Below are 60021 nucleotides of genomic sequence, written 5' to 3' on the forward strand. Positions count from 1 at the left end.
CCCCGAGCCCCCGTCGCCCCCGGGCCGGGGAGCCCCGCCTGAAGCCCCCGAGCCCCAGTCCCCGTTACCCCCACGCCATCCCGCCGCCTCCCGCCGCAGCGCCCTGATCACGTGTGCGGGCGCATGATTCCAAGTCACATGAGGAGACCGAAGCCGCGGTCACGTGGTGGGCAGGGCCCTAGAGCCGCCGGGCACCTGGGTCCCCCCGGGGCCGCGGGCTGTGGCCGACAGTACTGCGCCGGGACCCGGAGTGCCGGGACCGGTGCCAGCCGATCCTCCCCGGTGTTTCGCACAGTGGGGCCGCGCCGCCAGGCCCGGGCCGCGCTCCGGTCACGGGCCCGGCGGGGAAGGCCCCTTGCCGGAGGCCCGGAGAGGCTGCCCCGGTACGGCACCGGCCGCCTCCCGGCGTGGTCCGGGCCGTGCTGCTCTGCTCTGCCCCGCCCCGCCCCGATCTTCCCCGTCCCTCTCCCGGCCGCCTCCCAGAGCGTCGCGGAGCCATTACCGCGGCAGCCCGGGACACAGCAGCCCGGTGGGACGGCCCGGGCGGCAGACGCGGCCACGGCTGCTGCCCTGGGCCCAGGGTCCATGTAGGGGTCCCGGGCTGGGGGGGGCAGGCGTCCACGTAGGGCTGGTGGTCCCAGGCTGGGGCAGGGGTCCACGTAGGGCTGGGGGTCCCAGGCTGGGGCAGGGGTCCTGTGCAGGACTCGGCTGAGGAGCCCAGGCTGGGGGCCAGCTGGGGAGGGGCAGGGGTCCTGCCCAGCACCCCCACCAGGGAGCGGATCTTTGCTGGGGGAAACAGGCCCTGGCAAGGGAGGGATGCTCTGAACAGCAGGGCCTGCACAGAGAGGGCAGGGCTGGAGGTCCCCATTCCATGAGGCTGGAACCTGGCTCTGAGGGGTGGCTGCCGGGAAGGGACTGGAAGGTCTAAGCCCCCCTTGGGATTTGTTCCTCTGTGCCTACCCCAGGGCTTGGGACAGTGAGCCGTATGAGCAGGCTGCAGCCCCAGGGCATGAGCACCCAGGCTGTCCTCTGTGCACAGAGGCTGACCATCACCAGTGAGTCCAGCAACAGCCAGGAAGCATGGAGTCGGTGGCAGGGCACATCTGCACACCCTGGGTGTCTAGGTCTGCCGCTGCCTGGCCCTGCTGGCATTCACACCACAGCACCTGGGGCTGCATGCAGGGACGTGGGGAAGCTGTGGGCACTGGGTGTCTCAGTCAGTCAGGAGCATGGGGGGACAAGGGTATGGGGGAGGCTCGGGACTATAAGCACATGTTCTCACTCGGTCATGGGAGTGGGCTGCGAGGTGGTGATGGGCCATTCGGCAGGAGTCATGTCCACACCACACCGCCAAGCAAGTAGTATACAGCCTGCTGTCCAGCTGGCACTGTCACAGGCAGCCACTTGGCTCCCACAGCTGCTGAGCTGCAGGTCTCAGCTTCCTGTGCTTGTTCTCTCAGATACTTGTTCCCACACTGGGAGCTCTCCTAATTAGGATCACAAAAGTGGTATTATACTTGCAGATCTCGGGGTTGTGGAAGGTTCAAGCAATTTTTGCAAGGGAGCTCTGGAAATGGTGCCTCAGTAACCCTTGGAGATTGTCCCCCTGCCCATGAGTCCAAGGGCAGTACTGGAGGGGGTGTGTTTTGGAGGTGGATGGTGAGGCAGAGGGTGCTGTGATCCCATCTGCCCCAGGCCAGTTTGGCTCAGCTAGCCTAGCCCTTGTCCCAGCTCTGGTCACATGCACAGACATGCTGCATACCGTGGCTCCAGCAGTTCCCAGTTGCTTTCCTGCTTCTGCAGAGCAGAGTCCAAGCCAGGAAGAGACAGACAATGGGAAAACCACCTGCCTGGCCCAGGCTGCCATGCCTCCCACGCCAGAGCTGCGCTGTGGCTGTCCAGAGCTGCAGCTGCCAGGGGGAGAGAGGCCCGGAGGGTCTCTCTTGTGTCAGTAGCAGCACAAGGCACCACTAAAGAAGCGGGCTGATGCTTAGATTGTTGCAGGGTAGGTGAAGGTCCTTTCCTAGGAAAGGCCAGGGCTGTAGCAGTCCTGCTGTTCACCTTCCTGCTTTTAGCCCTGCTGTACAGGCAGTGCTTTTCCAGCTGCACCAAGGGTGCAGCTGAGAGGTGGCGATGCCACTTGCCCAGGCGGGCAGTGTCTGCTGCAGACCTTTGGCCCTGCTCCCTTTGGGTGAAGGGAGGCAGCCAGGAGACCCACTGGGGCTTAATCAGCATCTTTACTGTTCACAGAACACCACTCAGCATCTCATTGACGCTGGGACCTCAGCCCGCGTTCCTCAGGCTCACCCAAGCCCCTGTCTGGCCTCCTAGGTACTTCCTTGCCACCTTGAGGCTAGTTCTTGTGTCTTCCAGGAACCTGCTGCTCCATCTCCACTCCTTGCAGGATGCCAGCACTCCTCTGTGGGTGCTGCCCATAGCATGAACGTCTGTGCGAAGCCCTAGGGCATTTCTGGTCCCTACAATTAGAAACACATGTAGAGTTTCCATGCATGTGGCGCTGTGTGGTTTGCAGCAGCTGGAGCTGGTTGCCTGCCTGAAGCCGTGCAGTTGCACCCTGCGGGGTGAGGGGGACGAGCAAGGGGAGCTGTGTGGGGGGACACAGTGGCCTGGGAACACAGGGGAAAGGGCTGGGCATGGTGGGTGCAGGGCAGCCATTAGGGGTTGGGGGCCAGGGGACACGGGGCCCAGTGCAGCAGAGAAGGTTTGGAAGGAACAGCCCAGCATCCCCTCACACCCAGCCAAGCCCTGTGCCCCCAGCCTCGTTGGTAGGAAGAGCTTTCCACTGTGCCACAGGAAGGCTCCTGAACCACAAGGAGGTAGCTGCCTGTCAGGGCTGGGAGACACCCGTCCTATGTGTGAGGGTAGTGCCAAAGCATGGGTCTGCCCAGCTGGAGGTGGCCCTGGGTGCTGTCCCTTCCCAGGACCTTGTGAGGAAAGAAAGACTGGGAACATGCAGGGAGGTGTGTGGGGCCCTGACAGTACCAGAATGAGCAGCTGCAGGGCAGAGTGCAGTCCCTGCACCCATGCCACATCTGGCTGTTCTAGTCTGCTGCACTGTGCTCCCAGCCATGCAGCCCTTGCTGCTTCCTTGTCCTGCACCTGCACACGCAGCCCTTCCCATGTCCCAACCCTCACCCTGGCCCACCACCTATGGGGTGGCCCACCTTCCCGTTCCTGGTTCCTGGCTGCCCCAGACCGCCCAGCCAGCTGCCCCAGCCTGTGTTGGACTGACCCAGCAGCTACAGCTGCAGCCCGGAGGGACTCACCACTGCTCAGCCTTGAGTCATGTTGGCTGAGGGCCTGGGGTGTGGGCAGTGTGCGCTGCCAGAGAGCTGCAGCCCACCCAGCTGTCCAGCTGGTTACAGCTTTGGGCAGGACTTTAAGTGGAATGAGATTTGCAGGAGATTATTTCCTGGATCTGTCTGGCCAGCAAAGATTAGGTTGCCCTGCCAGAGCTAATTACTCTAACAAGCATCTGCTGCTAGTCTGACTAGCTGGTCTGTGGCAGGCAGGGGACAAGAGAGCCTGAGCATCCAGTGAAGGTGCCAAGGTGTCCTTGGTGGAGCTCTGCTCGCCCCGGGTATGCTTGTGTGCTGTTCCTGCAGATGGAGGCAAGTGTGCCCCCTCCTCTGGACAGTCGGGATCACCCGAGGTCAGGCAATGCCAGGGGAGAACAGTAACATCAAGGTCCTTCCTGATGGCAAAAGACCCCCTTGGTCTCAGCCACAGAGCAGAGAGCATGCACTGGCATGCACTGGCATTACTGGTGCTACCGGTCAGGGAGCTGGAAGGTGTTAAGTTATGTGATAAAGTAGCACAGAGAAACAGTGGCAGGCAGAGGAACCCCAATAACCCAGTCAGAGAAGGGAACACCCTTCCCCAGCTCTGCCCAGGCTGTCACTGGCTTATGATCAACCCCATGGTCTGAGGGTGGCACCCATCAGAATGAGTGAATGGGAACTGCTCTCCCCATCATGCCACAGACTGAAGGGGCACTGCCTAGGAGTATGGGATGTTACGAGAGGCAAAACACAGAGCATTTTAGGATTGCATGAGACTTACTATGGCATGTTTAGCAGAGTGTCCTGGTTTCGGCTGGGATAGAGTTAATTTTCTTTCTAGTAGCTGGTATAGCATTATGTTTTGAGTTCAGTATGAGAATAATGTTGATAACACACTGATGTTTTCAGTTGTTGCTAAGTAGTGTTTATACCAAGTCAAGGATTTTTCAGCTCCTCATGCCCAACAAGCAAGAAGGCTGGAGGGACACAAGAAGTTGGGAGGGGACACAGCTGGGATAGCTGACCCAAACTGGCCAAAGGGATATTCCATACCATGTGACATCACGCCCAGTATATAAACTGGGGGGAGTTGGCCGGGGCGAGGGCAGGGCAGATCGCTGCTAGGGAACTAACTGGGCATCGGTCAGTGAGTGGTGAGCAATTGCATAGTGCATAATTTGTTTTGTATATTCCATTTTTTTATTATTATTGTCATGTTATTATTATTATTATTATCATCATCATTATCATTATTTTTTTCCTTTATGTCCTATTAAACTGTCTTTATCTCAACCCACAAGTTCTACTTTTTTCTATTCTGTCCCCCATCCCACTGGGTGGGAGGGAGTGAGTGGCTGTGTGGTGCTTAGTTGCTGGCTGGGGTTAAACCACGACACAGAGGAACTAAAAGGTGAGGAAAGAGGCATCAAGGTGGTTTGGGGAGGAACAAAAAATGGGAAAATGGGATAAAAGTGTCTGGTCACATGTCAATGGATTGATGGTCAGTACATTTGTCTGGCCATGTCCTGCATCCGATGACTGCACAGCCTGTCCTGTCTTCTTCTCAAACTCAATTTCTATTTTCCTGGGTCAGGGGGACTCCATTCTGTGTGCACGTGTGTGTCAGTGTCAGACGCGTGGAGTCAGACCACAGGTCACAGGGCCAGTGTGCCCATGGTGCCAGCAACTGGAGAGTGAGCATAGGTACGTAAGTCTGTCATTGCTAGCAAATAGCAATCTGGACAAGGCAGTGAGGAGGTGAAGTGGCGGGGGAGGGAGGGGAGAGACACAGTGTGTGTCTGTGCACATGCGTGTACCCGTGCGTGTGCGTGTGCGTCCATGTGCGTGTGTGTGGCAGGACCACAGGGGAGAAGGCTGCCAGCAGGATCAGGGGAGTCCTAGCCAACTGCCAGAGAGACCATAGGGTATGGAGATCAACTGACAACCACTTATGTGTCTCTGTATATCTCTGTCTTACACAGCAGTGGGGGAGGAGATCCAAAGGCAAGCTACTAGGTAGACTGATTTTCTAAGCCCACTTACCACAGGGATCCACAGTGTGTGTGTCTATCCATGTGTTGGTGTCTGTAATGGGGGTGCGGGGGTGGGGGGTGTCTGTAGCAAGTGGAGTGGGACTATGGCCTGAGGGACTCGTATGTCCAGGTGTCAGCAACTGGGGAGACTGGGAGTCCGGGGTTACCGACTGGGCAGACTGTGTCTAATCCCAGCTACTGGAGAACTCCACATTGTACGTGTATATTCCTGCTAACAGACCTTCGTCAGCCAGCGAGGGGAGCAGGATGAGGTTGTTGGTGCTGTTTGTATCTGTCCATGTTGTTCTGCATGGCTAGCTGTGTGCGCACATGTAGACATGTCTTGTACACCTGTGCTTGTGTGTGTGTGCGCCTGTCGGGAAAACATGCTCAACCTCACTACTCGTTAGACCTGGGGCCGCAGCACTGTGGCAGCCTCACCTGCCAGATTCAGCAGCCTCTCATAGAAGGGACTTGAATGATGTAGTGGTGCCGGTGGCCTGGCCAGGGCCACATGTGCAGCGATGCCCGGACACGTGCAGCCATGCTATGCACCACAGGAGTCAGAGGCACCCAGGCCAGGCTCACAGTGCAGTGCTTGGGCTCTTGATTTCCTCTGCTGTGCAAAAGGCTGAAATAGCTGCACCTCATGTGCTGGCCTGACCCACTGCTAAGGCCAGGAGGTGGGCAGCTGGGACCAGGCAGCAGGGCTGCCTGGAGCTGGCAGCATCTGCCCCAGGGGCCAGAAGCAGCCACAGCACACATGCCCCAGCTAGTCCCAGCTCTCCCACCCAAGGAGCTGCCCAGAGCCAAGTGCAGGGTGCAGGTCCCCCCTGGGTGCCTGTGGCCCATGGCACGTTGCCGGCAGCCAAGCCACATGCTGAGCCACACCGTGCCTCAGGTCTGTCTCCCACTTGCCAGCCCTGCTGGTGCTTCTCCCCAGCACCCGGCAGGCCCACGGTGCCAGCACGATGTGAGCCCACAGCAGCAGTGATGATGTCCATCTCTGTACAAACAAGTGTGGTTTATTAAGGCATTTCTTTGAGAAGTTGGCACTTGGGTCCAGGCTGTGCTGGAATGGCCCAGTGTGCAGGCCGATGAGCAGCGCCCAATACATGCAGCTCAGCGAGACACGATACAAAAGGTACAAACAAAGTAGAAAACAGGAATCGTAGTACAATGTGTAAAAATAAATAACTGGAGGCTTGGCTCCTGGCTGGGCTTAGCAGCCCATGGCTGTGTTCCCCCAGACCAAAGTGGGGCTGCTGTGTGTCTGACCCTTCTATGTGGTGTGCAAGGGGGGGGGTGGGGTGAGCTCTTTGTGTTCCCCTGTCCCAAACATGCAGGGGGGAGCAGGGCTGCTTGGCCACCCTGCAGGCCTGCGCAGGGCTAAGGGAGCACATGGCACCCTTGGTGTGCTCCCCACAGTGCCCGTGAGCAGGACAGCCCATCCAGGAGAGAAGGGATGAGGGGTGCCCACCCCAAGAGCCTCCATGGGCTGTCCCTGCGCTGAGTGAGGCAGAACCCATCCTCCCTTCCCAGAGCTGCCTTGGGTCCTCCGTGGTTCCCAGGCAGTGCAGGCATGGCCCTGCAGCCGCCTTGGTGCCACCATCACTGCTGCAGATCCCTGTCCCACGTCACTGCCCTGTGCCCAGGACAGCTCCCAGGGCTGCTGGCACCAGGAACCCACTCACATGTGCATCGTGGGGACCAGGGTGCAGCGCTTGCCCGCAGTGTGGGAACACCCACAGTGCAGGCTAGGCTGGGACCTGCAGCACAAACGGGGAGGTTTAGGGCTCAGACCATGACAGATGCGGCTGCAGTGGCAGATGGTTCTTAGTGGGAAATGGGGGGGAGTGGGCAAAAGTGATGGGCTTTCACTGCTGTGATAAAACACTTGGGGCTGGGGTTGCAGCCATGGTGCCAACATGCTTTGGGCTGAGGCTACAGAGTGGGTCTAGGAAAAGTGTGATAGGAAGGAAACTCCCCCAGACCCCCTTCTCAGATGGCTGGGCTTCCTCCCTGACACCACAAATATGCTCATACCCAGTCTGACTGTATTTGGGGCTGCTGCAAGTGCTCCACATGCCTTGTTCCCGGCCCTCCCTCTGCACCCATGCCTGTGTGTGGATCACAGCGACTGTGAGCATCCAGGGCTGCAGTGGCAGGCCCTAGGACTGCACTCCCAGGGCACACGGCCACGCAATGTGTGCCTGCTCCTCTGTGAGCAGCCGTGGGCTGTAGGGTGAGCACTGGGTGGGGGGCTGACCCCAACATGACACCAGCCGCAAGGCCGGCTCTGTGAGTGGTGCTGGAGTGAGGATGGGGACCTGCCCCATTGAAGTGTGGCTCTATACTACACTCAGAACATGGCATGAAGGAGTGGTGCAGAGCAGCCCCTGCACAGAGGGCTGGGGCCTGGGAGCTGGGAGTCTGGCACCTACCCATATTTTGGAGGTGTCCCTGGTGGCCCAGACTGTCCTGGTGAGCATGTCACACTGCAGGGCCCTGGGGGAGGCCAGCTGCCCAGTTTCCCACCCAGTGGCTGTAAGGTAACATGCTGGCTGCCACCATGCCAGCTTCAGGCCGTGTGGCTTTTTGGGGTACGCCCTCCCACCTGCTCCCCTGCAGCTGCAGGCTGGCCACCAGGCCTGGAGCAGATGGAGTGGGAGGAGGTCACTGGCTTGTGTTGCTGAGTGGCCACATTGCTGCCTTTCCTGGGGCCAGGCTGTCTCGGGGTCAGCTCTGCTGCAGCTCTCATGCTGCTGCTCCTGCCAGCCCCACCGCACAGCCTACCTGGTGCCTGGGCAGTGTCCATGTCTGGTACCCCAGCCAACCTGCAGCCCAGAGAGGTACCTGGCCCCGGGAGCAGCTTCTCCAGGAATGGGGCTCCCATGCTGAGCAGGGCACCCACCTCCCAGCCCAGGCTCTGAGGAACAGGGCTCTCCAGCAGCTCTGGGAAGGAGATCCCTTAAAAGGGTCACATGCACTGGTGGCAGGTGGAAGGGCTTGAGACACCCCAAAGGATCTCCTTTCCCCCCACCAGCCACGGATGGGCAAGCAGAAAGTGGGCACTGCCTTCTCCTCCCACTCCAGCTTCACCTGGGATGGGTTGCCCCTCACTATCAGGAAGCAGGTTCAGCCATCTCCATCCCCGCAGGCAGCACAGGCAGGCCAGCAGGCTGCTGTGGCTGCGCCTGCTGAGCAGTGCATCCCTGCCCTGGGAACATTCCTCCCCAGCCCTGCGACCCCCTGTGGAGAAGGGGCCAGTGGGGATGGCTCAGCGTCCTGCTGCACCCAGGCTGCTGTGTGGCTTGGGCAAGTGCCAAGTGGCTGGGGAAGGGCAGGGTCTGCAATCTGCAGCACCCCGGCACAGCAGGGCAGAGAGCACCCATCTGCTCCCAGCCTCTCTCAGAGCACAGAGTACCATGAAGCACCATCCTGCCAGGCGCTGATCTGAGACACCATGAGCAGTACAAGGAGCCATCGCCCTGGGGTGCTGGCACTAGGATCAGCAGTCCATAGGGCATCAAAAACAGCACTGAGTCTGCCAGACCGCAGGGAGTGACAGGAGGCAACGGCCCCAAAGGACACGGGAACCCACAGCCCATGGGGGCCCCAGGCCAGGCAAGGTGCTGGGAGAGCAGGATTAGCACCCACGCAGAGCAGCCATGGGCTTGGCCCCACTCCTGACCCCATGGCTGTGGGGTGGGGCGGAGGAGTCCATGGGCCCAGGTCTAAATCCTGAGCTCGGCCTCCTCGGGGGGCTCCAGCGAGTGCTCGGCACTGATAGCGGAGGCAGAAGGCCCCTGTGAGATTCCAAAGGGCGAGACCACAGGGGAGCGGGCAGCCAGCGGGGACAGCGAGGGGGAGAAGCTGGGCGACATGGCAGAGGACGAGATGGAGCCCTCATGGCTGATGGGCGAGCGGCGCAGGGAGGATGGGTGTGGGAAGGTCCTGCCTGGCGGCGGCTTGGGGGGCACAGACTTGGCACCCGGGTGGGCCACTGAGGTGATGAGGGGTGGGGGGTCGATGCGGGGCTTGGGCTCTGCCTTGGGCTTGGTCGGGAAGGGCTTGCGCAGGGAGCTCTCATCCTTGAGGCGGGCAATCTCTGTGAAGACACTGGCCAGCGGCTGGAACTGGGGGCACCAGTTCAGCAGGTAATCCCAGTTGTAGCTGCCACGGAGCTCCTCGTCGCTGGCCACGATGGCAGTGAGCGAGCCCTCCACAGAGGGCTTGCCATCCTCCGGGAAGGCATAGTCCTGAGGCTGTGAGGAGACGCTGAGGCCACAGCGCACGCCGAGGAAGGCGCTGCCTCCTCCATCCTCGCGGTACAGTTGCGGGGGCGGCCCTGGCAGCAGCAGCCCGGAGCCCTTCTTGCTCTTGAACCACTGGGCACTCTCCAGGGCAGCTGGCTCGCAGGAGATGTCAGAGAGCTGGTCGGCATCTTGCTGGATGCCAGAGTCAGGGCCACGGGCAGAGATGTGCTCCTGCATGGAGGCCGTGATGCTGGCCACGCGAGGGTACTCGTTGATCATCCGGATCTCATCGTCCTCAGCAGCTTCGGCGGAGCCTCGGCCGCTGGAGTGTGAGGGGTCCAGCGAGCCGCCCCGCGTGTAAGGCCCTGCCGGCTCACCCCCGTACCCCGGTAGGGCCTGGTGGTAAATGTGCTCACCCCCGGGAAGCGCCGGCTCCTCGCGGCCAAGCTTCTGCAGGGAGCCACTCTGCATGCGGCCCAGTGGGCTGTCCCCCTCTGGCTTCTCACGGCCCCGGCGGTGACGAGAGCGGACCAGCGCCAGCACAATGGCCACAGCAGCCAGCACCACCACAACCCCCAGTGAGGCAGCCACGGCCACCAGCAGCAGGTTGAGATCTGGAGCGAGGCCAAAGGAGGTGTGGGTGACGTCGATGGTGACCTGTGCAGAGGCCGAACGGGAGGTGGGCAGGGGGCTGCGCGCCTGCACCTCCAGGCTCATCTCGCGTGGCTCTCGCTTGGCACGCCCGGCCCCAGCCTGGGGCTGGCTGTCCACACGCAGGTAGATGGTACCTGTGGTTTGGTTGATGGCAAAGTACGGCGAGGGCTTTGCCAGGGAGTACAGTATGACGCCGTCGGCCCCCTCATCCTCGTCTGTTGCCAGCACCCGCCCGATGCTCTGCCCTTTGTGGGCGCCCTCAGGGACCTCGAAGTTGAAGGAGGGACTCAGGAATATGGGATCATATTCATCCTCCCCTGTCACCAGCACCCGCACGGTCACCGTGGCAGAGGCGTTGCCAGCATCAGTGGCCCTGACTAGGAGTTGGAAGGCTTTGGTTCGTTCATAGTCAAACGTAAGTTGGGAGCGCAGCTCCCCAGAGCTGCTGTTGATGGCAAAGGCATCCCGGCCCTCTGCCATGCCGGGCTCACCCACTGGCTGCTCCAGCACTGTGTACCGCAGTTCCCCGAAGACACCGGTGTCTGCGTCAACGGCACGCAGCGTGGTGACCAGTGTGCCAGGAGGCAGGTTCTCCCGCATGCTGGCACTCAGCACCTCCACCGGGAAGTACGGCTTGTTATCATTGACGTCTTTCACCTCGATGGCTACAGGTACCAGTGCAAAGTGTCCACCTGGCACGTCCGTGGCCTGCACCACAAGTGCGTGCAGTGCCTGGGCTTCCCGGTCCAGGGGCTGTGCCAGGCACAGGGCTCCCGTGCTCTCATGAAGTTGGAAAAGCCCATGCTGGTCACCTGAACTGATGGTGTAGCGAACATGGCCACGGGGCCCCGAGTCAGCATCGTGCGCCACCACGCGCAGCAGCTCTGTGCCGGGTGGTGCGCTCTCGCTCACCGCTGTGCGGTACTCAGCTCGGGTGAACACAGGTGGGTTGTCGTTGACATCCCGCACGGTGATGAGCACAGGCACTGTGGTGCTGCGCTGCGGCAGGCCCCGGTCCGAGGCTGCCACAGTGAGGTTGTAGACCGGGATGGCCTCAAAGTCCAAGGGCTCCACAAGCACCAAGGCACCCTGAGTGCGGAGATGACCCCCTGCCCAGGCCACCCGGCTCTCCACCTGGAAGGCATTGCCGCCATTGCCACTGACGATGGTGTAGTCGAAGCCAGCATTCTCCCGGGAGAGGTCAGCATCACCTGCCTCTAGCGTCAGCACGGTGGTTCCTGGCCGCAGGTCCTCGGGGACACTGGCATTGTAGCGTGGCACCTGGAAGCTGGGGCTGTGGTCATTCACATCTAGCACCTGGAGCTGCACTGTGGCCCAGGATGAGAGGCTGGGAGAGCCACAGTCACGGGCCTCCACCACCAGGTCCAGGGTGGGCTGGCTGGCATCAAATTCCACCCGCCGGATGGTGAAGAGGGTCCCTGTGAGGGCACAAAGCCAGAGTCAGCATGGGGCCAGCAGCGAGCTGGGAAGGGTGTTAGGGTTATTGGCTGGAGGAACAGGCATCTGGGATGCTGTGGTGGGAGCGCTCGATGGACACACCACCATGTCTGCCTCACTGGCCAACCCAGACTGTGACCTGGTGAGGGGCTGAGCCTGGGCCAGCATGGGGGCACCTCCCTCTGCAGGCACTATCAGAGCAACCCACAAGATGGGCCCCACACAGCAGCCAGCACCACGCACCATTGCTGGGGTCGATGGCGATGTCAGGGCTGGGCACGGCCAGGTGGAAGGTGACATCCCCATTGCTCCCTGAGTCTGGGTCGGTTGCGCTCACGGTGAGAATGATGCTGCCTGCAGGCGTGTGCTCTGGCAACGTCACCTGGAAGAGGAGGAAGCCCCAGTCAGCGCCAGGTCCCCCATGTGGTCTCCCCAGCCAGCCAGCAGGGCTGGGAGAAGTTCTGGGGCTGGTCAGGGCAGTGATAGCCAAGGTGGCCCAGCTCATGGCTGGCACACTGAGGGGGCCCGTCCCACCTGCACAGCACCTAGCCTTGTTAGTGTGACTCCCAACCAGCTTCAGCATTGAGTTCCTGATCCTTTTCTCTACTTTGCTCTGCTACTCTGAGAGATGATACTTTCTCCACAGAAAGTATTTTATACAAATCAAAACAGCTCTTGTCTTTTTGGTGTGCCAAACAGCACATACAGACAGTTCCATTGGTCTGTGCTCTCACAACCTTCAAGCATTTCTGTAGCTTCTCAGCTTCTCACACCTCTGCTCCAGAGATGCAGCACACTGCAAAAGTCAGCTTTCATCCAGTGATCTGCCTATGGTGCCTCAGCACAGGTCTCGCCAGAAACACTTGTCCAGGTTGTGACCCATCTCCTACCACTTCTGGCCTTCCCACTGTTCCCACCTATTCCAGCATGAACCGTCTGCAAGCAGCTGTGCAAGCCCACAGCTGCTGATCCCAGTGCTATGTGCCTGGTTTCAGCCTCCTGTCCATGCCACGGTGACAGCACGACGGGTGTCAGGATGTGGATGGGAGCCCAGGAAGAGAGGGGCCAGGATGGGCTCAGACCCATCCTCAAGGGAATCTCTGTGCCTTGTAAGGCCAGGTGAGCCAGGCAGGAGCAGCAGAGGGGCTTGTGCAGGATGGTCCACACTGCCTGGCACACCTGTGTGCACAGTACCTGATAGAAGCCCTGGCTGAAAGTCGGTGCGTTGTCATTCACATCCTCCACAACGACAGTGAGGTTGGCCTCGGTCTCATGGCGGGTGTCAGAGGCACGCAAGGTGACAGTGTAGTGGCTGCGCTGTTCATAGTCCAGTGGCCCTGTCAGGGCAATGCGTCCCCCATACCGCAGCACACTGAATGTGCCCACGGCATCACCATCCAGCATGAGCGTGTAGGAGAGCGCGGGGCCTGAGTCCACATCATTCCCGGTCAGCTGGGCTATCTGGGTGCCCAGCAGCGTGTCTGTGGAGAGGCAAGGCATGAGCAAGCAGCTCCACCACCTTGGAGAAGACCTGGCTCATGTGGTGGCAGACCAGCTCAGTCCAGAGCCTGAGCACTGGGGACAAGGGGGAGATGCTAGGGGTGAAGGGGAAGGTCTTGGGAGCCAGGCAGGGCAGGTCAAGGCTGGCACAGGCACAGAGCACACAGGCTGAGGACAGAGAGCAGGCAGGGCAGGTGTGTGCAGCCAGAGCCCCTACAGTGTGGGCAGGGTCCAGGGATGAGTTGGGAATTCAGCTGGTTCCCTCAGGACACAGCTGCAGCATAGGGGCTGTACAACCCCCAGCCCCAGGCCATCACATACAGGGCAATGCCGAAGAGCTCAGGGGGAGCTCAGCCAGTGGGTCAGCACAAGCCAGCCCTTTGCAAGGGAACGGACAGGCCTCTATGGGGGCTTCTCCCGACCCACAGGTGTCCATCGCGCCTCAGCTTTTGCCATCAGTGACGCATTACCTCATGGGGCTGAGCTGCACTTACTCTCTGGGACCCGCACCTCCCAGGGAAACGGGATGGTGGGGCTATTGTCATTGATGTCCATCACCACGACGGTCAGCGTGGCAGAGCCCACAAGAGGCGGAGTCCCTCTGTCCATTGCCGTTACCACCAAACTGTGGGCAAGCACAAGGGCACAGCACAAGGTTCACAGATGCGTGGCCATATGTGTGAGGGAGCAATGCATGCATGCACAGCATCTGGAACATGTCAGGGGAGTACTGCATGTGTGCACAGGCTTGGAGTGTGTACATGTGGTAGTGGAACTGTGCACAGCATCTGGAGTGTCTGGGGCAATGGATATGTGCAGAGCATCTGGAATGCATGTGTGGGGCAGTGGATGTGTGTACATCCACAGTATGGTGGGGCAGGGCAGCAGATGGATGCATATTTGAGGTGCGTGTTTGGAGGGCAATGGGTTTGTGTCCAGCACCTGGAACATATGAGCAGGCAGTGAATCTGGGCACAAGTGTTTGGAGCATGTGGTGGGCAGTGTATTCATGCACAGCACTGGCATGAGCACGTGGGACAAAGGATGCATGCATGATTGGAGGCTTTTGCAAGGGGAAGTAGTGGATGCACCCGTAGCATTTTCAGTCTATGCAAGGGGCTGGAGTCTGGAATGTGTGTGGGAGATGATGCAGGCAGAGCATGTTGTGGGGTGCAGGGAGAAAGGCATTTGGAGCAATCTGGGTGTTGGGGAATGCACGGAGCCTCTTTGAGGAATGGTGATGAGTATGTGAACGGAATGAATGCCCTAGGCCTCCCCATGCCTGGCATGAGGGGAGAGAGACATGTAGCCATTGGAGCATATGGGGGAGAGAACATAGCCTGTGTAAGGTGGCAGAAGTTGTTCTTTGCATCTGAACAATGCATGTGTAAAAGGGCAGGGGAAGTCTTAAATTCATTGTGTGTAGTGTTTGCTGTTATCTTATGTAGCTAGACTGGCTGGATGATGTCTAGAGTGTGTGCACATGGTGAGGGGCCCAGAGCACCTGCACTGAATGCAGGAGGGCTTGCAAGAGGGTTCAGGGCGGTGCATAGCACCTGGAGCATGTGTGGCAGGGCAGAAGGGTGCAATGCATGGGAGTGGGAAGGGACTGAGCATATGTGGTCTGGATTAAGCCGGCACGAAAGGGAATGGATGCAACCACTGAAGAGTCCACTGCCCCCCCGCCAATCTTCTCAGATTTGCAGAGGCCAGGCTGAACAGAGCACTGGCTCATCTCACAGCCATCTGTCATGCCTTCAACACCATTTGCTCCCCATATTAACACTAAGCCTAAGTTCCCACTGTTTGGCAAAAACATTTTACAGACAGGGCTGAGACAGCTTTGGGTGGCACGAAGTAGCAGAGTATCCTCCGCAGCCTTGGGGATGCTGCTCCACAGCTATGCCCCCCTCATATCTGAGGCACAAGTTAGTCTGTCTCCACTCACCGGGTCTGGGACCAGATCTCCCTGTCCAGGATGGCAGCAGTAGTGATAGTGCCAGTCTGAGGATCGATGTGGTACAAGCCTGTCATTGGCAGGGACTGATTGATGGCATAAGTCACCTGCCCATTTGCTCCCTGATCCAGATCATCTGCCAGGACCTGCAAAGCCACAGGAGAGATTCAGTAGTGCAGTTGCGGAGCCCTGCAAACCACAAACCTCCAAGACTAGACCTATCCATAGGTGCCAGACCCAGGCCCATGGCACAGGCCCCCAGCCCCTCACCCCAGCAGAGAGGCAGGCCAGGGTTCCAGATGCCCCTGTTTGTGCCTGCAGTGATACCTGGATGACTGGTGAGTCATAGCTCTGTGACTCCCAGATGAACGCCACGTAGTTCTGCAGCTGGAAGCGTGGCAAGTTGTCATTCACATCTTGCAGGTTAAGGTTTATGGCCATAAAGCTGAAGGAAGCTGCTGTCTCTGCCTGGACCACAAGGCGCAGCCGGGGGCTGGCCTCAAAATCCAGGCTGCTGGAGTCCTGAACTGAGATGGCCCCTGGGAGCAGGAAAACAGCAGGATGGGGTGAGTGAAGAACCAGCACATCTATCCCTCATCTTCTCTTTTGTTCCCTTACACTCAGTCCATCCCTCTGCTCATCCATCCATTCTCAAATAGACCAAACAAACACACTGAGCTCTTCTGAGCCCTCTCCAAACTGACAGCCTTCTTAGTCCCAGTGAGCTGCCCTGGGTGATAAATCCTGCACCTTGCGCAGGACAGACAGCTTCTGTTTACATTAAAGCATGCAATAGTCCTCCCATTATCAAGACACCATCTGAGGCATGGCCAGTTTGAAAAAGAACTGCTCCATGTCAAGCCCCATACTGCTCCACAAGCTCCTCAAATTCCAAGCCAAACTCACCGAACTGCATCTGTTAGTCTAGGTCAAATCCTTACAAAGACACTGTAGGAGCTGCCAGCAGTTCTTCTGCGAGGGGTCTGAGGACAGACATCCATTCTTGTCCTCCTAAGCCACTGTGCACCTGGGCTTTTGTAGTGACAAGGTATTGCTGTCCCACACAAGAAGGTGGAGGGCATCCAAAAAGATATACTGACTGGCAGCATTCCTACAGGCATGCATTCAAATGTAATGAGGAAGAACTGCACTCCTGTGGCTGAATTCCTGCCTTGGGGAGTCCTGCGGAGCCTCACTCTCTCTGCAGCCTGTTTCAGCATCTACATGCAACCACCAGGTGAACTGGTCAGGTGATAGGGATGCCGTATCAGGCATCTAGAACAGCTATGTGGCCTTGGACAAACTTAGCTTCTGTGTAAGAGCTCTGCTGCCAGCTTTGCATAATAAAATGAGTTCCAATGCACACAGCTGAAATCAGGCTGTATGTCCGAATGGAAAACACAGAATACAGCTACCAGCATGGTGGCCTGGTTTGGAGAATGGCTGTGTCCTCAGCTCCTGCAACCCAAGGGCTGGGAGCCAGCTGTGCTTCCTTGTCCCTCCAGCACCATTTGGCTGCCAGAGCAGGCCCTGCCTCCAAAGCTGGCTTGGCCCAGAGAAAATAAAAGGAAAGCAGTCAGCAGCAGTCTGCCTTCTGAAGGGTTGTTCCTGCCTGGGACAGAAGCAGCAGAGCCTGAGGTGCCACAGTATGGGGCTGAGTATGCTCCTGTGACATGCCCCGGCTCTGCTCTTGTCCAAAGCAGGCACTTCAGTATGCTCACCAATGCAAAGCTCTGACACACCTCCTGTGGAGATCACCTCTGGTCCTCCCTGGTGAGGACATAAGCCTGGGGATGGCTGAGGACAGTCATGGACTGGTGCCCATGTACTGGCCCATTGTCAAAGCAGAGCTGAAGGACAGGGGCCCAGTGTAGCACTGCTGGGCAGCTGGCACAGGGCAGGAAAGCAGCACTACGCCAGCCTCCCTTGGCCTCCTTCACTGTGGTGCTCCAGCACCCCGTATCTGGTTGCAGCGTACAGCCCCTTGCCCTGGGAGAAAGCAGGGCAGCCCTTACAGACAAACCAGACTCAAGGAGGGACATGTTTTAAGGGAAAAATCCTGTATTCTGGGCACTTTGCCTGAGGGAAATGTTTCCTCATTGAGATGAAGTGGTATTGCCACAGCAACCAAGGTGCAACTGAGGTGCAGCCAGGACATGTCCAGGGTATTCTGAGAACCACTGGCACACACGGCTTGAGCAGAGGCAAGATGAAGGGATGCAAAGGGACAGTGATCACAAGGGGTGGATGTGATTCTGTGACCCCATCAGGCCTTGCTGCTGCACAGCATGGCAGCTTGCCATGCAGACCAGTGTCACAGCCACACATGGTGTAGCAGAGCCCTGCTTATACTACCCAGGACAGCAGGGACACAGGACCTCTCTGCATGACTGACCTCACAGGTCTCAGCCTCCCACAGTGGGGAGCACGGTCCCTGTGTGTAGGGTCTGGCTGCAGACCTGGGTAGAAAAGCACAGAGGAGAAGAGGGGCTCTGTGAGGTCTATTCCAGCTGAGTTGTTGGCACAGGGGTTCAGTTGTAAGCTGGTGCAGTGGTCCTGTGCTGCACCAGGCCTGCTCAGGGGCAGACCACTGGGCAGATCTGAGCAGTTGCTGTTCTCACACAGCCTGGCTCTGAACTGGACAGACAGGACAAGGCATGGTTCTGGCAGCCCCATGAGCAGCCTGGGAGTCACTTGGGCTTGTTTTCACCTGCAGGCTATAATGACAGCCATGTAGGCTTTGGCTGAGAGACCTGGGTACGCATAGGAGCATGGTGACTGCTGGCTCAGAGACCTGGGTGCTGGCTCAGGGACCAGACAGAATTGGCCAGGGTGCCACCCTGTCAGCCCTGCCTTCATGGACATAGCAGCTTTGGCCCAGCTCCATAGCTATCAAATGCTCACTCCTGAATGGCAGCTTCAGACAGACACACTCCTATGGCAGTGTGTGAAGCCTGCTCCTTCACAGGCAGGAGTCCCTGGGACTGAGAGCATGCAGAATAGCCCTGGGCACAACAGCTCTCCACAGTCAAAGACCTCTGTAAGCCTGATTGGGACTTTAGTACACCTGCCCATTGACTCTGGGTTTCAGGAACTGCAGAATACCAACTCCTAAGCTCAGTCTGGGGTTGGGGGTTACTCTGTTTGGGTGCTGGCATGCACCAAGTGACAGAGGAATTGCGGTCAGGCTGTGCACATAGCTTTGTTGCAAGGTGGCATCAGGCTCTGTGGGACAGCCGGGGTGCAGGCAGTCCTGGAGGGGCAGCTCAGCATGGTGCTGGCTGGCTGCCATGATGCAAGGCTGCAGCAGGAAACTTGCAGCTCAGGCTCCTCAGGACTCAGTGGGGCCATCCCCCAGTGGGGGTTCGGACCCCCTTCATGAGAAAATGTGCTGGTCTGGCCTCCCCACAGTGCTCTCAGTGCCCATGCTGTAGCTTGCTTGCAGCAGAAGCACAGTGCAGTGAGTGGCTCGCAGTGACACCAGGGTGCTGAGGAGTCTGTATCGCAGCTGAGGGGATGCGTGGTGACAGTGGGCTGCCATGGACACTGTGATTTCAGATGGGTACTTGTGCATGGCTGAGCATTTCCCACCATGCCCACGGGTTACTTGCAGTGGCCAGTACTTAATCATGGTGCCAACGCATTGCCATACCATGGGTGGCTCACAAGGACCTGCACAGTGGCCATGGGCTGCAGAGGGCACAAGCACAGTGTTAGAAAATCTGTCAGCCTGGGATCCTGTCCCAAACCCAACCATTTAGGAGGCACAAGAGAATGGGGTTTTAACAAGAAGTTCCAGCTTGATGTCTGGGCTCCAAGGACTGACTTTCTCATATCATAGAATAGTTTGAGTTGGAAGGGACCTTTAAAGGTCATCTAGTCCAACCCTCCCGCGCAAGGAGCAGGGACATTTTCAACTAGATCAGGTTGCTCAGAGCCCCATCCAACCTGACCTTGAATGTGTCCAGGGATGGGTCATCCACAACGTCTCTGGGCAACATGCTCCAGTGCCTCACCACCCTCATACTGAAGAATTTCTTCCTTATATCTAATCTAAATCTACCCTCTTTCAGTTTAAAATCATTACTCCTTGTCCTACTACAGGCCCTGCTAAAAAGTCTGTCCTCATCTTTCTTACAAGCCCCCTTTAAGTACTGAAAGGCTGCAATAAGGTCTCCCTGGAGCCTTCTCTTCTCCAGGCTGAACACCCCCCCACTCTCTCAGCCTGTCCTTACAGGAGAGGCGTTCCAGCCCTCTGACTGTTTTCATGGCCCTCCTCTGGACCCACTCCAACCCGTCCATGTCTTTCCTGTGCTGAGGACTCCAGAGCTGGATGCAGTACTCCAGGGGGGGTCTCATGACAGCAGAGTAGAGGGGCAGAATCACCTCCCTCGACCTGCTGGCCACACTTTTTTTGATGCAGCCCAGGATGTGGGTGGCTTTCTGGACTGCAAGCACCCATTGCTGGGTCATGTCCAGCTTTTCATCCACCAATATCCCCAAGTCCTTCTCCACGGGGCTGCTCTCAATCCCTTCATCCCCCAGCCTGTATTGATACCGGGGGTTGTGATATCCCAGTCTCTTCCAAACTACAGGGCAAGCACTAACTTCACAGCGAGGCACCCCTCACCCTACCCTCAGCCAGGCTTTCCCTGATGCCAAGGGATGTGTGGCCCTTCAAAGGCTGCCCTTTCAAGCATGCAGTGCAAACAATGCCAGCTTGCTCAGTGTCACTGGGCAGTCTGCAACCTTCCTCGCTGTTCTGCCTGGGTTATCAGCCACCCACAAGCACCACTGATATGTTCCGCACCTGCTGACTGCTCAAGAAAGAGTGGTGCAGAGGGAGGGCTCCGGGCTCCCTTAGAATCCTCACTGGACAGTGAGTGGTTCCCCATTTATTGTCACCTTTGGGACTGCACAGAGACAACCATGAATCCACAGCAGTGCTGCAGTCACAGCAGCTACATGCACACTAGAGAATAAAGTGCAGCAGTCCAGGTGCCTGGCTCCAAGGCCCCAACATAGGCTGTGTCATTTGGCTGGATTTGCCATCTAAGGCAGGGGCTGCACCCAGATTGCATCTTAGTGATGGTCCTGGACTCTGCTAACTCCTGAACTGGGCCTAGGAGTTTTTGGGGAAAGGTCCAGTTAGGAGGAACCAAAATTGTGCTGGGAGCTGTGCTAAACACCTCTGGACAATGACAGGTTAGTGTCCATGTCCAAATACTAACACTATTTAATTTACTGGTATAGAGGTGTAGGCTGTGTTCCTGTGCCTTCAGGATGGCTCTGAGCCTTGTGATAGCTGAGCAGGCATTGGCAGAGCACAGGTAGCCTCCCACTTGCTGCTTCCCCAGGTGCTCTTGGTGCTGTACCTGAACTGGGCTGGATAAGGAAAGTATTCTTCTCGTTGCCGCTGACGATGCTGTATGTGATGCGCCCAGAAGAGCCCCCCATGTGCATAGCTTGGATGCTTGCCACAGCAGTGCCTGGAAGTGAATGAAATAGTGTGAAGGGACAGCAGAGTCTCGGGGCAGGTGGCAGAGAGCATCAGGGTGGTGTGTTCTCACCATGACCCCTGGAGACCTTCCAGGAGCAACTAGGCACCTGTGACTGCCTACAATGATCTGAACACCCTGAGGCAAACCCATAGGGATTACCACCCTGAACAGCCTGGGCACCAGTCAGACACTGCAGTCCCTTGGGTCTATCCAAAGCATAATGGGACTACCCAAGACCCTGCAGTGCTCCCTGGTTTGAGTTTCCCACAGCTTTGTCAGCCCAGCACCCACTTCCCCTCCTGTCCCATTTCATCCCAGCACTTGCTGGTCACTTTGCCAAGCTGATACCTGGAGCAGCATTTTCTGGCAGGGCCACATCACTGGTGCTCCGGGGGAAGCGCAGCCCCCGGTAGGGCTCTTCCTGCAAATGGATCACCACCACACCAGTAGAGGAGAGTGCCGGTTGCCCCAGGTCTGTGGCCAGGATGAAGAGCGTCCGCTGGCGTTGGCTGAGTGAGCCCAGGGGCTGCAGCAGTTGGATATCCCCTGTGTAGGAGTTGATTGCGAAGGCGGAGTTGGGGGTGGCAAGGCGATACAGGATGGAGGCATTGGCACCTGCATCCCTGTCCTCTGCCCTCATGGTGGCCACGACCTGCTTGAGTGATGTGTGGCGGGACAAGTTGACAGTGAGGGGGCTGTGCAGGAAGGTGGGGGCATGGTCATTGACATCTTGCACCGTGACCATAACACGCACAGCTGCGCTCTTGGGCTCCCATGGTGCTGAGTCCACAGCCTTGGCCAGGAAGCTGTAACTGGGGTGGCGTTCCCGGTCCAGCGCCTGGGCACTTCTGATGTGCCCACTCTGCGGCTCGACCTGGAACATGCCAAGTGACTCATTGCCCAGGTAGTAAGAGACCTGCCCATTGGTGCCCTCATCAGGGTCCTCAGCCACCAGCTGCAGCACCAGGGCACCAACAGGCAAGTCCTCTGGCACCTCCACCACATAGGTGGCTTGAGCAAAACCAGGTGCGTTGTCATTTAAGTCCAACACCCGCACGTTCACTGACATGGTGGCACTGCGTGGAGGGGTGCCGTGGTCTTGCACCACCACTGTGAGGCTGTAGGAAGCAACTTGCTCCCGGTCAAGGGCACGTGCAGTGGAGAGGACACCGGAGACTGGGTCTAGGCTGAAATCCTGCCCAGGGTCTCCATCTGGAAAAGAAGAAAGGGAATAAAAAGACAGCATGACTATAACTGGTACGAGGAAGGACCTGCCCTGTGCTGCCCAGAGAAGACAGCATGAAGTCCATCCCATTGTGGCCCAGCAGCGAGGGTAGAGTGAGCTGTTTTCTGTAAGGGCCCAGTGGGATTGAACCTCCTTGGTCCAGGTCTGTGTGTGTGCGTGTAAGAACTGGCTCCAAGAGCTTACAGGCCAGTGCTGCTGCCACAGGGAGCCCCCAGATAACACATGACATGATAACAGCAGAGAGATCTCACTTAGCAACTTGTAAATTCAACAGGTCAGAGCAGCCAAGAGAGGTATGGAACTAGTCCAAGCCTGGGGAACCAGACAAGACCATGGGGAATGAGGAAGTGCAGCCTGTCCAGATCTTGGGGTGCTCTTTACTGGGGGCAGAGAAACTAGAGGGCTGAGAGGTGGCAGCAGCTACATGTGGTTTGGAGCAGGAGAGAACTGAAGTGGAACAGGAACTGCCACAGCTGATGCTTCCCAGAGCCACCGGCAACCCAGGGTGAACAGCCCTTACCTACTGCCGAGAAAGAAGCTATAGAGCTCCCTGTGCACCTCACCTGCCACGTGGTATTCCAAGCGCCCATTCTCGCCTCCATCAGGATCGGTGGCCCGCAGGGTGTAGAGTGCCACACGGCTTTGATTCTCGGGGACCTCCACAGAGCAGGACTCACTCTCTAGGTATGGTGCATGGTCATTCTCATCCCCTACTGTTATCCGCACAGTTGCCTTGGAGAGGTTGGGGGGAAGGCCACCATCCCGTGCATAGACTGCAGGAACACAGCAAGAGCACTGCAGGCTACCCTGCTGACTGGGAGCTACTATCAAGGCCATCATATGCAAATGCACAATCACAAGGGCAGCCAGGCATGGGATCACTGGCCCTGCATGCTCAAACCACCCAACAACCCTACATGCCCCACAAACCCCCATCACTTCCCATGGCCTGCCCTCCCTGCAATACTGCCCTACCCCAGCAGTGGGGAGCACCCATCTGCCTCCCCTATGCTTCCTACCCCCACACCTGCTGCACCCCTCAGCACAGCCCTACCCATCAGCACGTGTTGCTCCTGCTCCTCACGGTCCAGGGCATGTGTGGTGACAATAAGCCCTGTCTGTGGGTGGATGGAGAACGGTCCCCCAGAGAGACCCCCATAGGACACCTGCCCATTGGCACCTGCAGGGAGGAACATGGTTTAAGGGCAGCCCAGAAGCAACCCCAGAAGCCTCTCATTTGGCTCACAGCCCTGCACCTCCCTCCTCCCAGGCTTTCAACCCAGGGGTCACACAGGCTGCAAGAGAGGATGATCTCACTCCCTGGCAAGTAAAGCATGGGCAGAGATGTGTGGTGGAGGGAGGTCCCAGCCCAGCCCAGCTTGTGGAAGTGAAGATGGGCCAAGGAACCTCCAGGGAACAAAGACCATTGTCTTGGGGAGCAGAGGGAATCATAGTCCTTGTTCTCATCCTCAGCTTCTCCCAGGATTCAGCCCATCTCTCATCTCCAGGCTAGGTCAAGATCCTTCCCTCCATGGTCAGCCAGGCTCTCCAAGCCAGGTGGAAGGGACCAGAGTGCACCCAGTCCCGGGTGCTGCATCTCCGGAAGGGCCCCTGACCAAACTGGGCAGCTCACCCTCGCACTGCATCCTCACCCAGGTCCCGGTCCGTGGCCAGCACCTGCAGCACAGGGCTGCCAGCTGGCAAGTTCTCCATGATGTGTGCTTCATACTCAGGTTTCTCAAAAGTGGGAGCCTCGTCGTTGACATCCAGCACCAGCACGGACAGTAGCTGTGTGGCGGAGCGGCGTGGGAAACCGTGATCCATGGCCACCACGGTCAGGTTGTGCTGCACCACCTCCTCCCGGTTCAGGGCCCGCACAATGGAGAGCGCACCTGCAGGCACAGGGAGAGGGGCGAGCTGGAACTGCACAGCACCAGGGCCGACTGCTCCCAGGACAGAGCTATCACAAGGCTGCAGGCACTGGGGTGAGTCAGGGACAGCCAGGTCTCAAGAGAGACAGCAGTATCATGCCAAGCAGATGCTATGCTTAGGGCTTTCAGCACCCCACAGGTCTCCCTCCTCCGGGTTCCCCAGCCCATGTTCTCCTCCCGTGCACCACACTACATCCCCATGTATCCCTGTGCCCTCCTCAGCCCCCGTGTTCCCAGTGTCCCTGCCGCCCACCCTGCATCCTGCTGGGCCCTCACCAGTGCCGGGGTTAAGGTGGAAGCGGCCATCACTGTTGCCTGCTCGCAAAGAGTAGCTCACACGCCCGTTCTCTCCCAAATCGTTGTCCTGGGCCACCACATGCAGTACCACGAACCCCGTCGGCTGGTCCTCCATGACGCTGACGGCAGCAGGTGAGAGGAACACGGGCACGTTGTCATTCTCATCAGTCACAAACACACGGGCTGTGACAGCTGCTGAGCGGCGCTGGCTGATGTTGCGGGCCTGGTCTGTGGCCTCCACCACCAAGAGGAAGGAGGCAGCAGCCTCCCGGTCAAGGCTTTGGCGAAGGGTCAGCAGCCCCGAGTGGCTGTCAAGCTGGAAGGGAGCCCCAGGGGGCTCCTGGTGCAGCAGGGCGTAGCGCACCTGGCTATTGGGACCCACGCCATCCCCATCCAGCGCCTGGAAGGTGAAGATGGATGAGCCAGCCTGGGCATTCTCGGGCACCACGATGGTAATCGGGTCTTCAGGGAAGGTGGGCGCCTGGTCATTGCAGTCCTGCACGTGGATCTGTACCAGCACCAGTCGGCTGGAGGGATAGCCATGCTGCGTATCCTCAGCACTCACCTGAAGCACATGCCGTGCCCCAGCTTCATAGTCCAACTCCCGGGCAGCGTAAATCTCCCCTGTCACACTGTCAACCACAAAGGTGCCATCCCCACCACCTCCTACCACTGTGTAGGTCAGCTGTCCTCGCGCAGGGGCATCTGGGGGTGCCACCGAGCCAATCACAGACCCCGGCTTGACCCCTTCCAGAGGGTGCAGAGTCAGCACAGTGGCATCAGGCCGTGGCAGCACCCGGGAGGATGGCAGTACCTGTGAGGAGAGGCAGCAGTGAGGGGCATGCACCAGGGTGCTGGGTGACAGGAGGTCCTATCAGGGAGCTGGTGGAGGGGGGGACATGGGGCCCGCAGAGAGCAGGTCTCGGAAGGCAAGGTCTCAGCTCTTGTGGCCTAACAGATGAATAGCAGCCTGAAAAATATACTGGGGATAAGCATGGGTTTGACAGGGTGAAAGACGAGCTTCACCTGGGCAGCTAGGGTAGGTAAGGACAGACAGAGCTGCTGACTGGGTAGAGAAGGCTCAGGGGGATCTTATCAAAGTATATTGATACCTGAAGGGAGGGTGCAAAGAGGACAGAGCCAGGCTCTTCCCAGTGGTGCCCAGTGCCAGGACCAGAGGCCATGGGCACAAGCTGAAACACAGGAGGTTCCCTCTGAACATCAGGAAACACTTTTCACTGTGAGGGTGACTGAGCACTGACACAGATTGCCCAGAGAGGTGGTGGAGTCTCCATGCTTGGAGACAGTCCAAAGCTGTCTGGACATGGTCCCGGGCAACTGACTCTGGGTGGCCCTGCTTGAACAGGGGCGTTGGACAAGATAACCTTCAGAGGTGCCTTCCCGCCTCAACCAGCCTGTGAGTCTGTGGCTGTGTTAGATACTGCAAAGGCAACAGACACCAGCAGAAACAATTCTGCAAAACATAAGTGAGAGTGGGCAAGAAGAGAGGTAACACTCATCCAGATGAGAGGTACAGAGAAGAAAGATGGCTCGGTATGACCCAAAGATAAATAAATACTATCACTACTTTTATTAAAGATACTGAAGTTAATTTGGGGATGAGGTGCACCTGTGGATGGGAGGGAGGATGCATGAAAAGCCATAGTGTTATCTGAAGGGAAAACGTGTTGAAGAACTCAGTGCACTTATGTCAAGGAGCTGGGGAAAAAGAGAATACAGCAGAACTGTCAGCCCAGAGGGGATCAAAACTGGCAACTGTCAAGCACAGAGCTACAGTAGAAGAATGCAAACAAGCACTTCAGGGACAACCAGTCTGCCAGTCTGGCCTCAACACTTTGAAGGCTGTAGAACAACTTTAATGACAAGAACAGTTACAGACATGGCATAAAAAGGAAATGGTATAAAACATATTGTGGAATAGCTAAAGGCAGATGTGCCAGGCTAACACAGTTCTTCTCTCCTCAAGGACAAAGGAAATGCAGTGTATCTAGCTTGCCTGGGTTTTAGCTGGGCTCTGATGCAGCAGCACATGAGAGATCACTCATTTAACCGGGGAAAGGCACAGTATCAGTGTGGCTGTGTGATGGAAAGGACTAAAAAATCGACTGGCTCAAGGAGAGTGATTAGCGGGCCTTTGCAGAGATGGCTCTTGGTGCTGACATTTACTTTTGATAGGTGCAAGGGCAAAAGAAAGCTGAGCGCGTTATGAAATTGCTGATGATGTTAGAAGGCACTGCCAGCACAGAGAAGCAGCAGAACACCAAACAAGGAGAGTCTAATGGCCTTACAAACTGCAAGAACAGGGACAGGAAGATGTGAACTGGTGTACTGTGAAAGTGCCTTGACTGGGAGGGAACGAATTTCTTGCTGTAAAAGGAAGCTCATTACTAGCAACAGAGAAAGGACTTGGCTGTCTAGGTTAATACACCAGACAGTGAGTGCCGAAGTTATAGAGATGTGAAGAACACCCTGCACGTCAGGAACATTGTTTTCAGTAGATGCTGGGAAGAATCAATGTCTCTGTGCAGAGGACCTCTAAGGTCTTCTCTGCAACAGCATAGCTAGGACCGGGTTGGCTGTCTTAAGTCTGGAAAAGACAGAACTGCTTACTATTAATGCTGTTGACCACTTTACAAATGAGAACATGCACAGTGGCAGATGGACCCACCCCTTCCCATCCCAGGTTCTCCACACAGATTTTAGGGCTGGATCAACAGCTGAGCAAGGTGTCCTCAGATGAAGGCAGAGGAAGGCTGCCAAGTAGTTGGATGGTGTCCTCCAAGAAGCAAGCAAGGGGTAGATGGTGCAGGGACAAGAGGAGCTGGGGGTGCTGGATACCTGAATGCGAATGATGGCTGATGTACTGCGAGGCACCGTGCCCCGGTCACTGGCTGTCACAGTGAAGATGTACTCAGCACGATCAGACCGGCGTAGAACTGTGGCAGTCCGCAACTCTCCAGTAGCCATGTGCAGTGTGAAACGCTCTGCCCAGGCTCCTGCAGAAAGAAGGTGAAATGCTACAGGGCAAGGCAGAGAAGAGGGAAGGCAGGGGGCAGGTTGGGATGGAGGAGGGAGCGTGGTGTGGCAGGGCTTGGGCAGTGGGCACCCATCTGCCCCCAAGGGTGATGGCTGCAAGGCAGAGATCAGTCAGTTCTGCAGCTCATACCTATCAGTGAGTAGATGATGGTCCCATTCTCACCCTCGTCGGGGTCCTTGGCTTGCAGGGAGGCGACTAGAAGTCCCGATGGCTTCTCTTCCAGCACCTGCAGCACAGTCCAGGGAGCAGCTGAGTGGCACAGGGCACCCTTCAGACCACCCCCACAAACCTCTGAGCATGGTCGGTACAGGATCTGCACCTTCCTGTACCAGCCCTGCACCTCACCCAAGGCACAGACCCCCCCTGACAAGACCCACAGGCTGCGCCTGAGGCTGGACAACATGGAGAAGTCCGCAGCAAAGCTGGCAAAGGCAGTTTCTGCCTTGCTAGCCCTCCTCCCATTCTGCCCTGTTTAACAACCAGCTTAGCAGGATTGGGGCATGCTGCAGCAGTGAGCTGCATGGTGATGGGAGGATGCTATGTCACCCATGTTACATCCAAAGCCTCTACAACTAGGAAAATCGAGGGCTCCGTGACAGTCCTGGTTCTCTCTGCCCTCAATAGACTCCTTCAGCTGCAAATGCAAGGTGTGAGCACTCACAGATTCAGAGGCCAGTCACCCTGGCAATGGAAGGCGATTTCCTCAGTTCCCACCAGCCAGCCCAGGGAGGTTTGCGATCTCTGGAAATGCAGCTGGCTGTTCTTCCTCGGCTCGGACACCTAGGCTCTTAGGGCTTTTCCCTTCTCTCCTTTGTTCATGGTTAGCATTGCTGACTGCCTGTCTGTAGGCACTGAATACCACCATTTTATGCCAGTGCATCATAGTACCATCAAGACATTAATTATGCACGTGCTCAGCTAACTCCACTTTCTGAGGTGAGTTACCAGCTTCCTGACAGAGACCACATGCAATAGCACTGCATGCAAGCACCCTCCCTGGATAATTATGGAAATGGATGCATCCCCATTATTGCCCCTCACCACCTGTCAGTTTTTGGGAGTATCCTCAGCAAACAACCCATGCCTGCTGGTAGACCTGTCTCTCCTCCAGCACAGACTCCTTGCACCTACCCACACCTCGGTGGTAGAGCAGGTTCCCCACTTGGCACAGACTCTGCAGTCTCTTCCACACCAGAAGACATCAAATTCACATCCTGAGATTAAAGACCTCAAATTCACGTCCTATCAGCACATCCCACAGCACAATTCATCCTCACAGATCCAGCTGTGCTAGGTGATCTCCGTGTGATACCACATTAATGCATTTATGAAAAAGACAAGTGGAATCTGAGCAAGAATTCAAGGAAAGAGGCTGCAAGCTCCCGAGAGGAGGCAAGCGTTAATGCTGTTGCACAGGCTGCTGGCACCATGCTGGTGGTGCGTGGGGAGGGGAGACCAGAGGAGCTGGACTTGTTTAGCCAGGCCAAGCAGTGATGTGAGTGCACTCTGTAAACACTGGGGAAAGGGGAGGGAAATTCCAAGGAGAGAGAAGAGCTATTTAAGCAAAAACACAATATTGGCACAAGAACAAATGAGTATAAAGTGGTCAGAAATTAGTTTAGGCTGGAAATTAAGAGATGGTTTCTAACTACCAGATCAAGGAATCTGCAACAGCATTTCACAGCAGTGATGGAGGCAGAAGACCTTCTAAATATAGCTTGGCTGTTTATGAAAAGGAGTGTCTGCGTGGACACCTCTGAGCAGGGCCATGCTTAGGAGGCCCCTTCCAATTCCTCCTGTGTAACAGGCCGGGGCAGGGCCTGTCCCTCATGCTGTCCCTAATCGCCCTCAACCAGGATATAAGGGGCTCCTGCTTCGCATGTATGGTCACCCTCCTCTTCCACAAGGAATCAAACTCCATCTGAGGAAAGCAGTGACTCATCAGAGGAGTTAAATGAGCAGCATCCATACAGGCTCCATGTACAAATGCCATTTCTGATGCACAAACAGAGGAATAAACAGCAATAGAAGTGGTCTTGCCCCTGCAAAAAACTCAGTCTTAGTAAAATTGCTACCAGGCAGGCTTGTCCAGGTCAGATGTCCACCCTCCAACAAGGCTGTTGCAAATACAAGCTTGGTCCAAAGATCAGAGAGCCATCTCAATCACTGGCATAGCTCTGACAATGGCTGGCAGTGGATATATAGAGAAGATGCAAGAAATAGGGTATGTATGGAATAATCCTCCTGTGAAACCTTCCCAGCTTCCAGCAGTCTGTGGCTAAGTTGCTTCCTGAGCCACAGATCATATTTTTGTTCAACAGCCTTTGATGGATTTTTTTCTTTCCATGAATTCATCTACTTTTGAACCCATGCAACTTTTGGCAATGATTTCACAATTTAATTATGTTCTGCATGAAAAAGTACTGCCTTTGTTTATTTTAAACCTGCTGGCTGGTCATTTCTTATGAAGCTGCCTAGGTCTTGTGTTGTGAAAAAAGCAACTTCTAATTTTCCCATTACTTTCTCTGTGCCATTCACTGCACACCTCTGTTATATTCCTGCAGTTTCTTCCATGCCAAAGAATGTTCAAGTATTTTCTTTCTGCATGGAAACCATTATCTACTGGAGATCACATTAACATCCTTTTCTGAACCTTTTCTAGCACTACTGCTTATTTAGTGGAATGGAGGCCGGGCAGAGAGTGTGTGCAGAATTTGAAATGCAGGGCAATGATGTTTTCTTTCATTCTCTGTTCCTTTTCTAATAAAACTCAGCATTTGATTTGCCTTTTTGACTGCAGCTGATCCCCGAGCTGATGTTTTCACAAAGCATTCACTGCAATGCCCCAACCTCCTCCCTAAACTTAAGTAGCCAATTCAGAGCCCACCACTGTGTAAGTGAAATTCATATTGGTTTTTGCCATGTGTGTCACTTTCCAGTTGGCAACAGTGAATTTCATCTCCCATCTTCTTTCCTAATTGAACAGTAAAACAAGATCCTTCTACAGTTCTTCACAGGGAGCCCTCACCTTTATTACTACACATAGACCAATAACATCAACAATCACCTCTTCTGGAGGGTATACGAAACTGCTAAATAGCAAGGGTACCAGCACCAGTCCTAGGAACCCACCAGCAACATCCCCCCTCTCTGAAAACAGACCACTTCCTCCTTCCCTTTGCTCCTTCTCCCCTCCCCCAGTGACTATTCCCTGGGAGGATCCATTACTACTGTAGTTCCTGTGTGAACACCACCTGATCCTGCCAGTGTGTTACCAATATGCTTGACAAGCTTATCTTGCAACCCTACAGTGGGAGATATCCTCTAGCTGATGCTTAAAGCAAGGTGCTGATACAGAAATCTCCCTCTTCTTTGCCTAATGAACATTGATACGTATACTTCACTGGCCAAGTCTGCAATAAATCACGGAGCTTTGCATTTATCATTCAGTTTTTACTTTTCCCTCCAAGCCTTTCTTCTACACCTAAATCATGGTTAACGTTGGCCTCTTCCTGTGCTTCACCCTTCTCTACCAGTGTTTCTAGCAGGACAGCTTCAAACCAAAGTGCCCAAATATCTGTTTCGTTCAAAACTGTCATAGCATTTACCTGCCTTCAGGACTCTAAATCTGTCCCCGCCTTGCTCTGTCTCCTGAAGGATGCATATGCTTTTGTGGTACCTTTGTAGGAGAAGAAACCTCCCGAGCTCTAGCACGACACTCCCAGCATTTCATGCCCCCAAACACTGGAATCAACTGCAGAGCCTGCTGTGCGAGTGTGTTGCAGGTGTCCCCACACAGGAGACAGGAAAGTCAGCGGACTGCAGACACAGAGTGTGAGCAATGCCATTTTGCAGAGCCTGTTCAGCTGCAGTCTCAGCAATGCCACGGCTGGCTGGTCCCTGGCCTGCAGGAGCGACTCAAAGACCAGAGCCTTGCTCAGAGAGAGGACAAGACTAACTTTGCCTTCCTCTGCCTCCACCAGGCCCTGAGTGATGCCTTCATCCAGGCCAAGCCTTGCCAGACAGTTTTGCAAGCAGAGAGTGCCAGCTGGACATGCAAGAAGAAGGCTGGGCAAGGGATGGCTGCGACCTGGAACAGGAAGGGAAAAAGTAATGAACAGGGGAGGCCTGACTGGAGTTGCAGAGTGTCCCCAGAGTCCTGTGCTGATGGCCACCCAGGTGTGGCATTGACCTGCCAACACAGTCCTGCCTGCTCTGACCTGCCTCTGGTGTGCAGCTCAGGCAGGACCTGCAACAGAGAAAGGTTGCCATCAACGTGATGTGTAAAACCCAACACAGTGCGAGTGGCTTTGAGCACACTGCCTGAAGTGCAGCAATGTGCAGAGCAAGCACATCCTTTCAGTTGCAGGTTCTCCCCGCCCTGTGCAGAAGAGATGAGGACAGGGCCTCAGTTGCCCATCCTGCTCCGTTGCTGCCAGTGCCACTTGGCCAGCTCCAGCAAGCCCTCGCCACATCTGCCACTCCACACGGGCCACAGCAGAGCAGATGCAGCCGGCTGGGGATGGGGGTGGAGGTTGGTCCTCACCCATTTCTGCTGAGCAGCACAGACATAACTCCATCTGCAGCACACTCGGTGACCGCTGCCACCACACAGTGCTGAGAGGGAAAACTGGGCTGGGACCCATAGCAGATTCTGAGAAAACCCTTGCAGGTGCGAAGTCCAGCTGCGCAGTCTTTCTTGACCTCCCAGAAAGCCGAGTGGCTATAGCAAAAGTCCTGAGACCTAGAAGTTAATGGCACCCCATGCCTCCCTGCTCGCAAATGTTTTACCCCTGGCTGTGTGGGTCAGGTTTAGGGCTCCCTTTCACCTTCCCTCCTTGCAGGCACGTATGAGCCAAGAGCGTCTGCCTGCTGGTCAGTCTTATTGGTCTCAGAGCCCTCTGCAGTCCTCACCTGCTCTGTGCACAGGGATGTCTGTATTTCCCAAGGACATGCCCATCTCACCACATCTCAATCAGATTTACCAGACTGCCCTGGCTGCTGCATGGACGCAACTTGTGCCTGCTTACCTCCCACCCTGAAATTCCCCTGGGTGCCCCTGCCTACTCCCTTTCCGCCTGCAGAACCGCCTGCCCTCAAACCCAGCGGCTATCACACCCCTGCCTCACCAGAGCTCCAGCCTGCTGCCCTTACCTGCACAGGCAGCTCCTGACCACTGGCCACATGAAGGAAAGCAGGAGCATTGTCATTCTCATCCAGCACAGTGACATAGATGGTTCCTGTGGCACTGCGGGGTGGTGCTCCCCCATCCTGCACGATCACCAAGAGCTGGTAGCTGGACTGCTGCTCCCGGTCCAGGCTATGCTTGGTGCTGAGCTCCCCTGTGAGGGAGAAGTGGGACACAGCTCAGCCCAAAAACTGCTTTAAAGAAGAGCCTGCGCTCAGGCACATTGCTGGGGAGCCCAGCACCGCAGGGGTAGGAAGATGAATATTCTGTTCCTGCACTGGCCTGGTCCGCATCACTTCTGACCTGCCCTGGGCTCTCTCCCCAGCCAGCCCCAGCCTAGGAAGCCAGGAAGTCTCTCACCTGTCTGTGTGTGGATAAGGAAGTTGGGATCGTGCTGGAGCAAGCGGTAGGTGAGTCGGCTGTTCTGCCCAGCGTCCCGGTCACTTGCCATCACCCTCCCCACACTGCTACCGGGAGCCTGATTCTCAGGAACAGTGAAGAAGTAACGCTCCTCGCTCAGCCGTGGGCTGTTGTCGTTCTCATCTGTGATGCTGATCCGTACAGTGCTGGTGCCTGTTTTCCGGGCTTCCCCTCCTGCACCACTGCCTCCTGCTGAGGCCAGCACTGTGAGAACATACAGGTCTCGTGTCTCCCGGTCCAGTGCACTTTTGACATAGAGCCAACCACTCTCAGGCATGATGCCAAAGCTGGCAGCATCCCCATCTGCACGCAAGTGGTAGGTAAGGGTCATGGATTCTGCATCGTGTGCCAGTGCCCGCACCTGCAGGAAGCGGGTGGAGACAGGCACACCTTCCTGCACCTCTACGCGGTAGGTGAGTGTGTCAAAGATGGGCCCATTGTCGTGCTCGGCTTGCACATGTACCAGCAGCGTGAATGTGGAGCTGAGCTGGGGAACACCATTGTCTCGGGCCACAATGGCCAGCCTGTAGGCTGCGCTGGCTTCATATTGCAGGGCCCCGATCAGTCGCACCGCCCCTGATGAGCGCTCCACACTGAAGGTGCCATCACCTCCTGACAGCAGCTCAAAATTCACCTGACCATTGGCACCGCTGTCACGGTCCTCGGCCTGCAAAGTGTACACTGTAGTCCCAGGTTCTGTGGCCTCTGGCAGCAGAATGGAGTCAGAGGGGGCTGGGAACACTGGCACGTTGTCATTCACATCTGACACAGAGATTTTCACACGTGTGTTGCTATAGGCAGGAGGTGAACCACTTCGGGCCTGGACATCCAGAATGAGGACTGCCTGGGACTCATGATCAAGAGGCAGGCTGGTGCGGAGCTGCCCGGAGGCAGAGTCAATGGAAAAGTAGCCATGAGGATCCCCCGAGGAGATGGAATAAAAGATGTCATCAGCATGACCTGTGGACAAGGAAATGAAGACAGGAAGAATGACTTGTGTACCCAGCTCACCTCCTCAGCCCCCTTACAGACAGCAGCAGGGTTGGACAGTGCTGTCTGCTGCAGACTGCTCAGGAGTTGTACAGTAGCACTGTGTACACATGCATGTATGTGCAGATGCATGTGCACAAGTGTGTGTGTACACATGTGTCTAACCGCATGTGTGAGAGCATGCACCGAGTTGAGTGACAATCGCACGGGTGCACATTCGGATGTGAGTGCCTCTGTGCATGCACGGAACTCCCAGAACAGGGTTATTCTGTGAGGAAGTGTGATACTAGACCTTCAAGATGATGCAGGAACAGAGAAAGTGACTGCATACAAAAGAGACAAGCCCGTACCTGGAGGGTTCTGGGCCCGGACAGCCCCCACACTGGCACCCTGCAGCATGTCCTCAGGCACTGTGAAGAAGTACTGAGCTTGCTCAAAGACAGGGGGTGAGACCGTGCCCTCCACGATGCTGATGTTCACCCGGGCATTTGGCTGTGCCTGTAGGCCCCCACCATCCTGTGCAGAGATCACCAGCTGCACCAGGGTGTTGGCTTTACCACTCAGGGACCATGAGAGGGAGATGACACCTAGGGAAGAAAGCAGTTCAGAGGCCACTATGCCTGCACCCCTGCCTGTCATCTGGCACCAAGAGAACAGGCCAAACCATAAGCTTGAAAAGAAAGACCTAAGGGGGCAGCAAACAATGTGTGCTTCACAGGGAGGAGTTTGCCATGGAAGAACTGGAGTAAAGGAGAGGAACCCTCCTGGGAAAGCCTCCCCAAATTCTCCTTTCTCAACCTTAAGCACAGCCCTGAGATAAACAGTGGTAAGGGCTGGGGGAAATGAGCCAGAGGGCAGGTCTTGGGAGAGGGAAAGGAGGGAATAGGGCTTCCAATGTGGGATGCAGGGTGAGAGTCACAACACAGCAGATGGGATCTGGGCTGTGGGGAGGCTCTCGGAGGAGATGTGAAACTGAAGGACCATCCTCGACAGGCCCTACAAAGGAGGTGGCCCTGGATTGGGGTGGCCGGTAGACCTGTCTCATACCAGTCATGTTCCAGGAACTTGGGAACCAGTGTGGAGAGACTCTAATGCCTGTGCTGAGAACAGGACACCTTCCCATCCTGCTAAGAGCCCCTGGCACCACACGCCCATGCACTCACCTCCCCAGCAGAAACTGCTCTGGCTCTGGTGTCCAAAGCAAGGCAGAGCAGATGCAGCCAGTGAGAAAGGTAGGACCGAACGTGATAGAGTGTTATAGGGAAGGAGAGTAAACTGAGCAGGGGAGAGGAGGGAACTGGGCAGGGACAAGAAACTAAACAGGATACAGCCTGATGGGGCTAAGTAAGCAGCATGCAGGAGGAAAGCCACAGTGAGTGAGGGATGGGGAATGAAGGAGAGGAAGGAAGACAGGACAAATGAGGAACAGAGCAGGGAGCAGAAAGAAGAGGTCAGAGACTGAGTCTGGGAAGGGGATGCCAGAGGCTCAAGAAGCCGAGGCAGGGAAGATGTGACAGGGAGCAGAACAGACGTATTCTGGTATTCTGGTGGCAGACTGCACTGCTGAGATGGTCAAGCAGTGACCCTCAGGCTGGCTTTTACACCTGCCCGCATCCCACTGCTCTGATTGCTGCCAACTCTGGCTGCCCTCTGAGCTCTCTCACCTGTGTCCTTGTTGAGGGAGAAGAGAGGGGGTGAGTTTCCCAGGACAATGCGGTAGGTCACTTTCCCATTCAGCCCCTCATCCTTGTCGTGGGCAGTAACACGCAGCACAGCTGTACCTGGCATGCTCTGTGTGCTGATGCTGGCAGCATACTCTAGCGGGTAAAACACTGGCCGGTTGTCATTTATGTCCTCCAAGAAAACCTTCACATACACCATGGAGTTCAGGCCACCCTGTGGAAGGACCAGATCAGCGATGGTGCAAGAGCAGGGGCAAGGACAACAGTATCCCCTGCACAGTGCTGAGTCAGCAGTATCACATCCCCACGGCCTCTCCAGCACTCACCCCATCAACAGCAGTGATGGTAAAATCATAGGCAGATGTGCCCTCATCACGATCCAGAGGCTGCACAGTGCACAGCTGCCCCGTGTGCTTGTCAATGCTGAACTGCGTGGGGACAACACTGCCGATGCCAGAACCAATGGAGTAGGAAAGGGAGCCAAAAGTGCCGCTGTCTGCATCTGTGGCTGTCACCTGGATGAGGGAAGACACTACATGAGCAGGGCCAGCATCACAGAGAAGACCACCAGCCAGACCCCACCTGTCACCACCACCATCTCCACGATCCAGTGCTGCCCTCTGCTCCATGGCCCACAACCACTGCACAGTCCTCCAAGCTGGCCATAGTAAAGCAGACTGACAGTTACCACCTCAGCCCTGCGATTCTTGTCCCAGACAAGCCACCACTTCCTCTGCAGCCCTCCCTGCAAGGGGACAGGGCCTCCCAGGGTCCCACTGGCTGCAGACAGTGCCCTGGGCAGTGCTGCAGGCAGCTGCAGGGCACCCCAGGATCAGCCTATGCTGGCCCAGTCCCTCTGGGGACACAGAGAGGGGGGAGCACAGCATTGCAGACTTGTAAGAGCTGCACCATGATTTCTATCTACAGTGCTGCCATGGGTCCCTGCACCACCAGAGGTGCCTTGTTTCAGGTGATACCTCCCTTCTTGCACCCCTGGGGCAACATCCATGACCCAGGTCAACAGACTTGCCTTAGCAAAGGAAAAGGCCATATGGAGAGGGGGTGCAGAAAGGCCAAGCCTCAGACAGATGCCAAGGATCTAGCAGCCAAGCATCCCCATTGCATGCTGCTTGATCAGCCAGCCAGGGACAACCCACACTTTTGCAGCAGCTGCCCGTGGCCCTCTGCTCCTTTTCTGCAAAGATGCTTCAGACAAGACAAGGAAGAACAACAGCCCCCTTTTCACCATGACCCTGGCTTTGTCCTGCTCTCAGAGCTCTGTGTCCAGCAGCCCTGGGCTCTGAGGATGATGACTGAGTGTGGCATTGCCCTGTGACAGTCAGGGCCCATGAAGGACATGAATTGCATTAGCAGTTACAGACACAGCAGAAGGATTAAAGCTGCTCCCTGCTTACAAGGCCTCAGTTCCTCCTTGGGCTCCTTGCAGAGCTCAGGTCAGCAGAAAACAGCTTCTTCCCCCTGACCCCAGCATCACTGCCCATGGCTCATCCACCAGCTGGGAGCTCTGCACAGAGAACAAAGCTAGAGGACGGAGCCAGGAGGGAGGCAGCTGGGCCAGGCCCGGGTGAAGTGGAGTTCAGGCCTCATCAGCCACAGCTCCTCCCAGCAGCAGCGCTGGGGCCTCGGCTCCCGTGAGCGAGAAGCACAGGAACGTTGCACGCGCGCCAAGGAAAGGGCCCAGCTGGGGGCTGCAAACAGCTCTTTCCTTCGGGCAGGGCCCCTAACCTGAACCACTCACCCGATCATCAGAGATGGAGGAACAACAAGAGAGAGTACAGAGAATGGCTGGGCCAGGGAAGAAAAAATGAATTGGGTAGAGGTGGGACCTCTCTCCCCCCAGACCATATGCTCTGCACCCCAGGGAGGGGAGGCAGCACCTGAGATAGACCATTGCCAGTTCTCCTGCCCTGTGATCCACAGCCTCCAAGGAGGGGAGGCAGCACCTGCAACACACCCTCACCAGCTCTCCTGCCCTGCCGCCTGCGGTCCAAGGGGATGCCGGAGGGGAGAAGCTGACAGCACATCTACAAAGAGCACCATGCTCCCTGTACAGAGTATTTGCTCCCCAACCCTGCAGCAGCTGCCAGAAGATGCACCATGAAACAGGATCCCCCTTCCCTGCTCCAGCTGCAAAGCACTCAGAGCCACAGGTGCCATGACAGCAGCCCAGCCAGAAAGCACTTTGGGAAATCAGAACCCCTGAGTTCAACACCCTCCCTTCCTCCTGCCCTAGCTCCCTTTGCCGTGGAGCTGCTCATCTGAGACTATAAATCTGACCTCACTGACATTGCTGAAACCTGTATTCAGGTTACCTGTATTCTGGCTCCATGTTGGATATTATTACTGGGGTAAGAGCCTGGTACCAATAGACTTGAGCTGTATGCCATGCCTGGGTTTTAGCTGGTAGTGTTCTCTACCACTGCAGATGGAAATGCACCTGAAACTGATAAGCTGCGACAGTGATTGGAATAGGCACTATGTGGCAAATTAATAACTTCTTTCCTTCAAAATGAACTGCTTACCATTCTGAAACTGCTCTAAAATGCATGTCAGCTGCTTTAATACACTGTACAGTCACAGGCTCTGCAGCAGAGTAAGATATTTTCCTTAGGCTCCTCGGGCCAAGGGCTCTGGTGCTTCCAGAACAGCCTCCCTTAATGTTCCCCACCTTAACCATCCTCTGACGGTCACCATCCTAAGAAAGACACCCACAGGGGAAGCTATCCAGAAATCCAGCTTTCTGCCACAGGAGCTGGGTCAGATTTGGGGAACAGGGGAGAAACAGTCAAGCTCTCACTATTATACTGTACAGCACCATCTCCCTGTCTGCTCCCTGGTACCCAGAGCCATGTCCCTGCAAGACTGCCTCATGGAGCCAGCAGTCTGGCATCAGAGCCAAACCTAGCTGTAAAGCCAGGGCAAAGCATTCTCTGAAACGTTCCCTGTTCACGTGTCCAGTACTCCACCTCCTCATCCTGCTGTGGGACTAGTGGACCAACAGTCTTACACAAACCCTGCCTGTACAAGCCCACACAGGGTCCAAGAGAGCTCATGTCACTGCTATACCAGCACTGGTGCAACCACTACAGGAGACTTGCATCTGGTCCTAATCTCACTGGGAGGGGTGGTGCTAAACTAGTGCTCAGGGAAAAGCCACAGGAACAACAAAACACCTGACGGAGCAGCTAACTGTGTCAGTCTGGGGCAGCTAGACAGTTTGCTTAGCATCTCTGCCACTGTGTGGACAGGGAGTGGGGCTGTGGCTGGCACATCGCCCAGCCCGAGCTCTCCTGCCCACAGGCAGGCAGTGCCTGCAGACTGCTGATGTCCTGTGTGTGCATTCCGTGGGCTGGGGCTGGCCTGATCCCTGCTGCAGCTGGGGTGATGCCTCCTGGGGACTTCTCTGACAGGCAGCACAGGGTTTGTTCAGCCTCCAGGTATGGCATGTGTAGCTGGGACCCATGGCTGCAGACTGCAGAGCACACGCAGTCTGGGACATGGTGCACATTTTTAGCTGTGAAGATAATTAACCACCAAATTGGCTCATCAAGGCCTGTGGTGAATTCACCACTCCTGGAAATTTTTAAACCAAGTCTGGATATTTTTCTAGGAACTCTTCTAGAAGCTAGTGCAGGGCAGCCCCAGGCTCTGTATTTAGCACCCACCCCAAATCTTGGACAGCTTGATTTTACTGTAGCTTACTTATGAGGCTCCTGATGTTTGCCTGAGAAATAAGAGGGAAATGGGGTTAAGCTGTCTATAGGACAGCCCAGGAAACAGACCATTCGGGTTTGTGCAAGGCCTGCTGCTTGAATGTGTGGGAGCAGGAGTCAGAGCTCTGAGCCTGAATGGAGCCCCTACAGCACCCTCACCTCTGACTTCTTTGAACATCCTGCAGGGCCAAGACTGGCTGTTCCCAGGAGGAGCTATGTGAGAGGAGAAAGGAGAGAAGGAGAAGGCTGCAGCTAGGAACAAGACACCTGCATGAACTTTCAGGGTCAGCATGCAGATACGAGATGTGGGCAAAGCAGTGGGGTCACCTCATCTGCACAGGACACCTGCACAAGCTCGCAGGATCACCACGGATACACCAGGCACAATGTGCAGAGGCGAAGTGCGTGCTGTGTTTCTGCCCAAGACTACAGTATGCACAGCTGCAATCCCATGTGCCAAGAATAGAAGTGTTCACAAAGCACAAGTGCAGGGAGACTCCCCATATTGGGTGAAAATGTTCTGTGTCGTGTTGTCAGACAGCAGTGATGCCAGAGCCCAGCACTCTCTCCCATGTTGGGACTCCAGAGGGTGCTCCATGAGGCAGGGAGTGTGGTGACCCTGGAGCTCTGACATCAAGAGTCCAGATGTTCCCATTCACAGACCCAGCCAGATCAGCAGTGAGAAGGAAGCCATGGTGAATTGTTTCTATGGTTCATTACGTTCTCTGCTGAAGACCTACTTCTGATCACTGCTACTACCCGAGTCCGATTCTGTGCTTGTGAGACTAAGGGGCAGTTGTTCTCAGAAACCCTCTCTGTACTGGTGGGTGGACCAGGCAACCCATCCCCTTCCTGGATAAACCAGCTGCACAGTCAGAGTGTTTTCTGGCCTGTCGCTTTCCTGTTTGATCCTGTAGGACCCCATTCTCCAAAGGGAAATCCTTTGCCGTCAGGAGATAATGGCTGCAAGAATGCATTCTGCTATTGCACATAGGATGTGCTTCTGACAGCAATCAGCTCCTTGGTCTTGAAGAGAGAGGGAGACCGAGACTCAGGGTCCCGCAGAGCATCCTGCTTGAGTCCAGAATGAGGCCAGGGTTTCTGAGATGCACAGGGCCAATGCTCCCGCCTGTCTTTTGGCCTTGTTAAGATGTGCTTGGCTGCAAGCATGGTATTTCTCTTGAACCTGCTGCAGCTGTGCACAGCACATGGAGCATTACTCTCCCTCCATGCCTTGTCCTCTCATTCTGCCTACAGCATGCTCCTGGGATAGGCCAGCCTTCACACAGCCTCACCTAGAGCCCACTCAGTCCAGGGCAGCACTGGTGTCCCCCAGCACTGCACACCATGATAGCCATGGCTGGGTCTGGCCTGCAACAGGCTACTACACCTCTCCCATGTTCCACAGCACACCCCATTCCTACCTGCCTCTTGTGCCCCACACAGCTCCATCACGTCCCAGGCCTCATACATGCACTAGGACTGGTGCCTTCCTTTTGTCACCCCCAGTGACACCTCTGTCACCTCACTGTATTGCCAGCTTCCTCCACCGCCCGTTACCCAGGATATCCCCTGGCCATACAGTGGTGCTCCACAGTTCTGCTGTGGCTGTGCAGAGCCAGCACCTGACCATGGGTGGGAGAGCGTAGCCAGGGCTTGAGGCACTCCATCTCTCTTCACGTCTGCCTTCCCCCTTGCAGGGCAGCACAGCACAGCCTCAAGCTGTGAAGGTGTGCTGGCGGTGCAGGGTTCAACAAAAATGCAAAAAATGCGGAACTCCTCGCTTCAGGGCACAGCGATATCGAATTGTATAGACTCAGAAAGCAACTACCCACATTCACAGGGAAAAATCCACTAAAGGCTTTAAACACAAGGACATCAATGCTGGGCCAGGAAATCCCTGAGTTGAAGCTGCCAAGGAGGCAGCAGTACCTGAGGGAAGCCTCTGGATCACAGCCCCTGGGTCTCACGAAGAATTTCAATTTCCCAGGCCAACCAGGGGTGACACATAGCTGGATCTGCTATTCCCTAGCAAGGGAGAACTGGTTGAGGATGTGGTAATCAGCAGTAGCCTTGGCTGTAGTGGCCATGAAGTAGTAGTGTTCAGAATCCTAAACGGAGTGAGGAAGGACAGTAGCAGAGTACAGACTCTGGACTTCAAGCAAGACTTCAGCTTATACAGGGAACTGGTAGGTGGGAGGAATCCCCTGGGAGGCAGCTCTGAAGGCCAAGGGAGCTCAGGAAAGCTGGCGAGCCTTCAGGACAGCATACTCCAGGCAAAAGAACAGTCCATCCCAGTACTCAGGAAAACAAGGCGACATGTCAGCAGATGGCCTTGGCTAAGCAGGGACCTTAGGGCTAAGATGCAATGCAAAAATGCAGCATATGGGTGATGGATGCAGAGGCAAGCTACAAAGGAGGAATTTACAAACGTTGCCCAGGCATGTAGGGATGGTGTCAGGAAAGTCAATGTTCATGTGGGGTTGAGACTTGCAAGGAAAACTGAGGGTACTAAGAAGAGCCTTCACCTTGGTAGTAGAAGGCTGAATAAAGGCCCATTTCTGAATGCAGTGGGTGATTTAGTGACAGGAGACACAGATAAGACTGAGATACTCAATGCCTCCTTTACCTCAGTCTTCACCAACAAGGTCTCCCAGGCCTCCATGTTTTTTGAAAGGGTTCAGAGAGCTACCAGACAGGGATGAAGATTGAGTCAAGATTTCTTCAGTGAACTTGATCCATACAAATCCATGGGACCCAACAGGCTGCATCAATGGATGGTGACAGAAATGGACTTGCAGGGCTGCTCTTGCAAATGTGGTGGAGATCAGAGGAGATCCCTGACAACTGGAAGAAAGCAAATATTGCACCCCACCTTCAAAAAAGGCCAAAACGATGATCTGGTCTTGTCAGCGACACTGTAGCCCCTGGGAGAATCATGGAGCGAGTCCTCTTGGAGCATGTTTTTGGCCACATGGAGGAGCCTGGGAGGGGAACAGACAGCATGGACCAACCATCCTGTTTGCTTTCTGTGATGCAATGATGGGATCTGTGGTTGAATGGATGACAGCTGTGGATGACAACTGCCTTGACTTTAAGAAGGTTTTTTACACCTTCTCCCACCAACCTCATACCCAGGGCAGGATGTTACTGTTTGGAGGGCTGGACAACCAGGTGGGTAAAAAACAGGTTGGAGGTTTGGGCTCAGAGGGTGGTGGTTCACGAGCTGTGCTCTGCCTGGAGGCAGGTGACAAGCAGAGCACCACAGGGACCAGCCCGGGGACCTCTCCTGCTTAACATCTTCAGCAATGACCCAGGGCAGGCACCAAGGGCACGCTCGTCAAGGTTACAAATGACACCAGCCTGGTGAGGGGGAAGCAGCTGGCATACTCAAGGGCAGGACTGCACCCCCAGGGACTTGGGCAGGAGGGAGGAGTGGGCCAACAGGAACCGCACGAAACTGAGCAAGGACAAATGCCAAGTCCTGCTCCAGGAAGCAGAGCACCCCTGCAACAGCACAGGCAGGGACTGCCAGGCTGGGGAAGCAGCTCCAGGGAAAATGTCCTGGGGGCCTGGGTAGGCAGCAAGCGGGACATGAGCCACAGTGCACCCTGGCAGCAAGGAGAGCCCAGCAGCATGCTGGCCTGTGCGAACAGGGCACAGCCAGGAGGTCGAGGGCAGGCATTATCCTCCCCTCTACTCAGCCCTTGCTAAACCACATCTAGACACCCCATCTAGTTTTGCGCCCCTGGTACAGGAAAGACCTTGACAAACTGTGGCGAGTTCAGGGGCGGCCACTGCACCCGTCAGGGGCTGGAGTACCTGCCCTGTGAGGAGCTGCTGAGGGACCGGAGCTTGCTCAGCCTTCAGGGGAGAAGGCTGCAGACCTAAGAGCAAGCTGCCAGCACCGATGGTGAGCTTCTCGAGGAAACGGAGCCGGGCTCTTCACAGTGGTGCACAACAAGAGAAGAAGAGACTACAGGCATTGGTGGAAATGAGAACTTCAAGCTGGACATCGGGGAAAGCTTTTTCCCTGTGAGGACCATCCAGTATTGGAGCAGGTTGCCGAGAGAGGCTGTGCAGCCTCCCTCCTTGGAGCTTTTCAGGATGCTACTGGACGAGGCTGTGAGCAGCCTGGTCTGACCCCACAGCTGCCCCTGCTTAGAGAAGGAGGTTGAACCAGTGACCTCCCAAGGTCTCTCCAATCTCAATTACTCTATGACTCAGTGATCCAGCTGTTGCACCCTTTCCCCAGCACAGGCTATTGGACACTAGTAAAACAGCTTACCCTGCTATACAGAACTTCGCTCTGCTGTACTATAGCTGCTCTTTGGCTCCTTGTTCAGCACTCAGTGTAGCCCTGTGCTATACGGCCCTTTGTCTTCAACACTGTAGGATCCCTATCTCAGGACTCACAACCGTTGCACACTCAGCAGCAGCCCCAGATTTGCTGCAGCAAATCCAGCCAGTCCCAGCAATAGATTTTCCCCCTCCTCTTCTCCTAGTCCCACACAGGCTAGTTCACAATTCTTCCTCTGAACCCATGCACTCCTTTCCTGTGCCCATGGGGCTGGACAAATGCAAGGCATTCGGGAGGGTTCCAGCAACACAGTCCTCAAATCCCTGTTAATCTTATAGGCAGAGGGCTGCAGGACTAGTTGGGGTTTCCTCAGATATCTGTGTCCCTACAAGAGGGCAGGAGCCTTGCACCAAGCCAAAGTCATACAGCACCCTAGCATCTCTCCACACGCATATACCACCATGTGACTCTGCAGCTGCCCCCACCTCTGTCCATAACTCACAGCAGGGGTCACGGCATGCTGAGGTCCAGTGAGGACCAACAGGTACAGATTTGCGGGAGGTCTTTCCAACGGAATCTACATCTCTCAGACACTGCAAACAGCAGTGATTCAGTGTATCAAACCTACAAAGCCTCCACTCACCTGTGTCACATAGCAGAATGTACACATATTCATGTGCTCATTCTCTGTTCCCCAAACCTTGCTTGCTGGCTGCTTCTCTCCTGCGGCACTGCCTTGGCTTCACTGACCCCCTGCACTAAGCCTAGGCCCACCTCTAGCACCTCTTGAACTTCTGCCTTGGGTGTTTTCACAGTTCCAGCATGTCCAGGGTCCATCTTTCCTAAAACTCTTTCCACTCCTGGGTCCTAGCAAGGGTAAAGCCTCCTCGAGCTAGCACAGGCTGAGAGTTCCCAGGTGATACGTAGCCAAAGAGAGAAAATAATCACTGGGTAAGGGAGAAAGAAGCATGAACCAACCCCCTTCCCAAGGGCCATGAGACACCCACTGTATTTGGCTTGGAACAAGATATACTAAGGCAAAAGACAGCAGTGGTCAGCAGGATCCTGTGCCCTTCACTAGTTAATGTTTCAGTGCTAGTTCATACTTGAGTCCTAACAAGACAGGCTGACAATTTTAAGGTTATTTGGAAATAGGTTGTATGCTTGTTTTTTGTTGTTTCCTCCTTACACAAGTCAAGGGAAATAAGAAGAGAATACAAGAGAGAACAAGTGACACACTGTGCAGCAGCACAAACCAAGAGCTAGGCTGCAGAGGAAAACCTGATGGAGGGGAATTAAGATTTTTTTTTTTACTAAACAAGTGAAGCAAGAGGAGGGAGAGGCAGGGTGAAGCCAGGGAGAATATGCCACTTCAATATGAGGGGACAGCCTGAACCAGAGGCCAGCATCCTGGTGCTGCTGAAGGAAGCAGACAACCTGGAGACCCAGCTGGAGATCAGGGGCTGGAGATTGATTCCAGGGCCAGAAACCAACAGCATCCTTAGGGGAAAAGCTGCATTTCACTGCAGACTTTGGAGATAAGATGTTTAGTATAGACAGTTGTTAATCAGTGCTGTAGCCATGGCCCAGAGCAGGATGGGGGAGAGGGGACAAAGGCACTCAAATGCTGGCAGCTGCTGAGTGGGCAGTGAGCCCTTACAGACAACCCCAACAGGATGTTTTGTACATTGGGCAGCCTCTCTGTGTCTACAGAAGTTGTTTGCAACCACCATAAAAAGGCTGAGGATGTTCTCAAGTCTATATGCATGACAAACAGTGAATATTTAGAGATGTGATTAGCCAGATACTGTAAACTCAGACCTAGGAATATGACAGTCATGTGAATGCTAGTATGTAAAAGGCAAGCCAGCAAGAGAAACGTACTAGCTGAAAACCACACAAAAATGCAAAATGTTAAAATAAAATAGCTACAGTTTGGCACAATCACCATCTGTGTGCCAGGGAGGAGAACTGGGAAAGGCCTAAAGGATGAGAGGCAAGGGGAAAAGGGATAGGACAGTAAATGCAAAAGGAACTGCACAATGTAGTGGTAGCATAAGGCTGGGATATGCTACTGTTGTTTTTGCATTAAAAAAATCATAGAATCATAGAATAGTTTGGGTTGGAGGAGACCTTTAATGGTAATCTAGTCCAACCCCTCTGCAATGAGCACGGACGTCTTCAACTAGATCAGGTTGCTGATGTCAAGTCCAGAAAAGAAACTGGATGAAATTGATGGACAAAATATATTATTCTTTCCATATAATGGATGCAAATGAAATGGCATGTGCCCCTTGGCACTCAAGAATGTATTAAGGAACCCAGGGGATGAACCTGATGCTGTGTTTTGAAGACTTTTCTTTCATAGGCATAGAAGAGGCCACTACCATGGAGGGGGTCAGGGAATACATCTGGGGCATTTCCTGCTGAAATCATTAACTGATCACTGTAATTACATGAAAATGTAGCTGTTTGCATTCAACTCCCAACTGGATTTGAATCTGGAAAGGGATGTCAAAGTCAAGAAGAAGGGCTTCTATAAGTGCATAGGTGACAAAAGACAAAAGGAAGGCTATGGAAAATGTAGGCCCACAGCTGAAGGAGACGGGAGACCTGATGACACAGGACATGTAAAAGACTGGGGTACTTAATGCCTTCTTTCCCTCAGTCTTTACTAGTTAGACTGGTCTTCAGGAATCCCAGGTCCCAGAGACCAGGCTGAAGGCTGGAGCAAGGAAGATGTACCCTTGGTTGAAGAGGATCAGGTCAGTGAATTCTTAAGCAAACTGGACACAGATAATTCCATGGGCCTTGATGGGATGCACCCATGGTGCTAAGGGAGCTTGCGAGGCCACTCAATAATCTTTGCCCAATCATAGTGTTTGGGAGATGCGCCTGAAGACTGCAGTAAAGTAAATGTCACTCCTATCTTCAAGAAGGCTAAGCAGGAGGACCCAGGTTACTACAGACCAGTCAGCCTCACCTCGATCCTTGGGAAGGCAACTGAGCAGCTAATCCTGGAAACCATTTCTATGCATATGAAGGACAAGAAAATCATCAGGAGTAGTCAGCATGACTTCACTCAAGGGGAAGTCATGCTTGACCAACTTGATAAATGACTAGCCTGGTAGATGAAGGAAAAGCAGTGGATACTGTCTAGCTGGACTTCAGTAAGGCCTTTGACACTGTCTCCCATAAGATCCTCACAGACAAGCTGTTGATGCATGGGCTGGATGAGCAGACAGTGAGGTGGACTTAAAACTGGCTGAATGGCTCAGCCCAGAGAGTGGTGATCAGTGGCACAAAGTCTACTTGGAGGCCAGAAGCTAGCAGTGTACCCCAGGGGTCAATACTGGGTCCATTCCTGCTGAACATCTTCATTAATGATCTGGATGATGGGGCAGAGTGTACCCTCAGCACGTTTGCTGATGACACAAAATTGGACGGAGTGGCTGACACGTCAGAGGATTGTGCTGCCATCCAGAGAGGCCTTGGCAGGCTCGCAAAATGGACTGACAGGAACTTCACAAAGTTCAACAGGGGGAAGTGCAAAGTCCTGCACCTGGGGAAGAACAACCCTGTGCAGGAACATATGCTGGGGGCCACCCAGTTGGAAAGCAGCTTGGCAGAAAAGGACCTGGGGGTCCTGGTGGACACCAAGCTGAAGATGAAACAGCAATGTGCCCTTGCTGCAAAGGCGGCGAATGTTATCCTGGGCTGCATCAGGACGAGTGTTGCCAGCAGGTCGAAGGAGGTAATCCTGCCCCTCTACTCAGCACTGGTGAGACCACAGCTGGAGTGCTGGGTCCAGTGCTGGGCTCTCCAGCACAGGAGAGAGATGGACATAGTGGAGAGAGTCCAGTGAAGGGCCGCAAAGATGATGAAGGGACTGGAGCATCTCTTCTATGAGCTGGGACTGTTCAGCCTGGGGAAGAGAAGGTTCAGGGGGGATATAATCCATACATGAAAGAGGACACCAAGAGGATGGCACCAGGCTATTCCTAGTGGTGCCCAGTGCCAGGACCAGAGGCAATGGGCACAAACTGAAACAGAGGAGGTTTCCTCTGAACATCAGGAAACGCTTTTTCACTGTGAGGGTGACCAAGCTCTGGCACAGGTTGCCCAGGGAGGTGGTGGAGTCTCCATGCTTGGAGGTACTGAAAAGCTATCTGGACACGGACCTGGGCAACTGACTCTGGATGGCCCTGCTTGAGCAGAGGGGTGTTGTATTAGATTGTATCAAGAGGTCCCTTCCAAACTCAACCATTCTGTGATCTCCAGCCAAAGGCCCTCCTGAACCTCCCAGTTCCCCATTCAGCTCCAGCCCTTGAGAGAGCGGATCTACTCCACCAGCCCTGCACAACAGGCCTGCCAGCATTGTGCAGCAGCATCTGCTACCTGCCCCTTCTTCCCTGCAAGTTTGGTGAGAAGACTCCGCTTGTGCACCCTGCAGCTACTGCAGCTGGGCAGAAGAGCACCTCATGGGAGACCTGTGGCCAAAGTAGAGCAGAAGTGGATGACAAAGAAGAGCAGCAAGATGGCTCAAGGTTAGGCAGAAAGAAATCAGAGCACCAGTCTTACGGAGCTATGACTGCTGTGAGGGAAGGAGGGCAGGTGCTGGTCAAGTGTGCCTCTTCCCACCGCATGAAGAATTGGGAGGACAAAGATGGGCGTTGAGGCCTTGTTATTTCACGCCCTCCTCCTAGTCCCCCAGCAAGCCAGGATGGACGAGTAGAGCCAAGGCACCACAAAGCTCTTACGTGTCCCAGAGTTGAGGACGGACGGAGAAGCACAGTCCCACACTGGGGTCCTCAGCTGCATCACCTGTAGGAGTCAAGGCTTCTCCTTCCCACAGACCCACCTAGAGAGCAAACACCAGAGCCCCTCAAACACAGCCATCCCCTGCCCTCCCAGCCTTACTGCTGACCCATGTACCCCCCCCCCCCCGCCCCAGTCCACAGCGCTGGAAAGGGACGAAGAGCTTCTCAGCAGCTCAGGCCTCCATTCTCTGGCTGTCCTCCCCACCTCCAGCGAGCGCAGTCAGCAGGCAGGGAGCTCATCTGGAGCCCTGCCCTGGCTGGATCTCTGCTACGCACATGTTACGCTGTGGCTTTGGCAAACATCTGGCTCTGGGCTCCCGCCCCTCAGAGTGACGGCTCTTGGTGGGAGAGGAGGGGAGGCTGGCGCCAGTGTGGTCAACGATCCCACGCACAGCTCCCTTTGCCTGACTGTGTGCCAGGCATCCTGCCCTCCCCAGCCCTGGCACAGCTGCTGACCAGCTAAAAGCAGCCAGGGAGCGGCCACGGCTGCTATTTCAGGAGCAGTCTCTGGCTCCCGGGCTGCATCTCAGCCTCCAGCATGCTCAGGCCTCAGGGGAGTAAGCGGGGGTCAGGGTTCAGCCCCAGCGATTGTCCAGCACACGTGGCCGAGGCGAGGGTCAGACCCTGAGGGTGCAGGGAGCGCCATGTCCGGGGGGAGCCCTCTGCACAGCTGCAGGCACTGCCTGCTTGCACCACTAGCTCCCCGCAGCCCAGCAGCTACAGGGCACCGGCAAGGGCTCTGACTGGCAGCCCCACAACCACATCTTAGGCACGGACAGGCGCAGGACTGCCACAGCCATACACACCAAGGTACGGAGAAGAGGAGCAGCCTATGGCCTCCAGCACTGCTCTGGGATGGGGTACAGCCCTCAGTTTTGAGGAGGGGAAGCAGTTTAATCACAGACATTGGCAGGGATGTAGGACCGTGGCGGGCGAGGCTGGGCAACAGGCTGCAGGAGCCTGGGGTGAACACTGCCTTTTCTGCACAGAAAGAGGAGGAGCACAGCTCACACATGGGCACCCAGATGTCCTCTCTGGGGGAGCAGCAGGGAGGTGAAACAGGAGCTGCAGCAGGAAGCTACAGGGCACTGGGCTCCCCCAGCAGAGCATGCAGGAGTTCGGGAGCTGAGCAGGGCAGGGAAGCTGGGCCTCTGCAGAGGAAGAGTGGTCAAGGTGGGGGGCTCGAGTGGGGCAGCAACAGTGCAGGGTGGAAAGTGACAGGGTCTGGCCATGGCCTCCTGGGGGGGCACTGATGCCAAGAAGGACTCCAGGGTGTTGGGCTGGGTTTTGGCTGTGCAGAGGTCGGGCAGAGAGTGCTCACAGAGCAGGTCTACACAGCGAGACGGGACACAGCTGGGCAAGACATGCAGGTGAGGCTGGGGCTCAGGGCAGCACGAGATGGAGCAGGGATGGGGAGCAGGAAGAGGCTGGGGTGTCCCAAGGGCCATGCAGGTGAGAGAGAGCACTGCCAGTGAGAGCTGCCCCGGGGGCAAAACAGCAAAGGTCCCTGGGGGAGTAGGCAACAGCAGCTGGCAGCAGCCAAAGGGTGTGGAGAGAACAAGAGGGAGCAGAGTGGGGCGGAGGGGGGGGGATGCTGGCGGGCTGGGGCTCTGGGAGGGGAGGCGCAGGGACAGGCACGTTGGAGGGCAGCGTGCACAGGTGTGGGGCTGTGGACAGACGTGGAGGAGGCAGGGTCTGAGCAAGGACTGTGGGAGGAAGAGGGGTTATAAGGGGCCCGGGGCTGAAGCAGAGGTGAGGGAAAAGGGGCAGCTGTGAGGGGGCTGGGGATCGGCGTAGAGGAAGGAGGGAGCTGTGCGAGGGGGCTGGGGGGAGGAGCGGAGCATGGGGGAGAGGAGCGCGAGGGGCTGGGGCCTCTCGGCTGCAGTGGAAAAGCTGCTGCAGCTCCAGGGGAAATGCTACTTGAATTAATCATGGCGCTGGCTGCTGTGCCAAGCCCAGGAGGAGGCTGCTGGCAGTGCAAGGAAATAACTTTCACAGGAATTTGGAACAAATGCAGCTCTTCTGGCGGTAACAACAGCACTCACCTCCCCCACAACCTCCCCATGTACCAGCATCTCCCCCATGTCCCCACTCCTCGTGTACCCCCAGACTCTCCCACATTACAGCCTGCTCTCCCAGAAGCATGATGTGCTCCCTCACCTCACTCTGCTCCCCAGCAAGCTCACAGGCGTCTCCCCATCTTGCCTCAGGAAGCTTGCATTCTTGTTTCTGAGGAGGGGGAGGCCTGCTTTATGTCGTGCAAAGGTCTGAAAATAGGTTAGTGCTAAATCCCTTGTCCCAAGAAAACGAATGCATGTAGTAATGTCCTCCCCACCTCCCGCCACTCTCTTTGGCAGCAAAGTCGGTGAGCATTAGTCCTCTTGCTGTTCCAGTCCCTGTGCACGGCTGCTCCCCATGTCCTCTCACAGCTGCCCCCTTCAGTAGCATAACCGATGCATCAGGATTAGCCGTCAAGATTCTCTTTCAGTAATACAGTGTATGTGGCCTGGTCTAGCCTACACCACTTCATGCAGGTCTTCCTATCTTGGGCACAAGCCAAGAAGCTGTCCCGGTGCTGTGCATGCAGGATAGCCAGTCCCACAGAATCACAAATCAGTACTCAAACTTCAAAACTCATCAGGCTTGTTCTCAAAACTGCAAGATACAACTACATGTTAGGTGTGTTGCTGGTCAGCTTTGATTTCTGATGGTCTTGTTCCCCAACAATTGTGTGTATGGGTGCAAAGGAAATACGTAAACCCTGGTTGCAAAATAATTAATATTGGATCTATGCAAGAATCAATAACCCACCATCTCATCTCATTCACATTTCTGTCAAATCAGCCTGTGCTCACAACATGGGGTTTACACAGCTCTCTGTGCTTTATGCTGGCTGCCAGAGGACAGACAATACTTGATTTAGCATGAAAAGTTAGAAAGGCCCAGAAAGACAGTATCTGACCATGCATGCAGCTTGCTGGTACGAAGTCAAATGTTTAAAACAAATTTAAGCCAGCAGGGTGAATTTATACCAGAACAGTGCTTCACATCACATAACCATAGCATTCAAATGTAGTCCGATGAGCCCTAAAGCTTCCATATTATCAACTCATGGCCACAGAGAGAAACAGACAACCAGTCAGTGACTATCCCTTGCTCTATTTTCTGCTGGTGTCGTGTTCACTGATTCCCTGGGCTGCTTCTCCACTGGTGTTTCTCTCTCATGTCAGACTGTGAGTTTGCTATTTCCTTTGCTTAGTGCTCATGTGGAGTCTGCTACTGTGGGACCTAGCCCATGATAAACTCAAGTAATAAATAAAGAAGATGTTATGAGATCCATTTTCTTTCTTGGGAGCTCAGGCCAGCAACCTGCTCTGCTCGTCTCTGTTCGTACACTGAACACAAAGACCGACCTGGCAGAAGATGGGGTGTACAAGAGAGCAGGAGACCTGCAGCCATTCTTCAAGTCTCCTCTGGTCACTCACATGGACTCCCCAGTTCCCCATCGTTCTGTCCTGCCCACGGAGAGCAGACATCACCATCTGAAAATAGACCTGGTCCTCCCAGGTTTTTTGCTTAGAAACATGGCAGTCCAACGGAGGATCGAACCCGCTCAGTTCTGTGCTGACCTTGGAGGCTGTCCTGTGTCCTGCACATCATGTTGGCAGGGCCTGCCTGTGCCCTAAGCTCTTGTGACCATTATGCACATCTGGACCAAATCCAGACCTTGACAGAGACCCCTTAACCTCCCAAGGCAGGATGAGCCCTGATGCCTAGAAGCCACAGACAGATGTAGTCAAGTGGGAGTAATTGCACACAGGGGCTGTGGGGCAGCACACCTGACATGGGCGACCCCATGGGACATGGTGCCGGCTGCTGGCCACCATGGACCCTGACAGCAGCTATGAAGCCCTCCTGTTCAGGGCAATAGGGATGCTGTGGCTGAGGGGTGGCCCACTGGGCAGCCGTGCTCTGAGACCTGGGCTCCCTGCCCCAGCTCTACCCGGCTCCCCGACCTGGCTCACTCCTGCTGCGGCCCAGTGCCGAGCCGGCAGCCTGGCCAGCCTCCTTTCCCATCCTCTCACGTTTCCCGGCTCAGAGGAAGCAGCAGCAGATGTGTGAGCTGTTTGCTTTGTGCCGAGGCCACGCGGGAGTTACCTGCGCTCAGCCCAGACGCGCCGTTTCCAAATGAAACATGAGGGCTGAGCCAAGACCATCGAAATCTGGCCAAACCCTCAGTTGCTGTCGGCCGCCGGGCCAGCACCTTCCCCTGCACAGTGCAGAGCTGGGCTGGCCCTTGTGCTACACTGGCCTCACCATGGCCAGGCAGCCATGAGCTGGACCAGCTTCTCTGTGCCATCTCCATGGCCCCGCACCGCCCCAGCTCCTCCTCAGGTCCTGCTCTCTTTCAGGCCTGTCCCTACACTTGCAGTCAGGAGCCCAGCCACCATCTCCAATTGCATTTCCAGAACGCCTTCCCACACGGCAAGCGGCACTGAGCAGGAAGGCACGGAGAAGGAGAGGGGGGGGGGGCCCCCCTTCAGGGGCTGCCACAGCCAAGACATCCCTGCACACGCCTGGGGCCTCCATGCTCACCCAGGGACACATGGCTCCTCCACTCTGACCCTGCCCCTGAACCCACCCCCAACCCCTTCCCCATCTCTGTCCCCAGCCCTGGTCCTGTCCCATCCCCACCCACCTGGGACAGTGTGGAGTGTTGCCCTGCACAGACCAAACCCAAATCTTCCCCCACCCAAATCTTCCTCCTCATCTCCCACCCACTTCTTCTGCCCAGACTTCCCCCCCGCAATCCCACCCTAGCCCATCCCATACCCTCCCCCCCCAGATCTGCTGCATCCTAAACTTGCCCCTGCCCCATGTCCCTTCTCTATTCTACACCTGGCCCTTCCTTCCACCCAATTCCTCCTCCCTGTCCCCTGCACTCACCCACCCCAGAAGCCCGTCTCCAGCACTCCCATCCCGTATCATCAGTCCTCTGCATTCACACGCCCTGCATGGCCCACACTCACCAGCCCACATGCTCACACCCCGCCATGCCCCAGCACTGCACCCATAGAGTGTTTTTTCTTACCAGCTCCACTTCTTCCTCCAGGCCAATCCGGAGGCCCTTTTCCCTGGCCAGGTCGCAGGACCGCTTCCTGCCTTGTCTCATGGGCCCCAGAATTCCTGCTCTCCCCCTTGCCCCCTCCTCCTGGCCCCATAGGCACTGCTCACCACCTGGCCCCAGAGCTCCTCATGGCCCCAGCCAGACATCCCAGTGCCCCACGACTCCAGCAAAGTGCCCCAAACCTCACAGGTGCTTGTCCCAACAGACAGTCTGGATGCTGCCTTGGTTGGCAGTGCCTTGCTGCACTACCGCACCAGTTCCCCACTGTCAGCCCTAAGCCCCACATCTCTCCATCCTGACTCAGATGGGCTCCATCACCTGTTTCCAGCAACCAGGGCTCCAGGGCCGGAGCTGTGACTGAAACAGCAAATGCAGAGAACACAAAATATACAAAATACAAATGGCATCACTGGCACATCTCAGGGTCTGCAGAACCTGTCAGAGGGGCAGCAGCTCTCCAGGCCGCACCTGTGACCCCTCACTACATGAAGGCTGATGCAGCACAGTCTCTCAGCTCAAATCCCACAGGTTCTGTTTCCAAGGTAATATAACGATACCAGTTGTGCATAATTAATGCCAATGTTCACAACCAGCCTAACACTGATGAACTTAGGCTGATGACTTCACAGGGGAGAAAGCAGTTAACAGCTTGGCTACAAGCAACTTCCTAGAGGTCTTACTCATGTTCCTGAGTACCATTTTGAGTGTCCTGTCCTGCAAGGCAGCTCTACACTTGTGCAAGCAAGGCCTGGCACAGTGGGCCCAATCTAAGCTGAGGTCAACACTGCTTTGCACGAAGGACATCCTGGAGGTGTGCCCATAGTATCAGTGATGCCACCCAGTACTCGCATGCAGAAAGGGTGTAACAGTGCTCTGCCCCATTTACGACTCACACTGAGCACAGGGATCTCTGTTCTAGCATTCCTGCTGCAACTGTTGCCCATCTAAGCCTTGACAACTGCACCAAACAGCCATCAGTAGCAGGTCTCCCATCCCAAGCCTCTCACAGCCCTGTCCATGCCCTCCTCAAGCTCAGCTCCTGACAGCTGTACCTACCTGTAAGAAGCAGGTCCCAACAGGGGTGTTCTCCTTCAGGGACACATTGTAGAAATTACTCCTGAACACTGGCTCATTGTCATTGACATCCTGCAGGGCCACATACACTACAGCTGAAGAAGAGAGGGCAGGGGTTCCCCTGTCTGTGGCCAGCACAGTCAGCTGAGGCTGAGGATCCTTCTCATAATCCAGTGGGGCAGTGGTGGTGATGATGCCTGTGGCAGGGTCAATGGCAAACCAGCTGGAGTGGGTGTCATGGCCATGCACGATACTGTACCGCACCTCCCCATTGGGACCCTGGTCCTTGTCACGAGCTGTCACCTGGAGGACAAAGCTGCCTGGGTACACAACCTCAGGGATGCTTTGTTTGTACTCCTGCTGGTCAAAGAGTGGAGGGTTGTCATTGATATCCATCACTTGCAGCACAAAGGCTGATTCTGCCCGGAGTGGGGGTGTTCCTGAGTCAGTAGCTGTCACCCGCAAATCATAGGAGTCTCTTTCTTCCCGATCCAGAAGCTGGTCCACACAGATCAGGTAGATGATGTTGTCCTTGGTAGTGAGGGCAAACTTGCCATCCCCTCCCTCCAGTGTGACATTGACATTGGAGTATTCACCATAGTCTGGGTCAGAAACAGAGATGCGTGCCACATACTGGCCGGGTTGGGCTCCCTCAGAGATCTGCGGGGAGCCATCTTCACTGAGGAAGATGATAGTCATGGTAGGCTGGTTGTCATTGTAGTCACGCACATGAATAGTGACAAAGGCTGTAGTGACCTCAGGATGGACAGCCTTATCCCTTGCCTGCACCACCAGCTCATGCACCTTCCTTACTTCATAGTCCAGACCCTTGTTGAGCTTGATGACTCCAGTCCGGGAGTCAATGGTGAAGTACTGGTCAGGATCACTCTGCCGTCGGTTGATCTCATAAATCACATCCCCATTGTCACCTTCATCTGCGTCAGAGGCAAAGACCTGCAGGATGCTGCTACCAGGTTTCAAATTCTCTGAGATGAGAGTATGATAGCGGCTCTGGTTGAAGCTAGGAGCATTGTCATTGATGTCCTGGATGGACACATCCAGCGTCATCTGAGTACTCCGGGGAGGAGAGCCACCATCATAGGCTTCCAACAGCAGCGAGTATGATGAACGGTTCTCCCGATCCAAGACATTGCTGACCACCAGGTCCAAATACAGGACCCCATTTGGTCCTCGACGTGTTTCCAGGCGGAAGGCCTGCCCCACATTCTCTCCCTTAATCACATAGCCTTGTGTATTGAGTAGGCCACTGTCAGCATCAAAGGCTGGATCCAAGGGAAATCTGCTGCCAATGGGTGTGTGTTCTGGGATCTGGAAGGTGCTGTGTTCTTTGGGAAAGGCTGGAGCATGGTCATTGATGTCATTCACTTGGATGTTCACTTCTACTGTGATGCCCTCTGGGGTAACAGCAATGAAGCTGTAGCGGTCCCGAGTCTCTCGGTCCAGGACACGAGCTGTTTTGATGATACCGGTGTTCTCATCTATCCCCAAGTCAGTGGTAACTCCGCTGCCCTCCTGTGCCGAGATGAAATACATGTAGGCGCTAGTTCCAGGGGGCAGGCCAGCACTGATGTCCCCAATGATGGTGCCAGCTGGCTGCTCCTCATCGATTTGTAGATCCAGGGTGCCCAGGACGGCAGAGCCCTTCCCTGCTCTCAGGCCCCCAAGAATTAGCAGCTCCAGCAGAAACATGGCTGACCCCTTCATCTGCTCCATTGCTAGTGACTTGCAGAGCAGAGGGTGGCTTGATCTCCTTTGCAGTGTGCACTTTAATCCTGCATGGAATGCAGACCAGAGGATGCTGGTTAAGAGGGAGCAGCAAAGGAAGGACAGGAGGAAAAAAAAAAACTAAAGAGGGAAGGCCTGTCACGTACCTGCTGCTCAATTGCTCTGTATCACCTATCCCTCACAAGGAGCAAAGGTGAAAATGTGTCAGAGCAGAGGGTGCCCAGAATGAAGACCTGGGGCAGCACCTAATGTCAGCTAAGCGGGTCACACCTGACAGTGCGCCGAGGTTAGCAGCTAGTACCCTATCACATAGGCTATTTCCTACATAGTCAAGCATTCTTCCCAACCACCCGCCCTCCTGGCAACACTGGAGCCAGCTGCCCTAGAGCAGAGTGTTCCTGTGCCTTTAACAGCTGAATGCTTCCTGTGAGGCTGAGAGAGCTGCCTGCAAGATGACAGAGATTTCTGGATGAACAGCAGCCTAGCACCTCTCTACCCTGAAAAAAGCTGGTCTCAAAGTGGGAGAGAGCTCAACAAGTGACTGTGTTGAGACCCCCCCAACCCCCACCCCCAGTAGCATGCCTTTCAGGACGACAGGGATATAGGTGCCAAAAACCCCATGAAGTGCAAATCTGGTGTCCCTGGGAGGGAGGAGCAGAACTGGAGCAGGCTTACATCCAGTGAACAATAAATCAGAATGGCTGTATTGCAAAGGATGTACCCACAGCTGGGAATGCCCAGGATAAAATCAGACAGGGCCCATTGTTTGGACTGGCACAGAGATCTGTGGATGCCCCAAGCTGGTACCATGGAGGGTGGTGGCAGTACAGTAGGAACGCAGCAACTCCCTCTGAACTGCCAGCTGCTCTGGCTCCTTCCCGGTCCCACACCCTCCACTGCTCACTCTCCTCCTTTGTCTCCTTCTCACTGCTCCTTGCTCATTCTGGCTCCTTCACTTCATTTCCCCCTGCCGTAGCTTCATTTCACTGCAGCAGTGGGGGAGGGACGAGCAGGGAGGAGCAGCTCCCTGCAGCAACACCACTACTGGACACGCTGGACATGCTCCCAGTGCCCAAGGACTGTCAGCCCCCAGGGGTCTGTCCACCCTCCCTGTGAATAGCCAGAGAAACTCAGCAGTCAAGGAGCTTGTGAAGAACACCAGCCTCAATGCTGTTTTCAGCCCCCGGTAAACGAGGCTTAGTGGTCTGCAGGGATGGCGGCAGCATGAGCTCACACTTGGACTCTCTTGAAAGCATTTGCTGCTGGTCCCATAACCACACTCAGGAGCCGCTCATGTCAGACGCAGGACGGCAGGAACCTCCCTGTCTTGGGGGATGGATGTGGCTGACATCGCCTAGTTTGGGGACTAAGAATGTCAGCCCTTGACCTAAAGAACCCTACAGCAGTGTTAACCCTTTCCAGGGGACGCAGGATGATTATTCCTGGGTCCTCTTTCCCACCTCGGGTCAGCTGTTTAGCTTGGTTTTCCCTGTGGAAATCCTGGGTTAGTGACAGAAAGAAAAATATTAAAAAGTGTTTTGTACATGTAAAGAAGTGTCTGTTTACTTCAGTGAGCATCCAGTGCCTGAGGTCTATGGCAAGTAAATCCCCACACTCTTCTTGCACTTAGCACGTATGAATCCTCCTGATCTCTCAGGAGCAGAAGTCAATAGAAGATACTTCCATCCCTGTGGGCTGCTAGCTGGGGATCTGCACTAACTCAGTGGTCCGAGACAGCTGGCGCTCGCTCTCTCTCTGTAGCAGCTAGTTAAATTTCCCCAGATGGAGGGGTAACTGCATACATCCAGAACATGCAGTGCTGGGGGAATGGGGTCCAAGTTTGCTTCTGTGGTGAAACTGCACCGTCCTAACTGTGACCCAGCTGTTCAGGTCATGGGAGGGTACAGGGCAGAGGGTTTAAAGCGTTGGTAGGAGGTTAGACGAAAACTAAATAAAAATGAGAGTAGAAAAGAGGACAAGGCTCCCTGGGGCAATCTCAGTGGCTGAGGCCAGGATGAAGCTGAAAGGGCTTGGGTAGTGCTGGAACAGATCAGGGCACAGACATGGGGAAAAACCACCTGGTTTGATTAGTGATGTGGCTCCTGAGAAGCAGAAGGGAGTGCAGCAGGGCTTTCTGGGCTGCTGGTGGGGAGGAGAGAAACTTGAAAAGCAAATATGGGGAGCGTGAAGAGCAACTGAGAGCACTGGAGCAAACATGGAACAGAAATTAGGGTCCTTGGGGCGGGGAAGTGGTGATGAAAGTCTTTGTAAACTTTCCATCCTCCCTGGATAGAAGTGGGTAGTTTCAGAGCCTAGCTACCTCTTCAACAGGAGATGCAACTGCCAGGTTGCCAGATTGCACCAGTCCAGGATCGGCAGAAGGGCATCCACAGTACTAGCAGCCCTCTGTTCCTATGAAGTTTGCAGGCTTGGGTCATAGAGGAAGACAGCAGTGACCTCAGTGGATGCAGAGTCACCAAATCTGAACAGCTGCTTCCAATTAGCAGATAGCTCAGTGCTAGGGGCTGGCTTGACTGGTCCAGGCCCAGCCTGTGTAATGTGAGCCAGACTGCCCTGCTCCCTCTCTGTCCCTCCCACCATCGGGCACAAGTTCCCTAGTGAAAAATGGCAGCAGAAGCCTCTGAAGAAAACTGCTAGCATGAGAATATGTCCAGAGAGGCGTCTGGGGCCCAAAGCCATTGTAAGGAGGTTGACAGGAATGGCAGCTAAAATGAAGTGAGCTGCAAATATACATAAGCATCTCCAAGCCTAGGGCTGATAGGTCAGGGCACCAGGAAAGCCCAGCCTACACTTAGCAGATAAGTCACATTTAGAAAAAAAAGATACGGAATTACAGAGGGACCACTGCATGCATCCCTGCCTGCCTGCCAGTGGCACCTCGCATCTCATGTCAGCCATGAGGAAGGGGAAGCAGGCCCACAGCGGCCCCAGCAGAGACGCTGGAAAGACGGCACCCACTGTGCATGCCACAAACAGATGTCAGAGTGCTTGCTGTGCAAAAGCTTCATCAAAGCTGCAGATGCTGCTGATGCCATACCCAAAGTCTCACATGAGAGGCCATGACTCATGTAATGATGTTTTTGAGACTTCAGTCCAGATGAGGAAGGATTCAGAAGCCTGTTTCATCTTTGCTGAGCACCAGTCACTGACCTGGAATATGCTTTTCTCATTGCTCACTCCCAGTCCAGCCACACAGCCTCATTTCCCTCTGATATCAGCTCTGAGCAGTGACCAGCGGTGGTGACCATCCTCTAATGAAGATGCAGTCAAGCTCCACTGCATCCCTACGCATCCCATTTCTGTGCCACACCAGGGCTTCCTGCAGGCTGTCCTGTCCCTGAAAACACTTCCCCCGCAAAGGAAGCTCTAATAAAATTTCCTCACGCATTAGCCAGTTCCCACAATCCCAGCCCACATGCACCTCAGCACGGACCTGGCTCCTGCCAATGCTGTATGCCCGTCGCAGAGGTGCGGCAGGGCCTTGTCTGCTCCCTGTCCACTGGTGCCCCCCGGCTGTCGGGGGTTCTCTCTCCCTCAGAGCCCCGGGGCGGCCCGGCCCCCCCGGCTCTTGGCGCTCCTCGCCCCGCTCGGGGCCGCCCAGCCGTCGGGCCCACCGCCTGCCGGTGCTCCCAGTCCTCGCGCACAGCCCCGTCCCCGGGCGCTCCCGGGCGTCCCGCACGGTGCACTCCCCGCGCCGGGGCTCTGCCAGCCCCGGTCTCCGC

General features: G+C 55.5%; 3 protein-coding genes across 3 annotated transcripts in view; all 3 read right to left on the minus strand.

Annotated features, from left to right (window-relative positions):
* TPP1 (tripeptidyl peptidase I) overlaps positions 1-79 on the minus strand; it is a 7610-nt gene extending 7531 nt beyond the window's left edge. Inside the window, exon 1 of the mRNA XM_010576796.1 lies at positions 69-79. Coding sequence (XP_010575098.1) covers positions 69-79 — 11 coding nt within the window. The remainder of the gene's footprint in view (positions 1-68) is intronic.
* RRP8 (ribosomal RNA processing 8, methyltransferase, homolog (yeast)) overlaps positions 1-153 on the minus strand; it is a 30944-nt gene extending 30791 nt beyond the window's left edge. Inside the window, exon 1 of the mRNA XM_010576730.1 lies at positions 149-153. The gene's annotated coding sequence lies outside the window, so the exon portion shown is untranslated. The remainder of the gene's footprint in view (positions 1-148) is intronic.
* An 8919-nt stretch (positions 154-9072) lies between these two features.
* DCHS1 (dachsous cadherin-related 1) lies at positions 9073-56286 on the minus strand. Its single transcript, XM_010576737.1, has 20 exons — positions 54515-56286; positions 35803-35991; positions 35459-35690; positions 34145-34381; positions 32745-33764; positions 32351-32538; positions 27326-27422; positions 26998-27155; positions 24118-24952; positions 23563-23802; positions 22965-23090; positions 22474-22683; positions 21013-21876; positions 20539-20652; positions 15491-15702; positions 15155-15309; positions 13701-13831; positions 12901-13187; positions 11950-12088; positions 9073-11687 (listed from the first exon to the last, which is right to left on the minus strand). The coding sequence occupies exons 1-20, from the start codon at positions 56264-56266 to the stop codon at positions 9073-9075; spliced, it is 9801 nt and encodes a 3266-aa protein (XP_010575039.1). The 5' UTR covers positions 56267-56286.
* Between the last annotated feature and the right edge of the window lie 3735 nt (positions 56287-60021).

The sequence above is a fragment of the Haliaeetus leucocephalus genome, unplaced genomic scaffold (genome assembly GCF_000737465.1).
Source record: "Haliaeetus leucocephalus isolate CR32 unplaced genomic scaffold, Haliaeetus_leucocephalus-4.0 Scaffold536, whole genome shotgun sequence".
NCBI classification, from domain to species: Eukaryota; Metazoa; Chordata; class Aves; order Accipitriformes; family Accipitridae; genus Haliaeetus; species Haliaeetus leucocephalus.

What these genes read in the sequence shown, in the direction of transcription:
- DCHS1 (XM_010576737.1), bottom strand. Translation starts at nt 56,266, where the DNA reads ATGGAGCAGATGAAGGGGTCAGCCATGTTTCTGCTGGAGCTGCTAATT. An exon ending in CTCCCTCAACAAGGACACAG is followed by an intron (nt 34,382 to 35,458) that starts GTGAGAGAGCTC and finishes TTTCTTCCCTAG; the next exon opens with GTGTCATCTCCCTCTCATGG. An exon ending in GCCAGAAAATGCTGCTCCAG is followed by an intron (nt 20,653 to 21,012) that starts GTATCAGCTTGG and finishes ATTCACTTCCAG; the next exon opens with GCACTGCTGTGGCAAGCATC.